Source organism: Armigeres subalbatus, chromosome 3 (assembly GCF_024139115.2).
Source record: "Armigeres subalbatus isolate Guangzhou_Male chromosome 3, GZ_Asu_2, whole genome shotgun sequence".
Taxonomy (NCBI): Eukaryota; Metazoa; Arthropoda; class Insecta; order Diptera; family Culicidae; genus Armigeres; species Armigeres subalbatus.
The window spans coordinates 210,249,051-210,321,139 of NC_085141.1; the positions used below are offsets into that span (position 1 = coordinate 210,249,051).

The following is a 72,089-nucleotide window of genomic DNA, read 5'->3' on the forward strand; positions in this document are numbered from 1 at the left end:
AGAGGCGACTGGAAGTGATTGGCCCAGGATCGAGACCAGTGGAGAAGAATACTCCATTCGACGTGGGTTTATCGAGAAGCTAAGTAATCCTTCGGATACCTCAAATAAGTACAGTAGCCGTTCGATAACTGCAAGATGTTTATTTTTCAGTTAACCATTGCCGTTCGATAACTGCAACGCATTCTAGACGTCAAACGGTTGTCAATCGACGTCAGATGCAATAAAAGTGCATCCAAATGTGCAGCGCAATGCAGCTGTCATTGATTCTGACATCAGTTTGAAGTTTAGCGGTCCGATAACTGCAAAGCTGTTGCAACTATAGAATTTCAGTTAAAAAGCATTGTAGTTAAATGACTTGCAGTTATCGAACGTCTACTGTAATCCTTCGGATCTAACCTCGCTTGTGTAATTCCGTCCAACCCTGGTCATCCGCGCTACATGTCATTGTCATTCCAGTCACCTCAGCCTATTGCCACCTGTTCAAGCCACATGATACGAAATTTCTACCATTCCTGGTAATTAATCCAAGACATCTTTAAGACCACTTACTAATGCAACGACGTCGATATCTGGGTAGGCAATTAGGCATATATAAAGCCACATGGTACGGTTTGTTTTGAACAAGGTCTTTCCACTCTTCCACTCGGTAACCATCAGTTACGGAGGGCCTTGGAAGTTCAACTCCCCTCCCGAAGGATCAGCCAATGCTGCAGGACCGAAGATATCCATCGACGAATATTTCAACATTTCCTCGCCGTCCGATGTCCCTAGCAGTTACGGGTCTATCTAAAGAATCGTTATTATTGAGCACGGACCAAATAATTGGACTTAGGGTCGTTGGCAATCGTTGTTATGTAAAATGCATTTCAAATGCAACCATCAAACATATTGGCAGCAATCATCAGTTGCTAATAAGTTGTGTAGTGAGATCAGTGAGATCACCGGCACCAAAATTCGATTAAAAAACCCAACTTAATTCACCGAGTAGTGATACTGCTTTTCTCCCATTTAGCGAAGAAACCAACCTTATATGGTGCAAATATGGTTCGATGTACCATTTTCTTCATAACTTCTAAACGCAACGTCCAAGCGTTATCAAATTCAATAGTGATCAACTAGGTTTTGCCCCCTGTCGAATGAAACTTGTTGCGAGAAAATCGGTTACTGATTCGTTGGCAATCGTTGTTATGTAAAATGCATTTCAAATGCAACCATCAAACATATTAACAGCAATCATCAGTTGCTAATAAGTTGTGTAGTGAGATCAGTGAGATCACCGGCACCAAAATTCGATTAAAAAACCCAACTTAATTCACCGAGTAGTGATACTGCTTTTCTCCCATTTAGCGAAGAAACCAACCTTATATGGTGCTAATATGGTTCGATGTACCATTTTCTTTATAACTTCTAAACGCAACGTCCAATCGTTATCAAATTCAATAGTGATCAACTAGGTTTTGCCCCCTGTCGAATGAAACTTGTTGCGAGAAAATCGGTTACTGATTACTGTATAAAAAGTTGTCTAATGTTTTTCTTGGCTTTTGGGAAAACACATACGCACGGACAGACAGACATTTGCTCAGCTCGTCAAGCTGAGTCGATTGGTATATAACACTATGGGTCTCCGAGGCTTCTATAAAAAGCTCGTTTTCGTAGTGAAATGATAGCCTTTCGGTACAACTTTGTTGTACGAGAAAGGCAAAAGGGAAAAATAGTAGTGAACGCATAGGAATTTAAAATTTTACACAAGGTTTTCAATCAGATTTGTTCTAGCTTGAATAGGTGATGTGATATGCAGCATGTTTATACAGTTTATTCAAATATCAGTTTGTAAAGATAAAATACTTTATTTTGTTCCAAATACAGATTAACTGTCTATGAAATCTTATTTAACATCAGCTCAAAGCAAATAATATTTGTTGGATTTGTGCTTTAAGACTATAAAGTAGGATAAAATACTTCTTAAGTAAAGATATCAAAGGCACCTTGGCTTAAAGTACTGGAACAGTTCCTTTTCACTTAAATAACTATACATAAATAAATACGCCCGTCACACATTCCGAGAGGCACGAATTAGTTTCGCATTTGCGCTGTCATAATTTGCTTCAATGCTACACAACCGATTGTCTTTTGTGATACTTCGAATAACTTGAAACGTTGCTTAGCGGCTGTGTGGAAATCTACAAATGCCGCTCCAAAACAAACGGCCTAAGCAAACGTGGGATAAAAGTGTGCGGGATAGAAAATGTGGAACATCAGTCCGGCAGCCATGAGCAGGAAGTAGATGGTAACCGCAAACCACCACAGCTTTCGTTCCCATGGCCTAACCCTGAGATTCCGAAGCACTCCAATCCCAACAAGAAAACCTGCCAAAGCTCCACTGGCATGTGCGATGTATCCAACTTTGTCATAGGGATCGTAAATGCTGTTGTAGATGGATACGCTCAGATCGGTCACACAGAACACCAGGAATACGAACAGTTGGACGATGGCGTACTCCATTTGGCTCCAGTTCTGAAACGAAAGCACAATGTTAAAGTGAGAAAGATATTCAAAGATACTAAAGGTAATACAACTAGGCTAGTTTTGTTGATGGCTTCCACTCCCACTTTGGATCGTCGCCATTTTAGTCGTTTCAAATAACGAAACATTAAGCTCTCGTTGAATGCTTACATATTGTATGATAGAGAGTGGCAGAACGCACTTACCATAATGATTGTAGCAATATGGGCTGTGATGAGGGCGTACACGCCACCGGACGCACCAGCCAGGAACACCCGTGGTGAGAAAATGGACGTTCCCATGGATCCGGCCAGGACTCCAGCCAGATATACAAGCGCGACTCGCCACCAGCAGTGAACCAACTCAAGGGCGACCCCGAGGAATATCTGCACCAACAGGTTCATCACGATGTGCATAAAGCTGGAATTAAAGGCGAATATGTAGATTGATTATCCTCAAAGTACTTCATCTTGATTTGATGACGTATATCGTAGGGGTAACGGCTCAAACCTTGGCCCATTATGCTACGGTTGAGCACATTTATCGTTATAAATCTTCATATATTGCATTTCCAACCAGAATTATTCCAATAGCCAGCTTGCTTACATTTGGTTTTGACGCCAAATAGCAAAAAACGACGATGAATGTCCGCAATATCTCATTTAAACCAGCGAAAGTCTCGAGAGAAATGGACAAAATGTCGGCATCCTTGTCCCTATCAGGTGGATAATTTTTGATTGTTGATTTCGGACATACGAGAGATAAAGATGGGTTGCTGTTTATAGTACCAGTCATTTTGCTTGCGTTGAACAAAGGCAGCATGCAAACAAATAGAGAAAATCAAATCATCTTATTGAGCGTAAATTCCTATTGGTTGCATGTAAAATACTATCACACTGACTGTGAGAGTGCGTTTCAGATTCCCCCAATGGACCAATCAATAAGCAAAAACTGCCGCTATGAAATGATCAGATAGCGCTACTGTAGACACGTTCTGTCAAACACACACGAATAGAAATATGCGTATACAGTAGACCTCTTCATGTTTTCAAAAGTATCAAAAATTCAACTGGTCAGCCCAGAATCACTATTCTTATGCTAAAATAAGTCTCCTGTCAAATTTTCAGCTAGTTCGGATAAAATTTCGAGGTGGATCAAGTCGATTTAGTGTTTTCGGGCTATTTTCAATTTTGGAAAAAATCTAACAAGGGATATAAACGTCGAAAACTATCGCAACAACCTCTATGCGGAAGCTTTTGGTGTGCTCTACAAGTCTTGTGAACATTGCGATTCGTTCCGTTCACGTTTTGTCCATGTTAAAGTGATTTTCAAGCTTTTAAGTGCACAAAATACTGTTTCCCCTAACGTCGTTGTTCTACAAAATTCTTGAATTTATGACAAATGATTGCTAATTTATTATATTATTATTCCTCTTTTTCCCTGGAAATTTGAGTCCTATAATTTCCAATATGCGATTTACCGTTAAATTCTTAAAATCAGAAGTTGTAAATTTGTCGTAAATTTGCACGTTCGGTTTTCTTCAAACATAATATATTAAATTATTGGATGCTTGTTTTAACTCTGCCTGCATATAAGTTTTATGACTGGTACGTGCGTTTGATTCCATTCCTCTCTATATCGATCAGCTGTTGTGAATCCTCTCAAAACTCTCACGTGTTTCAACTTCCCGAGTTTCGGTATCATTTTACAGATCAAAATACTTTTTGCAAGCAATAATAAATCTAAATTATCCTGAAGGAATTTATCAACTAATTTGACTCGCAATTATTCACATGAATTGACGTTGAAAGTTTATCTAATGGTACATACGATCCATTGTATCTTTCCATTATTGAATGAGAAAATGTTTGTAGGATTCGTGCGAAGGATGATAAAACTAAATATTCTTACACTAATTGAATCATTTATTTGCGAAATTATGAAGAAAATCGTGTATCGAACCACGAAAGGTTGATGCTTGAATCGTGTTTGGAAGCCGTAAGGTAGGCAATTATTTTTGGTATGTTCTGCGAATGAAAGCGATTATATCGTGATTCGAGAAAAGCATCATGAGGGCCCATTTACAAACTACATGACGTTTCAGGTTGTGGGAGGGTATTTGTCTGAGCGTTAAGGACTTGATAAATTTCAGAATCCTACCATACATGAAGCATTACTAGAGGCTTGGTGTGGGTTGAGTTTAGCGTTATGTAATTTGCGAATGAAACTTAACCGCTGAGTGGATTAACCTGTTTTTACAAAAAATCTTAGCAACCTAATCGCAAGCATCGGATATTCTATCTGCAGCTTTCGGTTATTTTCTCCAGTACGGGTGAGAATGTTTTGATTTTAGAGTGTTCGCATATGCGAGAAGCGACATCTATGCATGAAGTATATCATCGCACATCACTAGCTGTTCCCTCGTTCATCGACTACCGATTCAGCCATGTATGCGACAACTTGCGTTCTTTGACATCCGTCTTCGTCAACCACAGTAAAGTGACAGCTATAAAAGGAACCTCTGCAGCATGGACTTGGCTTCTTTTATCGTCATGGAATCAACCAACAGGTGGAGTTGAAATCACCATCAAAAGGCGTTGCAACAGAAAAATTTGGACAGCAAGTGTAGAATTTGAATTAGCAGTTAAAGTTGAATTTGTAGTTATTAAATATTTGTAGTTATTAAATGAAAAGTGGATTAAAGTTATTGGATTAGTTGTGTAAAAAAGTGTTGAAATACAGTTAGAACAATAGAACCTAACCTACTAGTGTAGTTTTACATAAACTATAATAAATTGGACTATTCAGTGATTTAAGTTGGGAGAAGTGAAGAATTCGGAAATAAATCTAGTTCTTATCCGCTGTGCTAATCGACATTGGTCCTTCGAACCGGATAGCGTGAACTCCGCTAGTCCGCCAGCTAGGAATCTTCGCCAAACCCAGCCACGTGTCCAGGAGAATAGCTGTTGGGAGTTACTTATATAATTCAAGGCACATATATTGCCTTTTCAAGGTAATTATCACTCCAACAACTCTAACCCGTCCCGTTTGAGCTACGCGGTCTTCTGCCTTACAGACTCCTTCGTGAATTCCGCTAGTCTGCCAGCCAGGCATCTTCACCAAACTCAGCCACGTATCCTGGAGGTTAGCCGTTTGGAGCATTATATAATACAAGGCACATATATTGCCTTTTCAAGATTCGATCGATCCTTCATCTCCGTCTAATCCCATCATGTCCACGGAACGACGCATCAAGGGCCTCAAGACGCGCCTGAAGAGCCTTTTGACGTCGTTCAGACTCATCAAAACGTTCGTAGACGAATACCAGGAAGAACGAGATGCTGTCCAAGTCTCGGTACGCTTGGAACATCTTGTGGCACTCTGGAAGGACGTCAACGCAACTCAAATGGAGCTTGAATCGCTGGACGAAGATGGATTGGACCAGAACCTCAAGATCCGAACAGATTTCGAATCTAGTTATTTCCAAGTCAAAGGGTTTCTACTCTCACTCAACACCTCTGCTGTCCCTAGCCCCGCACCTGCTTCTCAGGCAACAACACAACTTCCTCCGTCGTCGTCAGTACGGCTACCCGACGTAAAACTGCCCGTATTCTCTGGTCACATCGATAGCTGGTTAAACTTCCATGACCTCTTCGTCTCTCTCGTTCACTCGTCACATGAACTCTCAAGCATTCAAAATTCTACTACTTGCGGTCTTCCCTATCTGGAGACGCCCTTAAGCTCATCCAGACAATCGTCCTCAGTGCCAATAATTACCAAGTGGCCTGGAATTTGTTGGTTGATCACTATCAGAACCCTGTCCGACTAAAGCAGTCTTACGTAGACTCGCTTTTCGAATTCACGTCACTGAAAAGAGAATCAGCGTGTGAATTACATAGTCTTGTCGAGAAATTCGAAGCGAACGTCCGAGTACTTAAACAGTTGGGAGAGAGAACTGAATGCTGGGACATACTCTTGATCAGAATGCTGAGCAACAGGCTCGACCCGACTACGAGGCGGGATTGGGAGGAATATTTGTCATCGAAGGGAATGTAACTTTCAACGATCTCACGAACTTCATACAAAGAAGAGTCACGGTGTTACAGACAATCCACAAATCGATCGATACTGTATACCAAAGTTCGACGAAAAGACCTGCCTCCCGTCCCATCGCCAGCCACGGGGCCAGTCAACCGAATTACCGGAAATGTCTCGTCTGCTCTGACCATCATCCATTGTACCTGTGTCCCGTTTTCTCAAAAATGACAGTTGAAGATAAGGAGAAGGATGTTCGACGCCACCAATTGTGCCGAAATTGTCTCAGGAAAGGTCACCAAGTACGTGAATGCCCGTCGTCAAGCACATGCCGCAAGTGTAAAGGTCGCCACCATACCCAGCTCTGTCATGGTGGAAAGTCAGTCTCTGTGAACTCCAGGACTGAAGAATCTAGTACACCGAATATTGCTTCTGTCCCTGTCGTAGAAGAAATCCCAAGAAACTCCACCGCTGCCATACCTGAACACGTTAGCTGCACTTCTTCTGGCGCGCAAAGGAAAAGCGTCTTACTGGCTACCGCGGTAGTCATTATCATCGATGACAATGGTGTCGAACATGTCGCTAGGGCGCTACTAGATTCCGGCAGTGAATGCTCGTTCATGACTGAATCGCTCGCTCAACAGCTAAATGCTAAGCGCACTAAAATCAACATTCCAATTGCTGGTATCGGTCAGTCCTCAACCAACGCTCGCTCAAAACTAAAATCAACCGTTCGATCTCGTTTTGGTAATTTTTCGACCGCCGTGTAGTTCTTGGTTCTCCTAAAAGTAATTGTAAACCTTCCGTCGATATCGATTGACGTATCGTTCTGGAATATTCCGCATGGAATCAAGCTAGCAGATCCATCATTCTATAATACAAGACCAGTTCAACTCGTTCTCGGGCGGACATTTTCTTCGACCTCTTCGGGGTGTCCGGTCGGATTCAACTCGGCGAATCTCTTCCGAATCTCGTCAACTCAGTTCTCGGTTGGATCGTATCTGGAGCAACTGCCAACCTTCTACCGACACAATCGATCACAGCTAACGTCGCTACAGTAGCAGATCTTCATCAACTCATGGAAAAGTTTTGGATCATTGAGGAAAACAAGGATGTTTCATTCTTTTCCGTTGAAGAAGCAGCCTGTGAGGCTCATTTCCGCAAAACAGTTTCTCGCTCTCCTGAGGGACGTTATATCGTTCGCCTTCCGCTGAAACAAAACGCTTTACTGCACCTCGGTGATAACCGCCGCTCAGCCATTCGTCGTCTGCATCTCGTCGAAGGTCGTCTCACTAGCAATCCAGAGCTGGGTGGTCACTACCTAAATTTTATGCAAGAATATGAAGAATTAGGCCATATGAAACTAGTTCGCGATTATGAAAACCCACCATCTCCCTGTTATCATCTGCCTCATCACGCCGTTCTTCGAGAAGACAGCACGACAACAAAACTTCGTGTCGTGTTTGACGCATCCTGTAGAACCACGAAGGGATCATCCTTGAATGACGCTCTCATGGTTGGCCCAATCGTCCAAGAAGAGCTCCGCTCAATCATCATGCGCTCCAGAACCCACGCCATTATGCTCATCGCCGACATAAAGCAAATGTTTCGCCAAATACGGATTGATGAAAGAGACACACCACTTCAACGAATCGTTTGGCGATCGTCTCCAGACGCAACTTTAAACACGTATGAGTTGAAGACCGTGACATATGGCACTGCTAGTGCACCCTTTCTGGCCACAAGGGTACTCCGTCAGCTTGCCGATGACGAACAACACCGCTTTTCAGAGGGCGCCGACGTTCTACGCAAGGACTTTTACGTGGTCGATCTGTTCTCCGGAAGTAAGACTGTGGAAGAGGCTATCAGACTTCGTAACCAACTAGACTCTTTACTCTCTGCGGGAGGCTTTGAGCTACGTGAATGGGCTTCAAACGTGGAGGAAGTCCTAGAAGGTGTACCCCCAGAGCACCGAGCGTTAAAGACATCAGTAGATCTCGATCGTGACGAATGCATCAAAAGTCTTGGGCTACATTGGGAACCACCAACCGACCAACTTCGTTACAAGATCGACCTACCTTCGAGTAACGACACTCAGCTCACGAAGAGGATCTCACTGTCCCAAATTGCTCGTATTTTTGATCCACTTGGCCTAGTCGGACCCGTTATAACAACGGCCAAGCTGTTTATGCAGGCTCTATGGACATTGAAGGATAACGATGGAAACATATGGGGATGGGACCAGGAACTTCCGCTTACCTACAAAGAACGATGGTTCAATTATATGTCTCAGTTACCATACCTAAATTATCTCCGCATAGAACGATACATCCTATGTTCGAGTCCTTCATCCATTCAGCTCCATTTTTTTCTGACGCATCTGAGAATGCCTATGGTGCTTGTTGCTATATCCGTTCATCGAATTCAAACGGAGAAACTAAAACCGCATTTTTTACGACAAAATCAAAAGTTGCCGTTGAAGCAACAGAGCATCCCGCGTCTTGAACTTTGTGGCGCGCTCCTTTCCGCGGAACTGTACGAGAAGGTAACCAGCTCACTGCAGATCCCTACAGATACCTACTTCTGGGTGGACTCGACGATCGTTATTTGCTGGCTTAACTCTACTCCGTCAACCTGGACCACTTTCGTTGCGAATCGTGTCTCAAAAATACAACTTGCCACAAAAAATTGTACTTGGAACCATGTTTCGGGACAACAAAATCCTGCTGACCATATATCTCGTGGTTTGTCTGCTGAGAATCTACTCCACGACGAGCTTTGGTGGAGGGGCCCACACTGGTTAGTACTACAAAAGAAATACTGGCCTATTCAGCAAGCAATTAACTCTGCCGATAGCATCCTCGAGGCAAGAAAACCGTCTACCATCGCACTTTCCGCCGTCACAGAACCATCGTTCATTGATGATTTAGCCACCAAGTTTTCAAGCTACCATAAAATGCTACGGGTGGTGGCTTACTGTCGACGTTTCATTAATCATTGTCAGGGAAGATCGAGACCATCCAGAACAGTCATCACTGCAGAAGAACAACAGGCAGCGGAAATGAACCTGATACGATTGGTGCAGCAACAATCATTCACCGCCGAATGGAACCAGTTGGAACGGTCCCAACCAGTTGGCCTGAAATCCCGTATTCGCTGGTTTCACCCATTCATTTCGGTCGACAAGATAATTCGAATCGGTGGTAGACTAAAAACGCGCAACAACCCTATGACAGTAAACACCAAATCTTACTACCATCCGCCCACGCCTTTTCAAATCTTCTCGTACGGCACCTACACGAAACAAATCTTCATGCTGCACCGCAAATGCTACTCAATATCCTTCGTTTGCGTTATTGGATTACTGGGGCCAGAAGTCTGGCTCGAAAGATCGTTCAAAACTGCATTGCATGCGCCAAAATGAGACCAAAACTTGTTCAGCAATTCATGTCTGAGCTTCCAAAGGAAAGAATCACCGCCGCTCGTCCGTTCACCATCACAGGAGTCGACTATTGGGGTCCAATATTGTTAAAACCAATCCATCGTAGAGCAGAACCGGGAAAGGCATACGTGGCAGTCTTCGTCTGCTTCGCAACAAAGGCTGTGCACCTCGAGCTGGTGGGGGATTTAAGCACTAGTAAATTTATTCAGGCACTCCGTCGTTTTGTAGCCCGACGTGGGCTGTGTGCTGAAATTTTCAGCGATAACGGCAAGAACTTTGTTGGTGCAGCAAACGAACTACGTCGAATCGTCCGGAGCGATCAGCACCAACAATCGATTGCGGAAGAATGTGCTGCTAAGGGAATACGATGGCGTTTCAACCCTCCCAAGGCCTCACATTTTGGAGGACTGTGGGAAGCAGCGATACAGTCTGCTCAAAAGCACTTTTTCAGAGTTTTAGGGAATCACACTCTATCGATGGAGGATATGCAAACACTTTTAGCACAGATCGAATGTTGCCTAAACTCGCGACCATTAGTTCCTTTGAGCGACGATCCTCTGGACTTCGAACCTCTCAGCCCTGGACATTTCCTTACTGGAACATCGTTGAAGTCCGTTCCAGATGTCGATGTCACCAACATTCCATTAAATCGCTTGAAGGCTCACCAACAAATACAAAAACTCCTACAGCAAATTTGGCGGCGCTGGCATATTGAATACCTTTGCACCCTTCAAACTCGCACGAAATGGATCAACCCTCCGGTAGCCATTCATCGGAACCAACTTGTGCTGCTTAAGGAGGACAACGCCCCGCCTTATCAATGGCCTACTGCTCGAGTCCTCGAAATACTGCCAGGAGTAGATGGAGTCACAAGAGTCGTTACCGTAAAAACACCTGCCGGAATATATACAAGACCAGTTTCGAAAATCAGCCTTCTTCCTATTAGTCCACCAGTAGATGCAAACGATGAACCGCAACCATAACAAAAACAATTGGAACACTACTCCAGCTGCTTCCTACGTAGTTGATTCCTGTATGCACAATTCCACAATTTCCAGCAAGGCGCTCCTAAAAATAAATAAAATAAAAGGTCCTTTTTATCAAAGGATCAGGTAAGTACCTGTCCTTTGCATTTAACTTCGTTGAAACCCGCTACCGGGTCTTATAAATTGGTTCCAGAACACAAACATCAATTGACAACATGGGTTTCATCGACAATAAACCGAATCGCATCTGTAAATCATCGCCAAAGACGAAGCACCAGTCAGAACTCGATCTTCGAAGGGGCCAGGATGTTCGCATATGCGAGAAGCGACATCTATTCATGAAGTATATCATCGCACATCACTAGCTGTTCCCTCGTTCATCGACTACCGATTCAGCCATGTATGCGACAACTTGCGTTCTTTGACATCCGTCTTCGTCAACCACAGTAAAGTGACAGCTATAAAAGGAACCTCTGCAGCATGGACTTGGCTTCTTTTATCGTCATGGAATCAACCAACAGGTGGAGTTGAAATCACCATCAAAAAGGCGTTGCAACAGAAAAATTTGGACAGCAAGTGTAGAATTTGAATTAGCAGTTAAAGTTGAATTTGTAGTTATTAAATATTTGTAGTTATTAAATGAAAAGTGGATTAAAGTTATTGGATTAGTTGTGTAAAAAAGTGTTGAAATACAGTTAGAACAATAGAACCTAACCTACTAGTGTAGTTTTACATAAACTATAATAAATTGGACTATTCAGTGATTTAAGTTGGGAGAAGTGAAGAATTCGGAAATAAATCTAGTTCTTATCCGCTGTGCTAATCGCCACCAGCAGTGAACCAACTCAAGGGCGACTCCGAGGAATATCTGCACCAACAGGTTCATCACGATGTGCATAAAGCTGGAATTAAAGGCGAATATGTAGATTGATTTCCTCAAAGTACTTCATCATGATTTGATGACTTATATCGTAGGGGTAACGGCTCAAACCTTGGCCCATTATGCTACGGTTGAGCACATTTATCGTTATAAATCTTCATATATTGCATTTCCAACCAGAATTATTCCAATAGCCAGCTTGCTTACATTTGGTTTTGACGCCAAATAGCAAAAAACGACGATGAATGTCCGCAATATCTCATTTAAACCAGCGAAAGTCTCGAGAGAAATGGACAAAATGTCGGCATCCTTGTCCCTATCAGGTGGATAATTTTTCAGCCCACTTGGGACGAGTGATTGCTGATTTCGAACATACGAGAGATAAAGATGGGTTGCTGTTTATAGTACCAGTCATTTCGCTTGCGTTGAATAAAGGCAGCATGCAAACAAATAGAGAAAATCAAATCATCTTATTGAGCGTGAATTCCTATTGGTTGCATGTAAAATATTACCACACTGACTGTGAGAGTGCGTTTCAGATTCCCCCAATGGACCAATCAATAAGCAAAAACTGCCGCTATGAAATGAACAGATCGCGCCACCGTAGACATGTTCTGTCAAACACACATGAATAGAAATATGCGTATACAGTAGACCTCTTCATGTTTTCAAAAAGTATCAAAAATTCAACTGGTCAGCCCAGAATCACAATTCTTATGCTAAAATAAGTCTCCTGTCAAATTTTCAGCTAATTCGAATAAAATTTCGAGGTGGCTCAAGTCGATTTAGTGTTTTCGGGCTATTTTCAATTTTGGAAAAAATCTAACAAGGGATATAAACGTCGAAAACTATCGCAACAACCTCTATGCGGAAGCTTTTGGTGTGCTCTACAAGTCTTGTGAACATTGCGATTCGTTCCGTTCACGTTTTGTCCATGTTAAAGTGATTTTCAAGCTTTTAAGTGCACAAAAATACTGTTTCCCCCTAACGTCGTTGTTCTACAAAATTCTTGAATTTATGACAAATGATTGCTAATTTATTATATTATTATTCCTCTTTTTTCCCTGGAAATTTGAGTCCTATAATTTCCAATATGCGATTTACCGTTAAATTCTTAAAAATCAGAAGTTGTAAATTTGTCGTAAATTTGCACGTTCGGTTTTCTTCAAACATAATATATTAAATTATTGGATGCTTGTTTTTAACTCTGCCTGCATATAAGTTTTATGACTGGTACGTGCGTTTGATTCCATTCCTCTCTATATCGATCAGCTGTTGTGAATCCTCTCAAAACTCTCACGTGTTTCAACTTCCCGAGTTTCGGTATCATTTTACAGATCAAAATACTTTTTGCAAGCAATAATAAATCTAAATTATCCTGAAGGAATTTATCAACTAATTTGACTCGCAATTATTCACATGAATTGACGTTGAAAGTTTATCTAATGGTACATACGATCCATTGTATCTTTCCATTATTGAATGAGAAAATGTTTGTAGGATTCGTGCGAAGGATGATAAAACTAAATATTCTTACACTAATTGAATCATTTATTTGCGAAATTATGAAGAAAATCGTGTATCGAACCACGAAAGGTTGATGCTTGAATCGTGTTTGGAAACCGTAAGGTAGGCAATTATTTTGGTATGTTCTGCGAATGAAAGCGATTATATCGTGATTCGCGAAAAGCATCATGAGGGCCCATTTACAAACTACGTGACGGTTCAGGTTGTGGGAGGGTAGTTGTCTGAGCGTTAAGGACTTGATAAATTTCAGAATCCTACCAAACATGAAGCATTACTAGAGGCTTGGTGTGGGTTGAGTTTAGCGTTATGTAATTTGCGAATGAAACTTAACCGCTGAGTGGATTAACCTGTTTTTACAAAAAATCTTAGCAACCTAATCGCAAGCATCGGATATTCTATCTGCAGCTTTCGGTTATTTTCTCCAGTACGGGTGAGAATGTTTTGATTTTAGAGTTTTACCTATAATAACGTAGTGCTACAAATCGAAAGCGCATGCCACTATTTGGCTACGGGTGCCCCCAGTATTGTCCAAAAAAGTGTTGGTTAATTTTGTCGCTATACTAATGGAAATTGTGAAATAAAAATGATAACTGACATATTGTGGTTGTAAGGGTAGGCGATAACACACTTTTTCCTAACGAAACGAAACGAAACGAAATTTAAAATATCTATGTTGATACGGATCGAAACGAAACGAAATATAGATTTCTTTCGAGACTTCGAAACGATACGAAATCGAGGTCCATTTAATTCGAAATTTTTCGAAACGAAACGAAATTTTGATTTTTTTTCGCGGAATTTTTATTGAATTGGTTTTACATTATGTACGCAATTCTGATTTCACTTTTTCGAAGTCGAATAACTGTGTTGCGACCAAAAGAGTTATAATAACTGAAGAGGCAATCTGTGATAAATCGCCACATTCTCGCCGCATATACCATTGGCCATAAGGCAATACCCTAGCATTTGTGCCGCTTTCATAGGAATTCATCGTGGAGCGTGTGCTCCTGAATCTGATCAATTTTATATCAGTTTTATATAAAGTATATAAAAATAAAGAAATTGTGGGATTTTTCATATACGGATTCAAATTTCGTTTAAAGCCTTAGTTCACTTAAGAATTATGTAATTATGCTGAAGCATACTTCATATTATCTTGTCAGCGTGGTTTTACAGTATTGACTCAGTCAAAATTTGAAAACGAATGCTTAGATTTATTTTTTTTATTTAGTGGGATACTTAACTTATGTATCCACATTTGTCAGGCGTATACGCAGATATAGAATTGATATTACTAGATCAACATTATTATTATTTATTTTTTTTATGTTTATTAAAGAATCTTTAAATATTATTCGAGTCTTGGTTGTTCAATTCACAGAGTTTGAGTAACTTAGGATCTAGATAATGTATATTTCATTCACTGGTCTCATCCGGTCCGCTGGCAGAACATCCATCCTATTATGATAAGATTTGACGCCTTGGGGACTGGTACCTAGTTCTCGATTACGGTGGCCAGCCGATCGTCAATGTGCTTAACGCTGTCTTTCTTTGATTAGAAGTATCCTATTTTCAGTGAGGTGGTTACTGGTAAAACTGATGGAACTTGATGAACTGAATTTTTCAACACTTCTAGTGGTTTGTATTAGCCACCCTATAACCAGAGACCGGCGGAGTGAAAAACTGTCGAAATGGCAACATATGAAAATGCATGAAATCGTGAAAATGATATTGGCATCACTTGGACTTTTTGCTTGCTTCTTATGGGTGCAAAAAGTAAACAAGTCGAATTGGAACCGTTTTTGACGGTTCGATTGGAAACAATATGGCGTCTTCGCCGATCTCTTATTGTAGTATTTCTAGTTTGTATTAAGTTTTCCGTTGGGTAGTTGTGTGTCATATTTCATCTATCAGCGCGATTTCTTTGAGGAACGATAGCACTTTTTTTGCTTCACGCTTAAAGTAAATTACACATCGCATGAATAATTTTCACACATGACGACGATGACACGAGAGAATAGCAATCTGTGTGAAAATTATGTGTAAGACATGCACAGTCGCTGTGTAATGTCTTTTATTATTTTAATATGTGTAAGAAACTTTGCTTCGAACTGTCAAGTCCATTTTGACCGCCATGATGGCGGTTGCGTCCGGCATGCACCGCAACGAAAATGACTTTTTCTGGGGATTTCCGTTGTGTTTCGATACGATACAACTAAAATGTGTGACTATAAACATCGCACTTTAGTTTGGTCATATCGAAACAAATGGGGACTCCTCTGAAATAGTATAAAAATGTTGCGATAATTTTCAATTTACATGAAAAAATATAATTGAGGTTAGGTCCGTTTCCGACGATTTCTGTGTGAAATGAACTCATCGGAAATCGTTCACCGTCGATTACACTAAAATGAGTAACATGGCAGTTACTCATAATATGTGTTGTTCCAGGTTAGGCCCGTTTTGTGTGAACGAAACACAAAATTGTGTGAATGACTTTAAGCGTGTTGGCGGCTGTCGTCGGCCAATGCCTCTCTCATGTTTGGTTGGAGCCCATTTTTTTCCCGAGCATCATCATATCCTGGACAGTTGACTATAATGTGTTTGACAGTAAGAATTTGGTTACATTTTGTGCAATTGGGTGGATCTGGTTTTTCTAGTAGATAGGCATGCGTTAATTGCATATGGCCAATTCGTAGTCTGGTTAGTATAACGTCCTCTCTGCGATTTCCTGTTGCCTCTCTAAATGGTGTAGTGGTATTTTTGCATTCTCTTAATTTGTTATTTCTGGTTGATTCCCATTCCAATTGCCATTTGTTAATCATATTTCTTTTAATGATGGTTTTAATTTCCTTGTGATCAACTATTTTTTGCATAATGGTGTTAAGCTCGAGGGCTCGTTTGGCTTCAGTATCGGCCTTTTCATTCCCAGGAATGCCGATGTGGCTTGGGATCCAACAGAAGGTAATGGATGTTCCCTTATCGGATATGTCATTGTACAGTGTGGTTATTTCATCTTTGAGGGAAGATTTTATCTTTCTCTTTTCGATAGTTGTTATCACACTCAGAAGGCCGGTGCATATGATAAAAGCACCTACTTTATCTTGGTTTGATATCCACTTCAGAGCTTCAATTACCGCCATGGTTTCGACGCTGTAGATGCTAATTAAGTTATGGGTTCTTTTACGTATTACGTTTCCTTCCACAATTACACTAAAGCCGGTTCTGGAGTCTGTTTTTGATCCGTCAGTGTATAAAACTGTATGGAATCTGTATTTAGTACGCATTCGTTGAGCAAATAGTTGTCTTAAATCCAGATGATTGTTTCCGGTCTGGCTCGCGTGTAGAACTGTATTATCGACAAGTATTTGTTTTCTTTTCCATGGTGGAGTAGATGGTATGTAGAAAGGTTTACTTGCTGGGATGTTAGTTGCTAGTTCTTCAATGATTCGGCTACTTCTAGTTTTTATGGTGTTTGGTTCAGTAGTTGGTCCTTGATTCCAAAGTTCCCCTGAACTGTTGCTGCTGAGTTCTTCTGTTTCGCTGTTTGATGGTTGACGAGCATTGTTGGCTACCTTTGCTGCAAATATCGCTAGTTTTTGGTTCATAAGAAATCTGATGTTTGGGATGCCTGCTTCTGCCTGGATGCTTATTATTGGGCTGGTATGGAATGCTCCTATGATAATTCGTAGAGCGCTGTTGTGCAAACTTTCGAACCGTTTGATTACCGTGTCGCTAATTGAAGATATGATCGGGGCTGCATATAGTATTTTTTCAAGTACGGTTGCTTTATAGATTTTTATCAGGGATTGGCGGTCTCCACCCCATGATCTGGATGCGATGGATCTTATAAACTGGACTCTCTGGGAGCATACTGCTCTTGTTTCCTCGATGTGTGTTTTGTAGGTGAGGTGTTGATCTAATGTTACTCCTAGGCATTTGTGGCATGATTTTTCTGGTATAGGGACATTGTTCAATATAAGTCTATGACTTGTTTGAACGCTATAGTTACACATTTTTCGGTAGAGATTTTGAAGCCGGTGCGTTGTTCCCATGATTCAACCGATTTAAGCGCTGATTGTAATTTTTTGTGAGATTTTTCCTGTTACCATCGGAGGCGAAAAGAACTACATCGTCGGCAAAGAGGAGTGCATTAACTTCGGCAGGAAGCTCTGCGCATATGGTGTCGATTGCAATTAGGAATAGCGTAACACTTATCACTGATCCTTGACATAGGCCATTTTCCATTATTGTTTCCTGTGACAGAGTATTGTTGGCTTTAACTTTGAAGGTCCTTCGTTCCAGGATTTTTTGGATGTATTTAACAAGATTGCCTCCTATTTTCCACTCACAGATTTTGTTTAGTACCAGCCTACGTCAAGTGGTGTCGTAAGCCTTTCTAATGTCGGGAAAGATTGCTTGTGTAAAGATCTTTTTGTGCATAGCTTCTCTAACTGCGGTGTCAAAGTTCAAAGCTAGATAGTCCGATGTAGATTTCCCGGAATGCAAATTGGTGGTCGTTAAGTAGCCTACGTTCTTCAATTAGGTGCATTAGACGGTTGTTCACCATTCTCTCGAGGATCTTACCAAGGCAACTATTTAGGTAGATTGGTCTGTAGTTTCCTGGACAACTTCTTTCTCCTTTTCCCTTGTATATAGGAACCACTATGGATTTGGCCCAGCTTTCTGGGTATACGGAGCCTTCCCACAATCGGTTATATGTGTTAAGGAGCAGATGTTTGTATCCGAGAAATCAAATTCAATAATGAAAAAACAACTAACAACAAAGGAATTGCTGATAGTCTTGCTGCACACTTCGGACAAATATCCAGTGATAGGGAATACTCTCCAGCATTTCTGGCATATAAAAATAACATCGAACTATCCCCGATACCAGGAAGAAGAAGCCGGATATAACTCAGTATTTTCCCGAAACGAGCTTGAAGAAGCAATGGAAGGACAAAGGATCTTCTCCAGGCCCAGATGGCATCCACTATACCATGATCACCAAACTGCCAATAGATCAACATTTGAAAAGGGTTTGTCCGCCAAAATGTATTCCTTCTTATCCCTCGTCTACATATATAGCATACATGTGCTCACTAGAAGAATAATGTGCATTTCCCAGACTGATATATACAATAGGGCAGTTCACATTTAAAAAATGTTCGAAAATTCCAACTCCCATATGTCTATTAGCATCATTTTGATAATATAGGAGTCCTGGCAAAATTCTAGGCAATTCGGTGGCTATTTAGGGGTGGCGCGAAGTCAATTTATGTTTATATGGAAATTTGTATGGGAAAAACTTGAAATTTATTCAAGTCTCCCTACAACTGTCAAATCGTGATGAATTCAAATAAACATCCCCAGCCTCCCTTTTTGGAATCTATATAAATGAGGCCTCCGGATAACATATTAGTTATGAGTGGATTGAACGGTTCTATTGACAGTGTGAATATGACATAAATGGCTAAAATGGTGTAATTAGCCTCAACGTAGCAGTGGAAATATAAATCAAAATTAATGAGTTACCCACTGGTTGAGCTCAAATAGATCCCAAAAATGGAGGTTGGGGATGTTTATTTGAATTCATCACGATTTAAGAGTTGTAGGGGGATTTGAATAAATTTTAAGTTTTTCCCATACAAATTTCCATATAAACATAAATTGACTTCGCGCCACCCCTAAATGGCCACCGAATTGCCTGAAATTTTGTCAGGACTCCTATATTATCAAAATGATGCTAATAGACATATGGGAGTTGGAAATTTCGAACATTTTTGAAATGTGAACTGCCCTAATATACAATCTTATATACAATCAAACTCGACAAACTGATCTATTGTGTGTGTGTCCTTGGCAGATGAGAACAGCTGTTATGGTCAGTATGTGCTGAAAGCAATCATAAGTAAAGAATTTTCAGCAACTTAAATGATCTTTCAACACGTTCTGGATTTTTTTTTTGCAAATTTAATGCGTAGATCTAGAAATGCCCACAAATCTGCAATGTTCCTCACATATTGTGCAAATAGTCGAAGAAGAGCTTAATAACGTTTCTTAACTGTACACGTCGTAGTTGCTAATCATGATTGGCCGAGAAACAGCAAATATGCATAGCTCACCAATTAAATAATATTCTTGGGATACAAAAAAGTTATTCTTATTGTATACTTGCTTCGGAGTTTCCAATTCATGAACAATAACGATGCTGGTCAATAACGGTGCTTATGGTCAATTTAGTATTAGGAGAGGAAAATTAGTGTAACACTCATTGTTTTAAGAGACCGAGGTATGCTCTGTATCTCCGTGAGCGCTACGGAAAAGGAATCGTTGGTTAGTTGAGAAAGTATTCATGTGAAACCCCTTGGTAAGCGACAAAATATTTATTGTAAACGAAGTTATTTTGAAAACAAGAAAATGAAAACTGTGTTTCAAATCAATCCAACGCAAGATCAATGTGCTTCGTTTAATAATCTTCTACAACACGATCGATTCCGCACTAAATAATTTTGTGCTCTTTGATGCAGATATTAGTTTTATCCATTGGCGTAACTACAGGGGGCTAGGGGGGGGCTATAGCCCCACCTAGGATCCAAATAGCCCCCCCTAGAATTTTTGCTACTTCGCATAAGTATTGCACATATCTAGCTGTCTGAGCTTAACTACAGATAGTGAATTTTATTCATCTTCTCTCTTTTCAAATCTGTTGAATCTGTTTTTGGTTTCATGTTTTTGAATTTCGAATAATTCAGTTTTTGAAAACCACAGGGTTTGAATCCAAAGGAGAAAGACAGAATCTTTCACTTTTATGTCTGTATACTCTCTAGATAGGTGGCATACCGTGAGAGACGTTTTTCGGAATCTGTTGCGATAATGATCTGATTCGGGGGCTATGCCTCATGATAAAGGTCATATCAAAATTATATCAACATACGTTATTATGTTTTAAATTTCTTCAACAAAATTTGTTACAAATTTGATGCAAAATGTTGTTAAAAGATCTAAATTTATATAAAAAATAACACTACTTTAAACCAAAAGATTTCAAATTATGCTACAGTTTTATCACACAGATAGCATATTCTGTTAGAAATTTATAACATAATCAGCTACATAATATATTGTTTACTGTGTAGTTGAAAATTTTTACAGGACGTTAAAGGTCATCATCAGAATTTTTTGTATTTGTCTGAACATGATTATTTGTCAAGAACATGAAACGAAGCCTTTGCCAATTTGGCAATCTTTTTAAATTAGGTATATCAACGTATGATGATCTATTTGGCTTGAAGACTTTAGCATGCTTAGATGACCGAAGAATTTCAAACAAATCCTGATTTTATCAATCAAATTTCTCAGCAAATGAGCAATATTTAAAAAATTTCAAGTTTTCTTGAAGTTTTGTGGAAAACAATTATGATCTCATGCTTTCTAAAATAGACCTATAAGGCTCGGAGACGAGCCAGCCTCGGGCTGAAAGTCTCCTTAATAAAGACACAAAAAAAAAACCTATAAGGCGCAGAATCAAAAATGTGATACAATATTTCAATACCAAATTTTCAAAATGACTTATCTGCCTTTGCAAACAAATATTCAAACGTCGATTTGGCGATTCTGATAGCACTCCCACGCAAATCAACCCTATCAACACGTAGACGAAGGCTCCTGCTACGCGTTGATGCTGTTAGTTTGCTTGGGAGTGCTATCAGAATCGCCAAATCGTCGTTTGAATCTTTGTTTACAAAAGCAGATAAGTCGTTTTGAAAATTTGGTATTGATTTCATATGCATCTATCCAATTCAGGCATTTCCGATTTGTCTGCTAAAGTATTTTAGGGATTTCGTAATGCTGCTATTTCTTGAAAATTTTAAATTTTCAGTAAACAATTTAGGCTTCTTTATTTTCGACAAAGTTTTGGCAAATCTCTCAGATTTTAAAGAGAGGTAATTTAAATTTTGAAGAGAAAGAACTTGGAATGCTGTTGGATGGATTATAAAAATACACAGATCCAATTTTCAATCCAATCCAATTTTGCTTTGCTAAGGCTCGTATGATTTTTTCACGACATTTCTTTTTTTATAGGCTGAGTGTCGTGGACCATAATTTATAATGTTCAAGTCGTCAATGGATGTGTTGTATGTAAATAGGTCAATGTTTGTTTGGTCGGCCAACTTGAGAACAATATATACTAGTTGTTTTGAGCATTGAGCGAAAACGATAACCTAATTGTTTTGAGTGAAAATGTAGAAATATTTTTTAAAAAAGTTAGACCCCCCTAGATTTTTCCATTAGTTACGCCAATGTTTATCACTTCGTGTTCTCCCACACTAGCTGGCGTGATCAGCATCAACACGATCGATTGCACACTGGTTAAACAAATTTCTGCTACGCGATCATTCCGCATTCATATTGTGCAAATAGTAAAAAAATATCACAAAATTTTAATCATGGAAACACTGAAGACGTTTTATAGAAGAAAACTACTTACGTATTTGTCGACTAAGAATGGGGTGAGTAAGCGTTAATAGAAAAATTTGTATAACCTAAAGTTTTGAAAACAACTTAACGATTTTGTTCAGCGGCGCAGCCAAATTTTTTTATGATATAAAGTATGGATTAGTTTAAATTCGTTTAGAAATTCCGCGGAATTCCGTTAAATTTCGTTAGAAGCTAGTTTTTTCTAGCGAAATTTTTGTAATTTTACGAAACGAAACGAAATCAAGAAATCAGATTTCGCCATGCTCAATTTCCGCGAAATTCCGCGGAATTTCGTTTCGAACCACCTGAAACGAAATTTTTCGAAATACCGCATATGCTTATGTGGTTGTTATCCATTCATCTGATGTGCGAAAGCAGGTATGTTCATTCAGAAAACTCTTTTATTGGGAAAAGAAAAACTCTAGTTAACAGCCAGCCTGCATAAGTCAACGAAACATGGCTGCTAAAAAACCGAGTCAAAGTTATTTTTCACGCAAGATAATTGCTTGTAATAGTTTAAGAAGTGTATAAATCTAGAGTTATGAAGCAGATATATGTTTGATACACTTTTCTATAGAAGCAGTGGTTAGTATCTCCCTACAAATCGACGTATTATCGCTGAAATGTTGATTAATTTGCGTGATGAGCCAATGTTACATCCAGGGCCAACATTACCGCCGGTTACCCTTTATCGACGTATTTCTTTCAATAGCCACCCACCGCGAATTTGCATCGGTGGTGACGAAATCGAGGTGGTAGAAGAATTTGTGTACTTGGGCTCACTGGTGACTGCCGAAAACGATAGCAGAGAAATTCGGAGACGCATAGTGGCTGGAAATCGTACGTATTGGGCATAGTGGAGTCAAGGGCATAGTGGAGAAGATTTGAACTAATGAGAGGAGGCGACACCCGAGGATTCAGCGTTGAAAAATACTGTAGACTCGTTTCCAACGGGTTCGGGTCCAAGCAGTGCAAGAAGATTCTGCAGATCGTCCACAGGGATATAGCGTGTTTGACCGGGGAGCTTAACTGATACTCGGTCATTCTTCACGTACTCGGACGATATCTGGTTCTTCTAGAGAACCTTTTCGTTCTTCGTACTTCTTTCTATTGAATGTCCAACTTTACAATCACTATGATTGCAGGGTTGGGAAAAATCAAAATTTCGATAAATCGAGAATGATCAGACTCACCCGCGATTTTACTTTTAAATTATCAAGTGATTAAAACTCGCCAGCGATTAAGAATCGTTTGAAAATCGTATCTTGATTTGAAGCATTTACCGTTACATTTTGAACTCTTTTTCCTCACTAGCATGAAGCTATAACGCCAAATAAAAGATATAACGGGACTGTTAACAATTAGCTATTATTAGTGAAGATTAATGATTGAATGAAAATTCTGTGTTTATTATCGTTTGAGTACAAAATTTGAGAAGTTGTCGCCGGTGACACCTCGCCTACTGTTTTCACGTGAGAAGTTTTCACATGAAAATTGCAATCATGATCGTCTGATAATGATTAAGCACAACACTGTGATTGATAGTGATATTCCTTTGATTTTGGAGTGATGTTACACATTTCGAAAGTGCCTTAAATATAGACAATTCCAAAGCATCAACACTATTGATCAAAGTGCTTCTCTTTGGGAGTTGAAATGGTTGGCACTTTGATCAGCACCAATAATGTCTTTACTGAATTTGGAAGTGATACGTTGTTGAATTCAGAGATGAAAGGTTATTGACTTGAAAGAAGATCAATATTTATATAGTTCTAAAAATAGATGACAGTTTGTATCAACTGTTCTACTTTCTGCACAAGGATTTTCGGAGTGTGAGATGGAGTCATGGTAAGATGCAGGACTTTCAAGCGATGGCACGTTATTCAAATCTGGGCTGCATAGATTCTTTTTTTATTTTATTAGTTTTACAATCAAAATATTGTCCACGTCAAATGGAAGTGATGGTCTTTGAATTTGGGAAGTTCAGCTATTAATATTGATTGGATTCTAAAGTAGTGCAAATTCAAATGCAAAACAATTCTCATGGACGTGCATATTTTTTACCGGCCATTATGATGAAACCACTACGCCTGACCTTTCCGAAAAATTTTACAGTTCGGTCTGTGTTGTACTTGGTTCCGAAAATAGGTTATGTACAGAGTGTATGTAATTAAGAGTGGCGACATGTGCCGCACATGACAGGTCTTCTGCTCGTTTGGAACACGATTTTGTATGGAAATGACAGATGAATTTTGTTCCAATTCTGACAGCGTCGCCACTCTTAATTACATACACTCTGGTTATGTATAGCGCTGGTGAAAAAACACTATAACTTCGCGGCTGACCGGAATCTTTTCGCGATAACTACGGAAAACAAACGCTGATGGTGTTCCAGACAAGGAAACACGAAAACTGATTGGATCCCGCAGGATTTCCACGGGAAAAATACTAAAATTATCGGAGCGAAAAAACCACTCGACTCGACACGTTCCAGTGTTGCCAAATGCTACTAATGCATTCCACATCCTCTTTGGGGTAGATTGGCGAGTTTTATGGGTGAACGCTCTACCACGGACCAGGTGTTCGCCATTTGCCAAGTACTACAGAAGTGCCGCGAATACAACGTGCCCACACATCATCTATTCATCGACTTCAAAGCCGCATATGATACAATCGATCGGGACCAGCTATGGCAGCTAATGTACGAAAACGGATTTCCGGATAAACTGACACGGTTGATCAAAGCGACGATGGATCGGGTGATGTGTGTATTTCGAGTTTCAGGGGCATTCTCGAGTCTTTTTGAAACCCGCAGAGGGTTACGGCAAGGTGATGGTCTTTCGTGTCTGCTATTCAACATCGCTTTGGAAGGGGTAATACGAAGAACAGGGATTAACACGAGTGGTACAATTTTCAATAAGTCCGTCCAGCTATTTGGCTTCGCCGACGACATAGATATTATGGCACGTAACTTTGAGAAGATGGAGGAAGCCTACATCAGACTGAAGAGGGAAGCCAAGCGGATCGGACTAGTCATCAACACGTCGAAGACGAAGTACATGATAGGAAGAGGTTCAAGAGAAGAAAATGTGAGCCACCCACCGCGAGTTGGCATCGGTGGTGACGAAATCGAGGTGGTAGAAGAATTTGTGTACTTGGGCTCACTGGTGACTGCCGAAAATGATACCAGCAGAGAAATTCGAAGACGTATAGTGGCTGGAAATCGTACATACTTTGGACTCCGCAAGACGCTCCGATCGAATAGAGTTCGCCGCCGTACCAAACTGACAATCTACAAAACGCTTATTAGACCGGTAGTCCTCTACGGACACGAGACCTGGACGATGCTCGTGGAGGACCAACGCGCACTCGGAGTTTTCGAAAGGAAAGTGCTGCGTACCATCAATGGTGGGGTGCAGATGGCGGACGGTACGTGGAGGAGGCGAATGAACCACGAGTTGCATCAGCTGTTGGGAGAACCATCCATCGTTCACACCGCGAAAATCGGACGACTGCGGTGGGCCGGGCACGTAGCCAGAATGTCGGACAATAACCCGCTGAAAATGGTTCTCGACAACGACCCGACGGGCACAAGAAGGCGAGGTGCGCAGCGGGCAAGGTGGATCGATCCGGTGGAAGATGACTTGCGGACCCTCCGTAGACTGCGTGGCTGCATGGGCGTAGCCAGGATTTCGAGAAGGAGGGGGGGGGCAACTGTTTTGGTCTTCTAAATCGTAGTTTTATAGTAGTATGAATATTAACACATGAAACCAAATCCAAACCAAATCGAAACAATAATGATTAAAACAATAATGGATTTAAAAATGCGTGATTTATTGCTCATCAGATATTTTTAAATAAAGTGAGAAAAATATTAACGAACTTAGTATTCAGAAAGAATATTAAATCGGCTATAACAATTATTATAAAAATCCTGATTTCTTCCATAAGTTTAAGAAAACTAGAACCATACATCTGAATTTCTAAACAAATCCTCTCTGAAATAATATTTATTACAAAATAGGCAGAAAAATCAATATACAAGCTATATCCAGGAATTCCTTCGACAATTGCTCCTGGCATTCTATCCGAAATTCTATCAAGGATTCTTAAGGAATGCCTCCAGCAACTTCTTCGGCTGTGTTTTCAGGAATTCCACCATAAATTTTGCCGGGAATTGATCCGAAAATTCCACCATTATTTACTCCAAGAAAATCTTCACGAACTTCTTTATAAGTTCTGCAGAATTCCCTGCAATAATTCAAATAATTTCGTGCTGTTTCCCATAACTTTTAAGAATAAGAATATTCCGTTGAAATTCCGCAGAAAACATTCCTACGAAATTCACGAAAAATCTTTGAATTTCTTGTGTAAATTCCATAAAATTTTCCGTGAATTGTTTCGAATAATTTCTTGTGAAAATTTCAAAGAATTTCTCCAGGAATTCCACCGGAAATTTATACAGAAATTATACCGAAAATGAAATCAACAATGGAATTTTCGGAGGAATTCCTAGATTAATTCGCAATGAAATCCTGAAAGAATTCCGGTGGAAGCTTCAAGATTTCCACTGGGAGATCCTCCAGGAGTTTCTCCGAAAATTCCTCCTGGAATTCTTCCAGGAGTTCCACCGGCATTTCCACCAAGAATTTCTCTAGGATTTCCTTCGAAAATTATTCCGGTTGTTCTATCGGCAGTTCCTCTGAAAATTCTTCCGGGAATTTCAGCAGAATTGGAATTTATTTGGGCTTCTTCAGGAATGTATATAGATTTTCCACCAAAAGCTTCTCAGAGAATTTCTCTGCGAGCTCCTCAGGGAATTCTCCGGGAGGTCCTCTGATGATGATGATGGTCCAGCTACAAACCCCAATAAAGGTTTCACCTAGACGAGATTTGTCTATAAGATGAATTCTCTTGTTTCCGAGAATGCTTCTGGTAGTTTCCCCGGGGTTCCTTTGAAAATTCTCCCGGGAGTTTCTTCAGAAATTCTTCCAGAAAATTCCTTCGAGAGTTCCTCCGGAAATTCCACCAGCAATTCATCCGGGAGTTTCTCCGGAAATTCCTTCGGGAGTTCCACCAGAAGCTATTCTAGGAAATTATTCAGGCTTTTTTCAGGAGGAAATCATTTAGGCTTACTTCAGAAATTAAGCTGGAAATTCCTCCCGAAGTTCTTCCGATAGTTTCTCTGGGAGCTCATCCGGGAGGTCCTCTAGAAATTCTTCTAGGAGTTCCTCCTGAAATTCCTCCGGGAGTTCTTACAGGAGATCTTACGGGAGCTCCTCCGGCAGTTCCTTCGGGAATTCCTCCGGGAGATCCACCAGCAGTTTCTACGAGAATCCCTCCGGGAGTTTCACCTGCAGTTTCTCCGGGTGTTTCTCTGAAAAGGAACTCCCAGAGTAATTTCCGGAGGAACTCCCGGGGGATTTTCTATAGGAATTTCCGGAGAAATTATCAGAGGAATTCTCGGAGGAACTGCCGGTGGAACTTTTGGAGGAATTTATTGAAGAACTACAGGAAGAATTTCCGTAGGAAATCCTGGAGGAACTCTCGTGAGAATTCTAGGATGAACTCCCAAAGGAACTTCCGTAAGAATTCCAGGAGGAACTCCTGGAAGAAATCTTAAAAGAACCTCCCGGAGGAATTCCCGTAAGAACTCCCAGAGAAATTCTCCGAGGAATTTCTAGAGGAATTTGTAGATATTTTTTTTTTGTCTTTATTATCGAGACTTTCAGCCCAAGGCTGGCTCGTCTCGTTATTTATAGATAAATGCCTAAAGAAATGCTAAATGAATTCCTGGAAGAAAGCCTGATTGAATTCCCGAACTACTGGTGGAACTTCAGAGGAACATCCGGTGGAATACCCTAGAGGAAGAGAAAAAATATTTCTGAAGGAACTTACAAAATCCCATTTCCCGTGCAATTCCTGCCAAATATCGTCCAGGAATTCCCTGTAAAGTTCCTGGAGGTATTACCGGAGAATTTCTTGGAAAAACTCCTGGAAGAACTCCCGGAGGAACTCCCATAAGCACTTTCGGAGGAATTCCCACATGGAAGTCCTGAAATAATTCTTAGAGAAGTTCCTAAAGGAATTTCCGAAAAAATATCTGAAGGAATTCCCAGAAAAATACCAAGAGGAATTAATGCAGAAATTCCCAGATTAAATCCTGAAAGTATTCCCAGATTAATTGCTGAAGAAAATCTCTTTGGATTGTTCCGAAGAAATTTCTGGAAGAACTCTTGGCAGATATCCGAGTAAATTCCGAGTGAAGTCCGGAAGGAATTCTAGTACACTTCCGTGGAAAATCTCCCGGAGAAATTCCTGAAGGAATTCCTGGAGAAGTACCTAAAGAAACTCCCGAAAAAATACCTGTAAGAATTTCTGGGGAACTACTTGGACGAATTCTAGGAGAAATTCATGAAGATATTTCTAGAGGATTTCTTGAAGGAGATTCTGAAGTAATTGCCAAAAGAATTCCAGATTGGAATGCTAGATGATTTCGCTATTGAATGTTTGGAGGTATTCCCGGAAAATTTCCTGGAAGTAATCCCGTAGGAATTAAAGGAAAAGTTCCGAGAAGAATGCCCGGAGAAGTTCCTAGAAGAATTTCCGAAGGAATTTCTTATAGATTTACAAGTGAAATTATGGAGCTAAATCGGAGGATTTCCGTCAGAAATTTTTAAAGAAACTTCTGGTAGAATTTTGGGAAGAAATTCCGTATGTATTGTTGCGGGAGCTATTGGCTGGTGGCTGGAAGGAAATGCCGGATTCTTCCTGAAGAGAGAATAGCCGAAGAAATATCTAGAAGTAAATCTTGGAGAGAAGAAAAGATATCTTCAAGGAATTTCCTCGTGAATTTCCTAAAAAAAATAGTGGAATTACAATTACATGAGAAGGATTTTCGAACGATTTTCAGAGGAATTTGTGGATAACTTTCCGGAGGAATTTAGAAGTTCCCAGGGGAGCTTCTAGAAGGATTTCAAGGAGAATTTTTGAGCCCGAAATGTTTCGAGTTGTTTTGAACTTTCATATATTATGGATCCTGGATGCCCTAATAAGTTTTGGGAATTTTTTGAATTTCAACCACCTATTTCTGTATATGATTGGATCGTAAAGTGCACATGTTTGAGGGAATTCATTTCAGTACCCGTTCAATCTTTCCACAATTTAGGGGGGGCGACGGCCCCCACCCTCTGCCCCCCTTGGCTACGCCCATGCGTGGCTGGCAACGTGTAGCCATGGACCGAGCCGAATGGAGAAGACTCTTATATACCGCACAGGCCACTTCGGCCTTAGTCTGAATAAATAATAAATAAATAAGAAGAAGCAAAAATATCATTAAATTTCAATACCGATGCATGGTCAAAATCAATATAATACTGAAGCCAACACTGATTAAAAGGCACGCCTTTGAGAGTCGGTGTACGGCATTTCTCGAAGGGTATAAATAGCGGTACCTTAAGCTAAAGTGGCTTCACATCAAGTTTGAGAAATACTCGAACAAAAATTATTTTAAAATCATTTCTTCTCAATAGCAATGCAGTAGAAAGACATACACTAGACAAAGGACACAGTGATTCATCTCGAGCAAAAAAAAAGCTCAGGGCTTTCACCTTACAACTGGATCTCATACACCGACCTTCATCATCGTTGTCACCAGAGATCGATAGCAATTGAAATAAAAGAACGGAAGTGGGCCTGTTTTGGCCACACCTCTCGTAAGCGTGAGAACGAAAACTGTAAACAAGCAGTAGAATAGAAGCCATCGCAGCAGAACCAGATGCTCATGTTGGCGTACGCATAGTCTTCATAAAGATATACAAATGAAGTCAACCGAAATCTAACTCGGCAACAGTTTAAGACGATAGCTAGACATCATCCAGGGTGGAGATCTTTGAAGCCAACCCTTTGTACCACTCGACCCATAAGTTTCCAAACGATCGTCAATAAATGATTTTCAAAAATTACTTACCCTATGTGAACAAACATATACGTCTGAAATCGCCACGCTTCTTGCCGCAGCTGAGGATTGTAGATGAATAAGGTTGCCATCGGTCCGTTGGTGCTCGTTCCCATCTGACTACAAAGCAAGCGTAAACGATTAACACAAATGATATTTCTCAGCATCGACAGTGTTCACTTACTTATTCGTTTTGATAATATCAACAACGAAGAAGATAATTTCTACTAGCGAAAACACTATCATGGTGAGTGGAGGTGGCCATAGGCTCATGCTTCGCTCGTATTCGCCATCTAAAAAAGATACAAAGTTGGTGAAAGTCACTGAAGTGAAGTGGAGATGTCGTTGCAAAAAAATATGATAAATGAGATGCACTACACCAGATGAATGTTGTGAATGGACTGTTTTTGGCATTTGCCCCGAAAGCTGTTAACAGAATGATTTGTATTATGAATAGAAACAATAAAAAATAGTGGTCACGCAGCTGTTATCAAAGATTTAGTTAAAAATACAGTATACAATTATGATATTTTTGAAATTTTTCCTGCATTTTACGCACTCTGGACCAATCGGAATGGAGTCAACTATTATGAACTACAGAGACTACAGCTTAGTAACCTCGCAGTTATAAACTGTATAAGTGCTCAATAAACAGCTGCGAGACGGCAAGTAATGCCAGCAAAAAAGAGCACAAAGACCACTTTAGACTTTAGACAGAAATTTTTATTTTTTTATATATAATAAATTATGCAAAAACAACGCAAAGTTAGCTATTTAAGTTTGTCGAATAAATACTATTGTTGTTTATCGTGTTCGTTCAATTCATCCGTAATTTCTTCAAACAAAATATTCCTAATATTCCTACAAAAATCCTTTGTAGTTTATTTATGTTTTTTTAGGAATTCACTGCACATGAAAAGTAAAGTACATACAAGCATTTAAAAAAACGCTTGAAGAGCTTTGAACTTTGTCCTATAACCAGAAAGATCGTAGCAAGCCTCGCGCGCTGCTAGTTGCATTTGAATTTGCTGTCACGTTTTTGTTCGATTCCGCAACAGTATAGATTCGGCAGGTATTTGCATTTAGTATTCTCAAGTTTCGTTGTCTACGCGTTAACTAGCTTTTTATAAATTGTCGTATTTAATGGAATGTCTAAATTAGAAAAAAATGGTGTTAAGCCGAGGGAAAAATAATTTACATGGGTACCTATTCATTAACAATTTAACTTATAAGCTGATTTTTCAACCATCGAAAAATAAAATACATTGCCGTTACCACGCGTATCGATAGGGTTATGCGATGGATAGGATTAAAACATCGTTTGCACTATCATGACTGCGTTTATTATTTTTTTTAACATAGGGTAATTGATCCGATAGTCGTGGGTCTGCCTATAGTTGCGGTAGTGTAGTTTTTGTCGAAGATACACAATAAACGCAGCAACTCACTTTGTATATCTATTTGTTGACCTGTCATTACGTGAAAGAGACGAAAGCAATAAATTAGGTTTCTTAAATAATCGGTAAAATATCGCTTTACACCTGTAGTTGCGGTAGTAAGTCCCGTATGAAAACAATGGGATTTGCAACTATAAGAACACGAATTAGAAAATATGGCAACTATTGGAACATTGCACCAATAATTGGAGGATTCATTTTAGGTAATAATGACAGGAGCTGCTGCTATTGGAATATGTTTTAATCAAAATACAAATTTAGTGCTTTCGAATGCACCATTGAGGTAAGCGAAATAATGTATAGTTTTTTTTGCAAGCGAATAGAAAGTGATGGAACGTGCTTAGTTCCTCCACTATTGGGTCTTTTACCATACAGAACCATTTAAAAGCAATCAATTTGTCCTAAGATTTAATTCGATCATTATCGCTATACTCCTTTTTTCGCATATGGCCAGTTAGACGATTACTTGCAGGGTCATTTTATGTACTAACCGTAATCTATTATGTTGGTAAACGACAACAACACACAGTTCAAAACATTCCAACAATGTTGAAAAATCACCCAAGATAAGAAGTTATAGTGCCTTGCCGGTCGTCGTAGGTGCGATAACACGATTCAGGTGCAGCCTGAGGATACTCAAGATTACGGGACGAGTGATGTCACATAGTCTGGTAATGATTCACCTGGCTGGGCTACGACACATGTTGCAATAATCATCATCATCCAAGTATCTGTACGGAAACGCCATCTTCTTCCAAAAAACGTGCTAATAATAGAACTTGCGTTATTTTGGAATATCATCGTCGTCGGACTCGGAATTTGCCTCACAAGGGGCGACCACGCGACTGAGATTCGAGATAAGATTGTCTCCATCACCATTGATTAGAATAATGACGGTTGATTAGCACAATGTGAAATTCTTGATGTAACATGTCTTAGCTTGTTGAAATTAAAAGCGATTTGGCAAATTAAAGCAAGCGTAATGGCATAATGGTCATGTGGGTGTTTAGGATGGACACTTCTGTTTTTTTAGAACTACCAACCTCGTTCGGAGGAAATGACTGTCACAGTGGATATTTGTCGTTGATATGCCAATGCTGGGCCTTAAGTGTGAGCAGATATTAAGGAAACACGACAAAATGTTTAGTCAGGGGCACAACAACTGCACGCGCGGAGAACAATCCGGTTTTGTACTACTTACCGGTTTCGTCCACCGTGGCTGGGTTGCGACTCGGACACACCAGTTTGCAGTACCGAACGCACATATCCCGGAACAGATAGTGGTGCTCCCGCGACAGTTGATAGAACTCATCGAAATCCAGGTGGCCATCATTGTTTTGGTCTGCGTTTTTCATAAGATTTTTTACAAAACCCTTCGGGAGGTCCGGACATCGTCGGCTATTGATCATGCGTTTAAGCTCTTGAATGGAAAGCAAGCCGGTCTTACTTCGGTCATACTGAAAAATAAGTTAATGTGATGATAAAATATCAAAAAAGGAGCGTATGATCCTTAACTCTATACTAGATATCTGGCGCGAAAACGAGAAGTGTGAACCATAAACGAAAATTTTATATTTCGATTTTTTTTAGCTGGAATGCTGCCTTTTTTCACAATTTTCCATGTTGCTTTTTATGAAAATATACAAACAGTTCGTCATTTTGTACCACTAAAAATTGATTTGTCGTCTGACGACAATGAACGCTGGACAACCGTAGGATGTTTCTGGGAAAGTTCAGGGAAAGTTTTGCTCCATTCGATTCTAAAACTAGTGGAGAAATTTAATCGACAATTAAAGGTATGATGTGAGAAAAGAAATAGTACTTGAATCATGTGTTCATGTGTTCATGTGTTCTATTCATTTTATACAATTCCATTGAAACAACAAAAAAAAGAAACTGTTTTTTGAACAAATTGGTAGATTCTTTAGATTTTTTCGATATAGATCAAAAGTTTTAGGCAACTCTCATCGTTAAGAAAATTATTTTGAGCTTTTTAGTGCAATGTCTTCACTTGTCATAAGACAAGCAAGCCGACCTCAATTCGACCTCATTCGACCTCAACAGTAAGGTCGTCTTCAGTGTCTCGTACTTGACTACGAGAGTACGAGACACTGAAGACGACCTTACTGTTGAGGTCGAATTACGTATCTGTCAAGGTACAATCAAGTGGTGGAATTAAATGGGAAGGTACAAACTCGTCTTATGAGAAGTGAACTCTCATCGCCATGGAGCACTTCCAGATCGGAAACTGTAAGCAGTGCTCTTTAACTCTTCAAAGACCATGTACATATGTAGTTAGCACAGTTTCACGAATAAAGAAAACTTTCAGTGCATTTTCGAACAAAAATTCTTCTCATTTTAGCCACAAAAAATGGCACATATGAAGATTCTCAAACAAACGGTTCACATATTGTTTTTACAAACGTCAAAGCATTGTAAAATTACCATTTCTATTCAGAACAATGTCCATACTAAAGTGAAATTGAATCGAGTTGCAATTTTTAATCCATTGATTAGCTGCAATTGGAAAGGATGTCGAACTGAGATGATTTAGACTAATGAAAAATATTTAAATTTGAGCCACTAACATAAAGTTTGCTTTTGAAGTAAAATGATTGCTTTTCGCTACATCTTTGTCGTCTGAGAAAAACAAGGTAATTAAAATAAGGAACTGTTTAAACAACTTGTTCAAAAATAAAATTATAATTTAGAATTTTCAGTATTGATGAAAAAAAAGTCTTTCGGTCTTGAAATCAAGTTCAGATCATTGCTCTGAATAGGCACTGCTTACATTAATAACCGTGAGGTAATATGAAGTGACTAATGCAATTGACAAATGTGTACGTTGATGCGATAGCTTGAAAATTCTTCGAAGAAAATTACTATTGGCATTTGATATGGAAAGGGTCCACATTTATAATCTTCACATTCAAATGTGTAAGCGGTTTAGTAATATGTAGGATAAAATTCATTGGCAAGACAAAAGTGGAGCATCAGTAGACCAATGCAATTGCCTACACTGTTTTTTGGTTCATGCAGCTAGATGGTGGATTCATATGCCAGATATCAAAACTGGATCTTCATTCGGGGTTATCATTACAGGGTTATGAACTTACTTTGTCGAAGATGTCGCGTATTCTTTGCCTCTCCGTGGCTTCCTCACGAGTGGTCATACGCTGTAGTGGAATTATTTCATGAACCGGATCCGTAGGACCTGGCATTTGTTGCTGGTTGTTCAGATACGCGGCCATGTTACAACTCGAAATGAATTTCCTCCCGTTCGATAAGATAAGCTTCCGACTACAGTTTTTGATACGAATGAAATCTTAAACTTGTGCAATGAATGATTTCGCTGTTCGGCAGTACCATTCGCTGGATCACAATGCAGGAAACTTTCACTTTAATTCATCACTGTGAGATGGCACTTCCCAAATACATCACATCTACCACAAAAGAATAATGCCACGGCTTCAAATCAAGCCCAGTTCCAAAGGCTTAAAATCAGCGATTTCGCTCGCGGCGACAAAATTCGACTAACCTTATCCAAGTTCTACTGATTAGTGACTCATTATCACTGACCGACTATCGGTGCTATATTCCGATTCGAATGTTTGGTATATAGGGAGGTAGGTTACCTGGAAGTGCTTCATAAACTGTCACACCGACAGACACACCTCACTCTCGCATTCTCCCTAGGCGTGTGATTGATCTAACAACAATTTGCTCTCGCACCTGAACACCGATGTTTGCGCGGCGCGAATTTTTGTAATAATGTAAATAAAAATTGAACAAGGTTGCTAATGAAAAACACCAAATTCAAAAGAAGGCAAAAGTTAACTGAACAAATCTAACAGTTCATAACAATGAGTAACTTAAAAGCTAAACAATTTTAAATGTTTTGCATTCTTACGATCCGTAACCATTCACGGTTTATCGTGCACTATGATCTCATTCATAACAAACATCATCTCCACACGAGAGAAGCCTTTGTTTGACCGAGAAAACCAGAGAAAGACACCCTTTTCGAGCCTTTTATATTTAATATCCACAACGGTAGTAGTGGAAACGGTACCTTTGCCATATGTAAACAATGAGTATCGGTTGTAACGGTATTTGTTGTTAAAGTTTGATTGAACTGAACTGTCAAACTACCCGCCGCCACGCTGTGAACGTTTCTGTGAAGCAATCGGCCGACACTGAGAACTTTCGTTTCTGTTTCGCGCATGAATGAATGAAATATTTCAAGCGAATGGTTTCCATGGTTACCGTAAAGGAAGCACATTAGGACTAATAGAATAGTATTTTGATATTGTAGAATATGTTTTCTCGTCAAAAGTGTTTCAAAACAGGAATTTACCGCACTAATGGGCTTGTGGACAACTGGAAATTCAGGTGAATTGACAACATTTACTGTGTGTAAATTATTATGATTGACATTTTCAAATAATCTTCAATAAATACTAAAATACAAAACGTACACAAAATGGATATGCAACCCACAATGCATACGGTTCTTGACAATTGAGAAGTTTACATTTTTTTGTCGTTGCTGGGTTCCGAATAAATTATTCCGAAATGAATAAATTAACCCTTAAAAGACTGGGACGACACTTTGACCATACTTTTGGTCATAGCTCATGACGCCGTGGGCCGATTTTCGAAATTTATATAGTTTTACAAAGGGGAATAGCACCGCTTTCAAATGCCGTTAAGAAATTCCAGTTCATAGATTCCCGTCCGGAGGAATAACCGGAAATGTAGGGGACACCTCGCATATTTCCATGTATCGAAGCTCAAATTTTAATTGTAGTCAATAGTATTCTAATAAAAATAGCTCAAATCGACAATTATATTAATATATGATTGCCAGGAATCGATATCTGTGAATCAATAGACTTATATTGACAACTACGTCCACTATTCCGGGACCAAACACCAAATTAAAATTTCAGAGAACCATACCATGCGACACATCAAATTACACTGCCGCAACGAGATATGACCAACGAAAGTGTAATCGGACCGTTTTGGTCACATGTGACCACTCTGGCACAGGTTCCGGTACGCCACTATCCGGTTCCAGAGGACCAAATCAAAATTTTTGAGAACCACACCATGCGACACATCAAATTACACTGCCACGACGAGATATGTCCAACGAAAGTGTAATTGGACCGTTTTGGACACATGTGTCCACTCTGGAACAGGTTCAAGTACGCCACTATCCGGTTCCGGAGGACGAAATCATAATTTCAGAGAACCACACCATGCGACACATCAAATTACACTGCCGCGACGAGATATGGCCAACTAAAGTGTTATCGGACCGATTTGGACACATGTGACCACTCTGGAACAGGTTCCAGTACGCCACTATCCGGTTCCGGAGGACCAAATCAGTATTTCAGAGAACCATACCATGCGACACATCAAATTACACTGCCGCGACGAGATATGGCCAACGAAAGTATAATCGGACCGTTTTGGACACATGTGACCACTCTGGCACAAGTTCCGGTACACCACTATCCGGTTCCGGAGGACCAAATCAATATTTCAGAGAACCACACCATGCGACACATCAAATTACACTGCCGCTACGAGATATGGCAAACTAAAGTGTTATCGGACCGATTTGGACACATGTGACCACTCTGGAACAGGTACCAGTACGCCACTATCCGGTTCCGGAGGACCAAATCAAAATTTCAGAGAACCACACCATGCGACACATCAAATTACACTGCCGCAACGAGATATGACCAACGAAAGTGTAATCGGACCGTTTTGGTCACATGTGACCACTCTGGCACAGGTTCCGGTACGCCACTATCCGGTTCCAGAGGACCAAATCAAAATTTTTGAGAACCACACCATGCGACACATCAAGTTACACTGCCGCGACGAGATACGGCCAACGAAAGTATAATCGGACCGTTTTGGACACATGTGACCACTCTGGAACAGGTTCAAGTACGCCACTATCCGGTTCCGGAGGATGAAATCATAATTTTAGAGAACCACACCATGCGACACATCAAATTACACTGCCGCGACGAAATATGGCCAACTAAAGTGTTATCGGACCGATTTGGACACATGTGACCACTCTGGAACAGGTTCCAGTACGCCACTATCCGGTTCCGGAGGACCAAATCATAATTTCAGAGAACCACACCACGCGACACATCAAATTACACTGCCGCGACGAGATATGGCCAACGAAAGTATAATCGGACCGTTTTGGACACATGTGACCACTCTGGCACAAGTTCCGGTACACCACTATCCGGTTCCGGAGGACCAAATCAAAATTTCAGAGAACCACACCATGCGACACATCAAATTACACTGCCGCGACGAGATATGGCCAACTAAAGTGTTATCGGACCAATTTGGACACATGTGACCACTCTGGAACAGGTTCCAGTACGCCACTATCCGGTTCCGGAGGACCAAATCAAAATTTCAGAGAACCACACCATGCGACACATCAAATTACACTGCCACGACGAGATATGGCCAACGAAAGTGTAATCGGACCGTTTTGGACACATGTGACCACTCTGGCACAGGTTCCGGTACGCCACTATCCGGTTCCGGAGGACCAAATCAAAATTTTTGAGAACCATACCATGCGACACATCAAATTACACTGCCGCGACGAGATATGGCCAACGAAAGTGTAATCGGACCGTTTTGGTCACATGTGACCACTCTGGCACAGGTTCCGGTACGCCACTATCCGGTTCCGGAGGACCAAATCAAAATTTCAGAGAACCACACCATGCGGCACATCAAATTACACACAAATTGTACCGCTGATAATAAAATCTACTCCTCCGCTTATTTTTAGTTGCAACAAAAAATGGGCGCCAGATAGTCACCTAAGATATTTTTAAAAATATGGTTGCCATGTGGTGGATTCTGGTGGTGAGTGCTTTTTATACTGGGAATAAATTTAGCACATCTATAGATATATAAGAGCTTTGGAAAATGATTACGAAAGGCTAGTACGCTGCAGAAAAGTACTGTGCAAATAGATAGGATACGGAATGCTCACGGAATGATTCCGCTCTGGTAACGCTAATTCTACGTTTAGACAAGGCAAGTGAATTGAGCAAGCCGCTTGAATCGAACGCGAACTGAACGTGTAAACACATTAACTCAATTCACTTGAACATGTTCAACTTTTGCCAAGTCAATTGAATTCAACTGAGTTGTTCAATTCACTTGCCCTGTCAAAACGTAGCTTAATAGCGTCTGCTGGGTAAAGTAAATGGAGCTGTCATTTTTCCTTACGGAAAAATATTCCGTACCATTATTCCGTATACGGAAAAGTGACATTCATCCCACACTGAATCAGCTGTCAAATTTACCGTGGTAATTTGATCAAATTTTCCGTAAACCCATTCCGTAAGAGCAGCGTACTAGGCTTTATAACATGATATTATGAACACTTCTCAAGTATTCAGGATATTGTGCTGCCCTAAATGGACGGAACAAAATTATGACAGCGACTCTCCGCGGATGCGTGTGCACGCCGCGAAGGTCTGACTGAAAAAGGAAAAGTCACATTTCCCTTCTTCTCTCATTAAAAACGCAAAAAAAATCTTCTAGCATTGGATGCAATGAGGTTAAAAGACTATTATTCTTCCATTTACTTCCACTATTGCTTGCTTGATGCAATGGATGCAATGCTTGTTTTTCTCCAGGATTATTTAAATGAGACGAAGGTGAACATCGGTTCCAATTGAGCAACCGGTTAACTCCATTGAAAACTACACACCAAAATAAACTTGACTCAACATCATGGTTTGAATACCAGAACAATGATTCAGAGTGTGGGTTCCCAAACCGTGGGTCGCGAAAGATAAAACGTGATCCATACTTTCGTTGGATGATTAGAGAACAACAAATTTACGATGCCAATGGCCTTCTTTTGTTTGTCAAATACAATGACAATTTCTTCCAAAAAAACATTCCAAATTTCACCCAAATGCAATCCCAAGCTAAGCGGTGTTGAACTTCATTACTTATAAGGTTTAAGAACAATCTTATAAAGATGAGAAAATCCATGCTTATCCAAATTCAATCCAAATCAAATCCAATCCAAATCCAATCCAAAATCAATCCAAATCCAATCCAAATCCAATCCAAATCCAATCCAAATCCAATCCAAATCCAATCCAAATCCAATCCAAATCCAATCCAAATCCAATCCAAATCCAATCATAATCCAATCCAAATCCAATCCAAATCCAATCCAAATCCAATCCAAATCCAATCCAAATCCAATCCAAATCCAATCCAAATCCAATCCAAATCCAAATCCAACCCAAATCAAATCCAAATCTAATTCAAAACCAATCCACATCCAATCCAAATCCAATCCAAATCCAATTCAAATCCAATCCAAATCCAATCCAAATCCAATCCAAATCCAATCCAAATCCAATCCAATCCAAATCCAGTACAAATCCAATCCAAATCCAATCCAAATCCAATCAAATCCAAATCCAATCCAAATCCAATTCAATCCAAATACAATTGAAATCCAATCAAAATCAAAATCTAAATCCGATTCAATTCTATTCCAAATCCAATCCAAATCCAATCCAAATCCAATCCAAATCCAATCCAAATTCAATCCAAATCCAATTCAAATCTAATCCAAATCCAATCCAAATCCAATCCAAATCTAATCCAAATCCAATCCAAATCCAATCATAATCCAATCCAAATCCAATCCAAATCCGATCCAAATCCAATCCAAATCCAATCCAATGCATATCCAATCCAAATCCAATCCTAATTCAATCCAAATCCAAAACAAATTCATACCAAATCAAATCCAAATCTAATTCAAAACCAATCCACATCCCATCCAAATCCAATCCAAATCCAATCCAAATCCAATTCAAATCCAATCCAAATCCAATCCAAATCCAATCCAAATCCAATCCAAATCCAATCCAAATCCAATCCAAATCCAATCCAAATCCAATCCAAATCCAATCCAAATCTAATCCAAATCCAATCCAAATCCAATCCAATCCAAATCCAATCTAAATCCAATCCAAATCCAATCTAAATCCAAATCCAATCAAATCCAATCCAATTCAATCCAAATCCAATTGAAATCCAATCAAAATCCAATCCAAATCTAAATCCGATTCAATTCTAATCCAAATCCAATACAAAGCCAATCCAATTCAAATCCAATCCAAATTCCAATCCATTTAATCCAACTTTTAGTTGTATCGCGTATAGTACACCATTTTCACCATGGCATCAACTAGTACTGCAAGCCAATAACTCCAAACTAATCTTTCGCATAAGAAATTCGAACTTCCGACTAGCTTTGTAAAATTCGGCAACCTTATTATTTTTTTTCAAAATATCTGATCCTACAGGTATTCCCACTGTGGCTTATAAGTCAGACCATTTTCCGACGGCCGGACGCGTCTTGTGATTTAGCAAACCACAATCCATTTTCCGACGGTCTTCGAGACGCGTCTTGTGATTTAGCAAACCACAATCCGTTTTCCGACTGTCTTCGAGACGCGTCTTGTGATTTAGCAAACCACAAACCATTTTCTGACGGTCTTCGAGACGCGTCTTGTGATTTAGCAAACCACAATCCATTTTCCGACGGTCTTCGAGACGCGTCTTGTGATTTAGCAAACCACAATCCATTTTCCGACGGTCTTCGAGACGCGTCTTGTGATTTAGCAAACCACAATCCATTTTCCGACGGTCTTCGAGACGCGTCTTGCGATTTAGCAAACCACAATCCATTTTCCGACGGTCTTCGAGACGCGTCTTGTGATTTAGCAAACCACAAACCATTTTCCGGTAGTCTTCGAGACGCGTCTTGTAATTTAGCAAACCACAAACCGCAAACCATTTTCCGGTGGTCTTCGAGACGCGTCTTGTGATTTTGCAAACTTAAATATATCACTCGTCACAATTTAACAACTTGAATTTAACTCACCACATGAAATCAGCGACAGGATACAAAAAATAGACTGGCAGGATCACCAAAATGTGCTGCCCTAAATGGACGGAGGTTCCTCCAGGAATAAATGAATAAATGAACTCCTCCAGAAGTTCATCCTTCGAAGGTTTCTCCAGGAAATCCTCCGTAATTTCCTCCCGTAATTTATTTTACTAATTTCTATGCAAATTCCTTCACGAATTTCTCCGCAAGTTTTTTTCGAGAATTCTTCAGAGGGTTCTTCCAAGATTTCTCCTCCAGGAATTCCTCCGGAATTTTCTCAAGGAATTCTTTTATAAAATCCTACGATAGTGCCTCTGTAAGAACCTCCAGGAGTTCTTCTGGAAGTTTCTCCAGGAATTCCTACGCACGTTCCTTCAGAAATTTCTTCAGACACTTCTTCAAGAATTCCTCCTCGAACCCCCCCCCATGAATCTCTTTGGAAGTTCTCCAGGAATTCCTCTGGATGTTCCTCCTGGAATTCTTTCGGAAGTTCTTGCAGGAATTCTTTCGGAAGTTCTTCCAGGAATTTATTCGGAAGTCCCTACATAAATTCCTCCGGAAGTTCCTCCAGTAATTCCTCCGGAAGTTCCTCCGACAATTCCTCCGGAATTTCCTCCAGGAATTCTTCCAGAAGTTTCTCCAGAAATTCCTCCGCAAGTTTCCCCAGGAATTCCTTCGGAAGTTCCACCAGAAATTCAATAGATTCTTCGAGAGCTCCTCCAGGAATTTCTTCGGAAGTTCCATCAGAGATTTCTTCGAAAACTCTTCTAGGAATTTCTTCAGAAGCTCCTCTAGGAATTCTTTCAGAAGTTCCACCAGGAATTCCTCCGGAAGTTATTCCAGGAGTTGCTCCTTAAGATTCTCCAGGAATATCTTTAAGGGTTCCTTCAGAAATTCCTTCTGGAATGCCTTCGGAGGGTGGAAGGGTCGTTTAGTCGAAACCCATTCGGCCGAATGCCACCAGGTCGAACAAACCATTAAATCGAAACCCATCTGGTCGGAAGCCATTTGGCCGAATGGGTAATCCAGTCGAACAGGTCATTTGGTCGAATAGGTCATATGACCGATAAGGCCATTTGGTCAAAAAGGTCATTCGGCCGAATAGGACATTTAGCCGAATAGATCATTTGGATAAATAGGACATTTAGCCAAATAGGACATTTGGACGAATAGGACATTTGGCCGAACAGGTTATATGGCTGAACAGATCATTTGGCTGAATGACCGAACATGTCATTTAGCCGAGCAGGCCTTTTGGCCGAACAGGTTTTTCGGCCGAACAGGTTTTTTGGCCGAATTGGTCATTTGAGCAGTAAGAAATGAGATGTGAGAAGGGAGACGTCTCACTTCTCACTGCTTATTTGTCACTTCTCACTGTGAACTTTTGAGTGTTATTAGCGCGGTACAGTTGGTCCGTCATACCAGTCGTTTATCGGATCCGGGGTCACCGTGTCCAGTGCAGCGGTTGCGGTGCTTCTTCTTCTTCTTCTTCTTATTGGCATTACATCCCCACACTGGGACAGAGCCGCCTCGCAGCTTAGTGTTCAGTTCATTTACCACTTTCACAGTTATTAACTACGAGGTTTCTAAGCCAAGTTACCATTTTTGCATTCGTATATCATGAGGCTAACACGATGATACTTTTATGTCCAAGGAAGTCGAGACAATTTCCAATCCGAAAATTGCCTAGACCGGCACCGGGAATCGAACCCAGCCACCCTCAGCATGGACTTGGTTTGTAGCCACGCGTCTTACCGCACACCTTAGGAGGGCTGCGATGCTATCAATGGCGGATCGAATATCTCTCCAGCCATCTTCAAGAGAAACTACGCCTAGCTGCTCTTCCGTTGCGAGAACCACTTCCAGCTGTTGCACCGCACAGTGGCGGGCCCCCATCTTCCACCAAAGTGTAATTTTGGGACGCTAAATTCATTTTGAGGTCATAATTGTTATCCAACATATACTATGCTATTCGAGTACTTCTGGAGGCGCAAGCCTTAAGGTCTGAAGCATTAACAGCGTCCTCATTCTACATTGAAGCAGTCAATTTCCAGCTTGGGAGCATCTAGGAGAAAATCACCCCACTAACCACCGGAAAGTAGACCAAAAATAGGTTTCAATACATTGTAATTGCCGGTCTAGCCAACCGGGAGCACTTCCGAGACTCCCCGAATCAACTGCCCAGGGTCGGCACACTCTCGTAAGTTTACCGCGGGACAGGGAATTTTCGCACTTGAATAAAGGAAAACCTACCAGCACTTTTCATCTAATTTCACGCTTTTATTGGCTACACTCCTTCTAACTTTCCTCCCACTTCCTTATCCACTAGCTAACCTTACAATGCGGGGCCCCTTCCTTCACTCCACAACCACTTCCTCTCCTTCTCCGCGTTCCTGCTCTCTCTGTCTCTACGGATGGCTTCGACCACGTCTGGTCACGTTCCGCGTCGTGGGTGGCACCAAGGGTTCGTCGGCGGATAGTTGACGATCCAGCTGCGCGTCCTAGACTACCGATATGTTGACGGATCGGTCTTTGGCGTTTAACGGTGCCGGAATCTACCCGGCGAAGGGGTTCTAGGACGACACAAGGACTCCCCGGGAACTGGGGCCGTATCGTAGATACAGCGGTCGGAATAGCGACACCACGGTGGAACAACGGGGTCCGGGGTTTTCCTCCTTCTGCTCACAATCTGGTAACATAAAGCTGTTTGTATTTAGACTTCTACTTAGCGCTTCGCACATCTAGTCTTGTTCACAACTGCCGGGTAAGTGAACGACTTGTCCCAGACCAATCAGCCCCAAGGTTCATGACCCCATCTCCGGTCATCGACTTTTCACAGTCTCCATCCCTTTTTCGTGCCACCCAATTGTGCAACCCATCATGGCCGCTCCCAACTCCGTATCCTGCGGCTCCTGGTGGTGGGTTGAAGAAGCTTGGTGTGTGGTTGGTAGCAGTTAAGGTGGTTGCTCCTAGTGGCTATCTTCTTGTATGCCAAGTGGGCCTCTGCTGGGGAAAAACCTTCAAACTCACACAAAAAACATCCTGTCATACACATTTACGATTATAGAAATACAAAATCTCTTCGATACACACAATTAACAAAACCAAACACTTACAACATGATACCAGATCGTTCCGAATCGTTCCCGAAAAAAACTTTAGTCAAATTTTCTTTTTCATACAAATTTGTTCGGGAGATGCTTTACAGCATTAACTTCAACAAGCCGCCAAAAATTAAATTTACAAGCTACAATCATCAAATTTTGTTGTGAGATTCACGAAACGGGTTTCTGTTCGGGTTTCCGCCATTGTGCACCGTCACCGTCAAGAATTTTGAGTGCAGGCATACTGGCATACAACAACGGATTCAATATTCACACTGCAGTAGGTGCGGACGTTCGTGATATTGGACAAGAATTTACCATCCATTAAAACGTGATCGATTTGCTTTGGATTTTGACAGATATCGTAAAATTTTTGATCGATGTCTTATTGGACTTGCTAGGTAGCATCAGCTAATCCTACCACGCGCGAGTTTTTTTTTCAATTTTCGAGCTGTCACTTTTAAGTTTAATTCTCCAAATTAGAGTTTTTCAACCTTCCGAACAGATTTTCAAAAGCGCTAAAACGATTTCTATTTCAAACGAACTACGAATTACGTTCGTCGTACCGAAAAACGAGTTTAACATGTCTTGTGTATATTACGTAGATCTCGAAGTAGGTAATCACTTTTTCATTTATATTTATCTACATTGAAAAATACGACTCAACTTGTCCAACAAGCCAACATCCGATGTTGTTTTTTTCTCTACAGGTGTTCCCTCTTGGTAGATTTTTACGTAAATGGCAATTGTTAAAATATGACATCTGTTCATTTGTTCATTCCCTAAAAAAACTTCCTTTAGAAGCTAGACATAATTGTAGATTATAACTGTGATAAACAGAAGACAGGACATTATTTGGTGGAAGCTTTTTTGAAGTAATTTGAATGTACGGTACATTTTGTGAGGATTTTGGAGTGGGAACAATTGCAAGCAGCGCATTGTACAGTTCACTGGCGATGGATTATTGGATGTCATGCAGTATAGTGTTACCACCTGTCGGTTGCGTTACGACCACACTCGTATTTTAAGTCTTCTGAACGGTATAAGTTTTGTAGCATTAGCCATAGTATAAAACTGTACTGTAATTAAACTGTTGTAAAGGAACTGTACTGTGTGGTGTTGTGCAAATAGATCAAAATTTTCAATCCCATCGATTGGAAGAAACCACCAATCGATACTCATCGGTAAACTCGGAAACAAGAAAGGAAATATACAGTCCACCCGAATAGGGAGAACCACTCCGAGGTTCATTTTGGTCCTTCGAACCAGATGACTAAATGCCAGAAGTCATCTAAACCGCCAAATCCGGATCCACTTCATCCAAGCAAGCGCAATTAGAAATACAGTCGACTCTCTACATCTCGATGTTCTATATCTCGATATCACTCCCTATATCGATGGTTTCCACGTTCCCTTCAATCTACATATGTATATACATTTGGGCTTGCTACATCTCGATAACCTCCCTATCAAACAATTTAAGCCTTATTCGGCTAGTTTTTCAGTTGAAGAAGCATATTTTCAATGGAATAAGTCTTCAAATTGTTTGTTGGGTATCTCTATCTCGATGTGTTCTGGACATATTTTGTTCAAGATTTTTTTCTCCCTATGTCGATATATTCAAATTTGTTTCAGACCATAAAAAACACATATAAAACAAGAGGTGACATCTGTTTTACTGTCGTTTTTCATAGCCACGGGCTTTTTTCGATCTAGTACCCATTTCAATTTTCCTCCCATTCCCCAATCTCTCATTATCTCGTAGTAGCGGAAAATAAAATTGCGCCATCAAGTAGCACAAGTTTGGTTGCAGCAACTTTAATGCGACCGAATTCAGTCACATATAAGTTGCTGCCACTTGTGTACTACTCGAGATATGTCCAGCCTTTGCTAGGTTTTGCAGAAAATCTTCACATCCACTATTTTTGTTTCTATATCGCTGCACGTGTGACGTTCAGTAATTCAGTTTGACGTTCGTCCGTTTCGATCATCTGTGTGATGTGTGTGACCACGACAAACCCTACGATAGGTGTAGACGCGACTCAACTCGTACACATGTGCATGTTTGTGGAGATTCGCAACTTTTCCCAGTCCATGCATGATCAAACCACAGCAATTTTTATGTCAATTAGGGTTGATAAGTTAGAGGAGTGGGAAACGTTTAGTGAGTCACAATGAAGAGGAAGAGGAATGTAGTGAAATCAGGGCAAAGTGTGTGCAGCGGTATTTTTCGTCAAGACCTCATTGATGGGGAAGGCGCCACATTATGACTACGTTGGAACATGTTCGCCTTGCACAAGTCCAGTATCAAACCTTCATTGCCAATATCGACGAGTGATTGAGATTCCAGTATTTGTACTTCTCGTTGATCCCCTATCTCCCGGACGTCAAGACATTCCTTCATCAGTCCATCAGCTGTCCATTACTAAGGCAAACTACCAGGTGGCGTGGGACACTTTGTGCAAACGATACAATGACAGCAAGCTGCTTAGGCGTCGGCAAGCCCAAACTTTGTCCAAACTACCGGCGTTAACTAAGGAATCAACCTACGAGCTTCAGTCTTTGTTGGAAAGCTTTAGGTGGATCAATTTATGGATAGATCCACCTAGACCAGATCACACGTCGAGGATAGGAAGAGTTTTAAGCTTCTAAGGAACAGGATTTCATCTAGGATCTAACGGAGTTCCTTCAAAAACTAGTGCAAGTGTTAGGTTTGCTACTTTAAAAAGCTCCTGATCACAAAGGAGAGTCGGCAGGCATGTCGTGTAAGAAGTTTGTAGACCCACAAATGAGCCGGTCAACGAACAGTTCAAGCATCTGGTAGTCGATGCGTGGCTTATTTAGAATCCCATCCATTGTATCAATGTACAGTAATATCCCGATTTGATCACCCCCTTGGTGAATTTTGGGGTGATAAAATGGGGAATGTGACAAAATCGGAACTCCTTTAGCTCGCAAGGCTATCTCGAAACCCCTGGCTATTGCATATGCCCCATTATTCGATTTATATATTTTACTATACCCGTCTTAATTCCTACACCTTCTTTTTTTTCTAGAATCTCATTGAAGAAAATCTATTCGTTGATTGAAATTCCTCAGTTCGATCAATCCTGTGAGGCCAACCTTTTCGAAGAGCCGTCCAACAATGCAGAGGAAGAGATGCAAATCGGATGGCAAGAGAAGGTATTCAGTCAAAATGAAGTCGAATACTATAGCGTCCGAGAAAACTGCAGCAATGATCTTCAGAAGAGCTATCACAATACGATTAAGTCGACCGGTTTAGCAGACCGAGAAAATCGAGGGAAAATCTTCACCTACACCACAACCGACAACTACGCTCCCGATGAGGAACTTTGCATGGCAGCGCGAGGAATACGTCCAGGTGCTGATCAGGAGGATGAATACGAAACCATGTTCATCATGGCTGACCTCGACAGCGAGGTTGTTCTGTTCACCATTAAATGGAACTCCAAGGAAAACATGCTGCTCGTGTATCCTGACTTCAACTGCATGGCCATCAATCCGTATTACAAAGAAATTCAAGGTGACAGTCGACAGATGTATCATTTCGGGATTCAAAATCTCTGCAACAAGTTGAAACGTTCAGCATCCAGGGAAACTGTTCAAATTCAAGACGCTCTATTGGTTAAGGTGAGTTGTGGCTTTAATAAACACAAATGAATTACTACTCGTATTACTGACAGCAAAGCATTCCCTTTCTTCCAGTTAACAAGATTAACCCTGCGTGAGGAATTGTCGAAAGCTAACTTCTCCTTTCCTGAAAACCATCAGCTGCATTTTCTATTGCTGCTCGAAATTGTATCTGGTGAGGACTTCGCATACGATAATACGCACGTACGGTTCACATTTGAATTGCCCATTGAAGTAAAAATCATCGAAGGATTCATCGACGGGTGTACCCACAGCAGTAAGAGAACCGATGGAAAGTGGCAATATTCCCACTGCCACCAATTACTGTTAAAAGTTCCGGAATATTTTGATATTGGAGGTAATTGGAGAGCAGTGCATTGCTTTGCATGAACTAAACAAAGATTGGATTTACAGATAGTGTCAAAATATACTTCGAAGTTATTTCCATAGACACGTGGAAACGGGAACGTTTGTTGGGGTAAGTTTTTCTGTAATATCCAAGCTGGCTTACCAAATACATTTTCTTTCAGAAATGCATATCTCTCTATACAACTTCAACCCCAAATATTAGAATCATCCTTGAAGTGCATTAAAATAGAGAACAATAAAAGTTTTTACGATAAGCTGGAAGCATTCTTGGTTGGAGGACGAAGAAAGCTAAATCTGAAGGAATTCTTCGGGCAGGTATAAATGTTTTCGTTGTTCTAAATTTGTTATGAACTTCATCTATCATATCCCTTATTCAGAACGATTCAGCTCTACTCAATCGCTACGGAAGCCGTACCGAAGTCGCTGGAGAACTAAATATCAAATGTCAAATAATTCAACAACGTAGACCACACATAATTCAACTGACTGGAACTGGGACAAAAAGGCATGGAAAGTTTAGATCCAATGTAGTGACTATCGAAGAATTGCTATCGTCGTACCAAAGGGCTCGAGAGCGATTAGAAGAAATCGTTAATCTCAAATACTGATGAAATAAATCAAACTTGAAGCAATGTTGCAGAATGCCTAATAATTTTCCCAAAAACCATTACAGCAAAAAGTAATTGGCTTCAAATTTCGACTACTTAATTAACGAACATCTAACTAGCCAGTACCCACAATAAAACCATGATTAGGAAACTTTCAATTCAAATCCAATCCAAATCCAATTCAAATTAAATTCAAATCCAATCCAAATACAATCCAAATCCAATCCAAATTCAATCCAAATCCAATCAAAATCCAATCCAAATCCAATCCAAACCAATCCAAACCAAACCAATCCAAATCCAATGCAAACCAATCCAAACCAAACCAAATCCAATCCAAACCAAACCAATCCAAACCAATCCAGATCCAATCCAAACCAATCCAAACCAACCAAACCAATCCAAACCAACGCAAACCAATCCAAACCAATCCAAACCAACCAAACCAATCCAAACCAACCAAACCAATCCAAACCAATCCAAACCAACCAAACCAACCAAACCAATCCAAACCAATCCAAACCAATCCAACCAATCCAAACCAATCCAAACCAATCCAAACCAATCCAAACCAATCCAAACCAATCCAAACCAATCCAAACCAATCCAAACCAATCCAAACCAATCCAAACCAATCCAAACCAATCCAAACCAAACCAATCCAAACCAATCCAAACCAACGCAAACCAATTCAAATCAAACACAAACCAATCCAACCAATCCAAACCAATCCAAACCAATCCAGATCTAATCCAAACCAACCAAACCAACCAAACCAATCCTAATCCAACGCAAACCAATCCAAACCAATCCAAACCAACCAAACCAATCCAAACCAACCAAACCAACCAAACCAATCCAAACCAATCCAAACCAATCCAAACCAACAAACCAATCCAAACCAATCCAAACCAATCCAAACCAATCCAAACCCAATCCAAACCAAACCAAACCAATCCAAACCAACGCAAACCAATCCAAACCAATCCAAACCAACCCAAACCAATCCAAACCAATCCAGATCCAATCCAAATGCAATCCAAACGCAATCCAAACCAATCCAAACCAATCCAAACCAATCCAAACCAATCCGAATCCAATCCAAACCAAACCGAACCAATCCAAATCAAACCAAGTCACATCCCAATCCAAACCAACCAAACCAATCCAAACCAATCCAAACCAATCCAAACCAACCAAACCAATCCAAACCAATCCAAACCAAACCAATCCAAACCAATCAAAACCAATCCAAACCAATCCAAACCAATCCAAACCAATCCAAACCAATCCAAACCAATCCAAACCAATCCAAACCAATCCAAATCCAATCCAAACCAATCCAAACCAATCCAAACCAACCAAACCAATCCAAACCAATCCAAACCAACCAAATCTAATCCAAACCAATCCAAACCAATCCAAACCAATCCAAACCAATCCAACCCAATCCAAACCAAACCAACCAAACCAATCCAAACCAATCCAAACCAAACCAAACCAATCCAAACCAACCAAACCAATCCAAACCAATCCAAACCAATCCAAACCAAACCAAACCAAACCATTCCAAACCAATCCAACCAACCCAATTCCATCCAAACCAATCCAAACCAATCCAAACCAACCGAACCAATCCAAACCAATCCAAACCAATCCAGGTCCCATCCAAACCAATCCAATCCAAACCAATCCAAATCTAATCCAAACCAATCCAAACCAATCCAAACCAATCCAAACCAATCCAAACCAATCCAAACCAATCCAAACCAATCCAAACCAACACAAACCAATCCAAACCAATCCAAACCAACCAAACCAATCCAAACCAATCCAAATCTAATCCAAACCAATCCAATCCAATCCAAACCAATCCAAACCAATCCAAACCAATCCAAACCAATCCAAACCAATCCAATCCAAACCAATCCAAATCCAATCCAAACCAATCCAAACCAATCCAAACCAACACAAACCAATCCAAACCAATCCAAATCTAATCCAAACCAATGCAGGTCCAATCCAAACCAATCCAAACCAATCCAAACCAATCCAAACCAATCCAAACCAATCCAAATCAAACCAACCCAATCCAACCCAATCCAAATCTAATCCAAACCATTCCAACTCCAATCCAAACCAAACCAATCCAAACCAATCCAAATCAAAATCAAACCAAACCAATCCAAACCAATCCAAATCTAATCCAAACCAATCCAAACCAATCCAAACCAACCAAACCAATCCAACCCAATCCAAACCAAACCAATCCAAACCAATCCAAACCAATCCAAACCAAACCAAACCAATCCAAACCAATCCAAACCAATCCAAACCAATCCAAACCAAACCAAACCAAACCATCCAAACCAATCCAATCCAACCCAACCCCATCCAAACCAATCCAAACCAATCCAAACCAATCCGAATCCAACCAAACCAATCCAAACCAATCCAGGTCCCATCCAAACCAATCCAATCCAAACCAATCCAAACTAATCCAAACCAATCCAAACCAATCCAAACCAATCCAAACCAACCAAACCAATCCAAACCAACCAAACCAATCCAAACCAACACAAACCAATCCAAACCAATCCAAACCAACCAAACCAATCCAAACCAATCCAAATCTAATCCAAACCAACCAATCCAATCCAAACCAACCAAACCAACCAAACCAACCAAACCAACCAAACCAACCAATCCAAACCAATCCAAACCAATCCAAACCAACCAAACCAATCCAAACCAATACAAACCAATCCAAACCAATCCAAATCTAATCCAAACCAACGCAGGTCCAATCCAAATCCAATCCAAATCAATCCAAAACCAATCCAAACCAACCAAACCAATCCAAACCAAACCAACCCAATCCAACCCAATCCAAATCTAATCCAAATCCATTCCAATTCCAATCCAAACCAAACCAATCCAAACCAATCCAAATCAAAATCAAACCAAACCAATACAAACCAAATCCAAACCAATCCAAACCAATCCAAACCAATCCAAACCAAACCAATCCAAATCCAATCCAAACCAATCCAAACCAATCCAAACCAATCCAAACCAAACCAAACCAATCCAAACCAAACCAATCCAAATCAAATCCAAACCAATTCCAATCCAAACCAATCCAAATCCAATCCAAACACAATCCAAACCAATCCAAATCCAAACCAATCCAAATCAAACACAACCAATCCAAACCAATTCAATCCAAACCGATCCAAACCAACCAATCCAAACCAATCCAAACCAACCAAACCAATCCAAACCAATCCAAACCAATCCAAACCAACCAAACCAATCCAATCCAAATCCAAACCAAACCAACCAATCCAAATCTAATCCAATCCAAACCGATCAAAACCAATCCAACCAATCCAAACCAATCCAAACCAATCCAAACCAATCAAACCAATCCAAACCAATCCAAACCAAACCAAACCAATCCAAACCAACTAAACCAAACCAACCCAATCCAACCCAATCCAAACCAATCCAATCCAAACCAATCCAAACCAATCCAAACCAACCCAAAACCAATCCAAATCTAATCCAAATCTAATCCAAACCAATCCAAACCAACACAACCAAACCAATCCAAACCAATCCAAACCAATCCAAACCAATCCAAACCAATCCAAACCAATCCAAACCAACCAAACCAATCCAAACCAATCCAAACCAATCCAAACCAATCCAAACCAATCCAAACCAACCAAACCAATCCAAATCCAAACCAAACCAATCCAGGTCCAATCCAAACCAATCCCAACCAATCCAAACCAACCAACCAATTCCAACTAAATCAAACCAACCCAATCCAAATCTAATCCAAACCAATCAAACTCAACCAAACCAAACCAACCAAATTAAACCAAACCAACCAATCCAACCAATCCAAACCAATACAACCAAACCAACCAAACCAATCCAAACCAATCCAAACCAATCCAAACCAACCAAACCAACCAAACCAATCCAAACCAACCAAACCAATCCAAACCAATCCAAACCAATCCAAACCAATCCAAACTAATCCAAACCAACCAGGTCCAATCCAAACCAATCCCAATCCAACCAAACCAATCCAAACCAATCCAATTCCAATCCAAATCAAACCAACCCAATCCAAATCTAATCCAAACCAATCAAATTTCAACCAAACCAAACCAATCCAAATTAAATCCAAACCAACCAATCCAAACCAATCCAAACCAACACAACCAAACCAATCCAAACCCAATCCAAACCAATCCAAACCAATCCAGGTCCAATCCAAACCAATCCCAACCAATCCAAACCAGTCCAAACCAATCCAAACCAATCCAAACCAATTAAATCCAAACCGATCCAAACCAACCAATCCAACCAATCCAAACCAATCCAAACCAAACCAAACCAATCCAAACCAATCCAAACACAATCCAAACCAATCCAAACCAATCCAGGTCCCATCCAAATCAAACCAAACCAATCCAACCAATCCAAACCAAACCAAACCAATCCAAACCAATCCAAATCCAACCCAAACCAATCCAAACCTATCCAAATCCAAACCAAATCAACCAAACCAATCCAACCAATCCACATCCAATCCAAACCAATCCAAACACAATCCAAACCAATCCAAACCAATCCAAACCAATCTAAACCAATCCAAAATCAAACCAAACCAAACGCAACCAATCCAACCAATCCAAATCTAATCCAAATCTAATCCTAATCTAATCCGAACCAATCCAAACCAACCAAACCAACCCAAACCAACCCAAATCGAAACCAATCCAAACCAATCCAAACCAATCCAAACCAATCCAAACCGATCCAAACCAACCAAACCAACCAAATTTAATCCAAACCAATCCAAACCAATCCAAATCCAATCCAACACAAACCAAACCCAATCCAAACCAATCCAAACCAACACAAACCAATCCAAACCAATCCAAACCAATCCAAACCAATCCAAACCAATCCAAACCAATCCAAACCAATCCAAACCAATCCAAACCAATCCAAACCAATCCAAACCAATCCAAACCAATCCAAACCAATCCAAACCAACCAAACCAATCCAAACCAATCCAAACCAATCCAAACCAATCCAAACCCATCCAAACCAATCCAAACCAATCCCAATCCAATCCAAACCAATCCAAATCTAATCCAAACCAATCCAGGTCCAATCCAAACCAACCAAACCAATCCAAACCAATTCAATCCAAACCGATCCAAACCGATCCAAACCAACCAATCCAAACCAATCCAAACCAATCCAAACCAAACCAAACCAATCCAAACCAATCCAAACCAATCCAAACCAATCCAAACCAATCCAAACCAATCCAAACCAATCCAAACACAATCCCAAACCAATCCAAACCAACCAAACCAATCCAAACCAAACCAAACCAATCCAAACCAATCCAAACCAATCCAAACCAATCCAAAACCAATCCCAACCAATCCAAACCAATCCAAACCAATCCAAACCAATCCAGGTCCAATCCAAACCAATCCAAACCAATCCAAACCAATCCAAACCAATCCAAACCCATCCAAACCAATCCAAAACCAATCCCAATCCAATCCAAACCAATCCAAATCTAATCCAAACCAATCCAGGTCCAATCCAAACCAACCAAACCAATCCAAACCAATTCAATCCAAACCGATCCAAACCGATCCAAACCAACCAATCCAAACCAATCCAACCAATCCAAACCAAACCAAACCAATCCAACCAATCCAAACCAATCCAAACCAATCCAAACCAATCCAAACCAACCAACCAAACCAAACCAAACCAATCCAAATCTAACCCAAATCCAATCCAAATCCAATCCAAATCCAATCCAAATCCAATCCAAATCCAATCCATAGCCAATCCAAATCCAATCCAAATACAATCCAAATCCAATCCAAATTCAATCCAAATCCAATCTAAATGCAATCCAAAATCAAATTCAAATTCAAATGCAAATTCAATCCAAATTCAATCCAAATCTAATCCAAATCTAATCCTAATCTAATCCAAATCCAATCCAAATCCAATCCAAATCCAACTCAAATCCAACCCAAATCCAAATCCAATCCAAATCCAATCCAAATCCAATCCAAATCCAATCCAGGTCCCATCCAAACCAATCCAACCAATCCAAACCAAACCAAATCCAATCCAAACCAATCCAAATCCAACCCAAACCAATCCAAACCAATCCAAACCAAACCAAACCAATCCACAGCCAATCCAAACCAATCCAAACACAATCCAAACCAATCCAACCAATCCAAACCAATCTAAATGCAATCCAAAATCAAACCAAACCAAACGCAACCAATCCAACCAATCCAAATCTAATCCAAATCTAATCCAAATCTAATCCTAACTAATCCAAACCAATCCAAATCAAACCCAAACCCAACCCAAATCCAACCCAAACCAAACCAATCCAAACCAATCCAAACCAATCCAAACCAATCCGAACCAATCCAAACCAACCAAACCAATCCAAACCAATCCAGGTCCCATCCAAACCAATCCAATCCAAACCAATCCAAATCTAATCCAAACCAATCCAAACCAATCCAAACCAACCAAACCAACCAAACCAATCCAAACCAATCCAAACCAATTAAAACCAATCCAAACCAACCAAACCAATCAAACCAACCAAACCAATCCAAACCAATCCAAACCAATCCAAACCAATCCAAACCCAATCCAAACCAATCCAAACCAATCCAAACCAATCCAAACTAATCTAAACCAATCCAATCCAAACCAATCCAAACCAACCAAACCAACCAAACCAATCCAAACCAATCCAAACCAATCCAATCCAAACCAACCAAACCAACCAAACCAATCCAAATCCAATTCAAACCAACACAAACCAATCCAAATCTAATCCAAATCCAACGCAGGTCCAATCCAAACCAATCCAAATCAATCCAAAACCAATCCAAACCAACCAAACCAATCTAAATCAAACCAACCCAATCCAACCCAATCCAAATCTAATCCAAACCATTCCCAATTCCAATCCAAACCAAATCCAATCCAACCAATCCAAATCAAAATCAAACCAAACCAATACAAACCAAACCAAACCAATCCAAACCAATCCAAACCAATCCAAACCAAACCAATCCAAACCAATCCAAACCAATCCAAACCAATCCAAATCAAACACAAACCAATCCAAACCAATCCAATCCAAACCAATCCAAATCAAACCAAACCAATTCCAACCAACCAATCCAAACCAATCCAAACACAATCCAAACCAATCCAAATCTAAACCAATCCAAATCAAACACAAACCAATCCAAACCAATTCAATCCAAACCGATCCAAACCAACCAATCCAAACCAATCCAAACCAATCCAAACCAATCCAAACCAATCCAAACCAATCCAAACCAACCAAACCAATCCAATCCAAATCAAACCAAACCAACTAATCCAAATCTAATTCAATCCAAACCGATCAAATCCAATCCAAACCAATCCAAACCAATCCAAACCAATCCAAATCCAACCAAACCAATCAAACCAATCCAAACCAAATCCAAACCAAACCAACCAATCCAAATCCAATCCAAATCCAATCCAAATCCAATCCAAATCTAACCCAAAACCAATCCAAATCTAATCCAAATCTAATCCAAATCCAATTCAAAACCAATACAAATCCAAATCCAATCCAAATCCAATCCAAATCAAATCCAACTCCAATCCAACTCCAATCCAAATCCAATCCAAATCTAATCCAATTCCAATCCAAGTCCAATCCAAATTTAATCCAAATCCAATTCAATCCAAATCTAATTCAATCCAAATCCAATCCAAATCCAATCCAAATCCAATCCAAATCCAATCCAAATCCAATCCAAATCCAATCCAAATCCAATCCAAATCCAATCCAAATCCAATCCAAATCAACCAAACCAATCCAAACCAACCAACCAAACCAACCAAACCAATCCAACCAAACCAATCCAAACCAATCCAAACCAAACCAACCAACCAACCAACCAAACCAATCCAAACCAATCCAAACCAATCCAAACCAACCAAACCAACCAAACCAATCCAAACCAACCAAACCAACCAAACCAACCAAACCAACCAAACCAACCAAACCAACCAACCAACCAAACCAACCAAACCAATCCAAACCAACCAAACCAATCCAAACCAACCAAACCAATCCAAACCAATCCAAACCAACCAAACCAATCCAAACCAATCCAAACCAACCAACCAAACCAATCCAAACCAATCCAAACCAACCAAACCAATCCAAACCAATCCAAACCAATCCAAACCAATCCAAACCAACCAAACCAATCCAAACCAACCAAACCAATCCAAACCAATCCAAACCAATCCAAACCAATCCAAACCAATCCAAACCAACCAATCCAAACCGATCCAAACCAACTAACCAATCCAAACCAAACCAAACCAATCCAAACCAATCCAACCAATCCAAACCAATCCAAACCAATCCAAACCAATCCAACCAATCCAAACCAATCTAAACCAATCCAAACCAATCGAAATCAAACCAAATCCAAACCAAACCAATCCAACCAATCCAACCAACCAATCCAACCAAACCAAACCAATCCAAATCTAATCCCAACCAACCAAACCAATCCAAACCAATCCAAACCAACCAAACCAATCCAAACCAATCCAAACCAACCAAACCAATCCAAACCAATCCAAACCAATCCAAACCAATCCAAACCAATCCAACCAAACCAACCAAACCAATCCAAACCAATCCAAACCAACCAAACCAACCAAACCAATCCAAACCAATCCAAACCAACCAAACCAATCCAAACCAACCAAACCAACCAAACCAATCCAAACCAACCAAACCAATCCAAACCAACCAAACCAACCAAACCAACCAACCAAACCAATCCAAACCAACCAAACCAATCCAAACCAACCAAACCAATCCAAACCAATCCAAACCAATCCAAACCAACCAAACCAATCCAAACCAACCAAACCAATCCAAACCAACCAAACCAACCAAACCAATCCAAACCAATCCAAACCAATCCAAACCAATCCAAACCAACCAAACCAATCCAAACCAACCAAACCAATCCAAACCAATCCAAACCAATCCAAACCAATCCAAACCAACCAAACCAACCAAACCAACCAAACCAATCCAAACCAATCCAAACCAATCCAAACCAACCAAACTCAATCCAAACCAATCCAGATTTTATCCAACCAATCCAAACCAATCCAAATCAAACCAAATCCAACCCAAACCAATCCAAATCGAATCCAAACCAATCCAAACCAACACAAACCAAACCGAATCCAAACCAATCCAAACTAATCCAAACCAATCCAGGTCCAATCCAAACCAATCCAAACCAATCCAAACCAATCCAAACCAACCAAACCAATCCAAATCAAACCAACCCAATCCAACCCAATCCAAACCAATCCAAATCTAATCCAATTCCAATCCAAACCAAGTCCAATCCAACCAAGTCCAATCCAACCAACCAAATCCAAACCAACCAATCCAAATCGAATCCAATCCAAACCAATCCAAACCAATCCAAACCAAACCAATCCAAACCAATCCAAACCAATCCAAACCAATCCAAACCAATCCAAACCAATCCAAACCAAACCGAAACCAACCAACCCAACCAAACCCAATCCAAACCAATCCAAACCAATCCAAACCAATCCAAACCAATCCAAACCAATCCAAACCAATCCAAACCAATCCAAACCAATCCAAACCAACCAAACCAATCCAAACCAATCCAAACCAATCCAAACCAATCCAAACCAACCAAACCAACCAAACCAATCCAAATCGAACCAAACCAACCAAACCAATCCAAACCAATCCAAACCAATCCAAACCAACCAAACCAATCCAAACCAACCAATCCAAACCGATCCAAACCAACCAATCCAAACCAACCAAACCAAACCAATCCAAACCAACCAAACCAATCCAAACCAATCCAAACCAATCCAAACCAATCCAAACCAATCCAAACCAACCAAACCAATCCAAACCAATCCAAACCAATCCAAACCAACCAAACCAACCAAACCAACCAAACCAATCCAAACCAATCCAAACCAACCAAACCAATCCAAACCAACCAAACCAATCCAAACCAACCAAACCAATCCAAACCAACTGAAATCAAACCAAACCAAACCAAACCAATCCAAACCAATCCAAACCAATCCAAACCAACCAAACCAATCCAAACCAATCCAAACCAATCCAAACCAATCCAAACCAATCCAAACCAATCCAAACCAATCCAAACCAACCAAACCAATCCAAACCAATCTAAACCAACCAAACCAATCTAAATCCAATCCAAATCCAATCCAAATCCAATCCAAATCCAATCCAAATCCAATCCAAATCCGATCCAATTCCATTCCAAATCCAATCCAATCCAAATCCAATCTAAATCCAATCCAATTCCAATTCTATCCAAATCCAATCCAAATCCAATTCAGATCCAATTCAGATCCAATCCAAATCCGATCCAAATTCAATCCAAATTCATTTCAAATCCAATCCAAATCGAATCCAAATCCAATTCAAATCCAATACAAATCCAAATCTAATCCAAATCCAATCCAAATCTAATCCAAATCCAATCCAGGTCCAATCCAAATCCAATCCAGGTCCAATCCAAATCCAATCCAAATCCAATCCAAATCCAATTCAAAACCAATCCAAATCAAATCCAACCCAATCCAACCCAATCCAAACCAATCCAAATCTAATCCAATTCCAATCCAAACCAAGTCCAATCCAAATTTAATCCAAACCAACCAATCCAAATCTAATTCAATCCAAACCAATCCAAACCAATCCAAACCAATCCAAACCAATCCAAACCAATCCAAACCAATCCAAACCAATCCAAACCAATCCAAACCAATCCAAACCAACCAAACCAATCCAAACCAATCCAAACCAATCCAAACCAACCAAACCAATCCAACCAATCTAAACCAATCCAAACCAATCCAAATCAAATCGAAACCAACCAATTCCAACCGAATTCAATCCAACCAATCCAAACCAATCCAAACCAACCAAACCAATCCAAACCAATCCAAACCAATCCAAACCAACCAAACCAATCCAAACCAATCCAAACCAACCAAACCAACCAAACCAATCCAAACCAATCCAAACCAACCAAACCAATCCAAACCAATCCAAACCAATCCAAACCAACCAAACCAACCAAACCAACCAAACCAATCCAAACCAATCCAAACCAATCCAAACCAACCAAACCAATCCAAACCAACCAAACCAATCCAAACCAATCCAAACCAATCCAAACCAATCCAAACCAAACCGAAACCAATCCAACCCAACCGAATCAATCCAAACCAATCCAAACCAACCAAACCAATCCAAACCAACCAAACCAATCCAAACCAACCCAAACCAATCCAAACCAACCAAACCAATCCAAACCAACCAAACCAATCCAAACCAATCCAAACCAACCAAACCAACCAAACCAATCCAAACCAATCCAAACCAACCAAACCAATCCAAACCAACCAAACCAATCCAAACCAACCAAACCAATCCAAACCAATCCAAACCAATCCAAACCAATCCAAACCAATCCAAACCAACCAAACCAATCCAAACCAATCCAAACCAATCCAAACCAATCCAAACCAACCAAACCAATCCAAACCAATCCAAACCAACCAAACCAATCCAAACCAACCAAACCAATCCAAACCAATCCAAACCAACCAAACCAACCAATCCAAACCGATCCAAACCAATCCAATCCAAACCAACCAAACCAAACCAATCCAAACCAACCAAACCAATCCAAACCAATCCAAACCAATCCAAACCAATCCAAATCTAATCCAAACCAATCTAAACCAATCCAAACCAATCGAAATCAAACCAAATCAAACCAAACCAATCCAACCCAATCCAAACCAATCCAATTCCAATCCAAACCCAAACCAATCCAAATCTAATCCCAATCCAACACAAACCAATCCAAACCAATCCAAACCAATCCAAACCAATCCAAACCAATCCAAACCAATCCAAACCAATCCAAACCAATCCAAACCAATCCAAACCAATCCAAACCAATCCAAACCAATCCAAACCAATCCAAACCAACCAAACCAATCCAAACCAATCCAAACCAATCCAAACCAATCCAAACCAATCCAAACCAATCCAAACCAATCCAAACCAATCCAAACCAACCAAACCAATCCAAATCCAATCCAAATCCAATCCAAATCCAATCTAAATCCAATCTAAATCCAATCCAAATCCAATCCAAATCCAATCCAAATCCAATCCAAATCCAATCCAAATCCGATCCAAATCCAATCCAATTCCATTCCAAATCCAATCCAAATCCAATCTAAATCCAATCCAAATCCAATCTAAATCCAATCCAATTCCAATTCTATCCAAATCCAATCCAAATCCAATTCAGATCCAATTCAGATCCAATCCAAATCCGATCCAAATTCAATCCAAATTCATTTCAAATCCAATCCAAATCTAATCCCAATCCAATCTAAATCCAATCCATTAACAATCCAAATTCAATCCAAATCCAATCCGAATCCAATCCGAATCCAATCCAAATTCATTCCAAATCTAAATCCAAATCCAATATAAATTCATTTCATATCCAAATTCAATATAAATCCAATCCAAATTCTGGCGGTTGATTGGCAGAGCCGTGGAAGCCGTGTAAACTATGTAGGATGTTAACTTACCATTTCGTAGCTTTAAACTCTAAGGGCTGATGCCCACGAAGCGTTTTTTTTTCTCAAGCTGCGTGCACGCCGCGTACACACAAGATACCCAGCAACAAATGGAAACGTGCACACTCCATTTGATGCTGGGTACCTAAAAATTGCTACGTAAACATCGTCCCTAACCCAAGTAGCACAATTCAGACCGATTTAGTTGTAGCAACTCATATATGAATATATTCGATCTTATATAGGTTTCAGTAACTCTTTTATAACAAGTTTGCTGCTTGGGAAGTAGTCCCGGACTATGCTCGTGCATTTGGAGAATCCTTGAAAAAAGCACAGAAATCGAATGACTGTGGTAGGAGCTAGACAAAAACCCGATGAAAATGATTCCCCATAGTCAGAAATTAGATGGGTACGATAAAGGTGTGCAACGTATAAGTTGAATCCATCAGGAAGATAATTTGCGGACTTTTAGAAGAGCGCGTGTTAAGGGAAATGTAGCTATGGATCAAGCAGAATGGAGACATCTCATGTGTTACACAGCCCACTCCGTCCTTAATGTAATAACGAATTAATAAATGTATTAATAAATAATTTAACAATCTTTGCAAAGCAAAATCTCTTCTAATGGTCATACCACAGACAAATAGACATAACTCTTTCCAGTTATCAAAAAAAATATTACAATAATTAATGATTATACAATATATTACCATTTTGGAAACCCAACTGACACACTGTCCAAATGGTTCAATGTTGGAACCACCCCACCGCAATGTTTGTACGTACATAAAACACCGTTGCCACTTTTCAGTAGACTTGCGTTATATATCTCCTCAAATCCATCTCGGCCAACGTTGAGTGCTGGTGTGTGGTGTGGCGAGGCGGTGTGATGCTAATATGACGGTTGTTCAACAAAAAAAAGCAAAAGAAGATGAGAAAGTACTTTGTATAGATTCATCAATTTTTTTCTGTATGAATGATATTAACAGATCGGGGCAGATGAATAATTTGATTGTATTTCTTTGTAGAAGCGGCTCTCTCTCCCGTTTCACCGCCATTCCGCCGTTGCGTCAGCACTCGTTTCTGGTTTTCGCTTGCTTTTATGTATTTTAGGAACTTGTAGCGCTGCTGGTTACCGTTTTGATAAATAAAAAAATAAGAAAGTTGTCGCTATAATTGGATGACAAAACACGCATGGCTGATGTGTAATTAAGCGTTCTGAGGCATTTTTACGATGCTTTTGGCTTTAACTCAAGGTCAGCTGAGTTAGATTCTGTTACATGAACAGCAGCACACTGATTAGAGGTTCTCACTCACGTCATGTTCTTCCATAAAGTGGCGGCGTGGATCGACGTATTGGAATAAGTTGTCTGACTTTCTGGAAAAGAATGAAAGCTACTTGATATTGTAATCAATCTAAATTCGTTAGATTGAGAAGCGGAATCTACGATTTATGAGTCAATTCTATATTTGGGTCAATTTTGGTGTCCTCTGCTGGCGCTGCTCAGTGAAAAGATGCGTGGCTAAAACGCAGACTATGTTGAAGGCGGTTGGGTTCAAATCCAATGAGAATAGATCTATGCTCATTGGCTTGAATCCCTTCATAAATATTAAGAAAACAGTTGAGTTTCTTGACTTACCGAAACGAATGAAATAATATATAACTTGGAATCTCGCAGTTAGTAGCTGAAATGTTTGACAAACGCAATATTTTTTTCTGAAATCCATTACTTTTTGCTGAATTTCGATGAACTGTAAAATTCATTAAAAATTATAGTTAGGTATCTACTGAAATCCAGGAAACACAAAAGAACAACAGTTACTAGTAGGTAGTTGGATGGAATTTTCCGTTTCGCCAATATTGACGCACAGTGTTTTTGCAAAAAATAAATATTGCACCTTTCAACAAAATGGCAAGTTTCGTGATCATTTTCCATGGCTGATTGATGTGAAAAACGTATTCGCAGTACAAATAGAATGTGCTATCAAAGCATTCATTGCCACAATCCACCACGTGGCGATCGAAATTACAAAAATATCAAAGTAGCTTTTTTCTGGAAGTATGTTTTTCTTAGGCGACTATCTGGCGCTCATTTCTTGTTGCGATTGAAAATAAGCGGAGAAGTAGATTTTTTATGATCTGTGCAATACTATGTATGTTTAGCGTACTGTGTAAATTATCTTAAGGGCAGCCCAACACTTCGAAGATCTTATCTCATATGTTTTCAAAGAGGGGGAATTGAGAAGATTTCGACACGACCAATATTATTCCTTTGATAAATTCGGGCTATACATATTCGGCTCGGCAATAACAATCTCGCCTTAACGCTATAGGTTGAAGATGTGCAGCTTCAAATCAGATCATACTGAAGCTAGACCTGTGCGCCGGTCATATCATCGGCGGCGGCTACGTGGTGGTCACTTTTGCCCCGGCGGCGGCGGCGTCACGGCGGCGCGCCGTTGACTTTTATCGGCGGCGGCGGCGGCGGCGTGAATCGGCGTGGATGAAAACATATATGGTTGAAAAAATCATTTTTACCGCGGATTTTTGGATTAATGCGGTTTGATTCACACGGTAGGAATCGCCCGTATAAAAACCGACTTCAGTGGATTAAAATTGCAATATTCTGTGTATGCACACTCGAAATAGTCAATTGCCGGCGATACTAATCAATACCTGATTTCAAAATGTTATTTGAATTACCACTATTTTGTTACTCTTTGATTTTGATTAATCAAATTTTAACAATAAATCCTGCTTCACTTTTTCGTGACCCCTAAGTGTTAAGAATTAGATTTCGGTGTCATAGAACAAATTGGTAATAACTTTTTTCAAAAGTTATTTCCAATTTAGGATTTAGATACACTTCAGTCGTTTTGATCTCAAAATAACTAAGTTTCAGAAAAAATCTAATATTTTCCTGAAATTTGCCTAAATGTGCCAAAAAAGCTCTTGGTGGAGTTTCAGAAAGAATTTCTGGAGGAAACTATGTTTTTTTTTAATTCCTACAGGCATTTCTCAGTAAATTTCATTAGGAATTCCTTCGTAAAATCCTATGACAATGTCTGCAGAATTTGTCTATTTTAGAAAGAATAATCCATTCAGGCTCTCGTTACTGCTGAAAGAGTTTTGAATGTTCGATATAGCTATCCAGTAGATTGTTTCGCGGTTAAACTGAAACTTTTGATATCGACGGAGCGGTATCACAAGTGTTGGTGCCTGTATTGTCGAGAATCATGAATACTATAGATACATATAAGTTGTTGAACGAAAATTGACTTGATACGCGATTCCTGGTGAAACTTTTGAAATCTGTGCGAGAGGTATCACAAGTTTTGCATTTTCATAGAGCTGTATGTATCACTACTGATGTTTTAGCAAGATTGCGGTTTTGGAAAGATCAGTTTTTTAAATTTATATTTTTTGCTGTACACCCAATATTTTTTTTACACGGTTGGTATTCTTTAATTTCCCGGTTAACCTGATTTTTTACATCTTTTTAAATACCACCTGAATTTTCTTTGATTTTTTGTGAATTTTTTCATGGGGTTAAATCATAGTTTCATCAGCGTTAAAGGTCGTAATCAACAAAAACTCACCCGTGTAAAAAAGAATCGGGTGTATAGTGATGTAAAATATTCAAATTTATATCTGTCATAAGAAATCGGATCGTTTTTCTTGTTGGAAATCCGATTAAATGCATATCAATTAATTATCTTAAAGATAACTCGTCTAGCTCAAACCCTTGTAGGGGTATGTGGCGGGACCATCATCATCATCATCATCTTTGGGAAATGCCTTTAGTAAAACATAAAATATTCATGCAGGAATTCATTCGGAAATTTATCAAAGAATAAACTATTTTCTGATGGAGTTCCTAAGAGAATTTTCTAAAGGACTTTCCGAGAAAATTTCTGAAGTAGTGTTGGAAAGTGTAGTAGGAATCTTTTAAGAAAATTTTGAGCAAATCCCCACAGACATTTCGAAGGAATTCCTAACAGTATTTCCAAAATGCATCAGCGGCTGCTTCCGCATCTTCCTCGATTGCACACCCCAGAGTCAACGTCCTGTTCCAGGTTCTCTGCAAGTTCTTTTGCTGGTCTCTCTTCCTGCATACGCACTACATGTCCAACCCACTGTAATCTGCCTTATTTTATCAACCTGCCTATGTCTGCATTTTTGTATACTTGGTTAAACTCGTGGTTCATTCATTCATCTGCCCCATTTACCATTTTCCCAAGGTTTTCTTAAACAAATTTATGAAGGAACTTTCTTCGAACTAATTCCTGAGAGAAATTCCCGAATATAACTGAGAGAATTTTCGAAAGACTTTCTGGAATTCGTTTCCGGAGGAATTTTTGTAGAACTTCTTGAGGTAATTTCCGAGGGAATTCCTGGACGAATATCCAGAGGATTTTTTGGAGAATTACAAAAAAAATCCTGGAGAAATCTGGGAATAACTTCAGAAATACCAGTAGGCATTTCCTCTGAAATTCTATTGTCCATAAACCACGTAGACTCTTGAGGGGGAGGGGGTTCGAAAAAGTCTACGTCAGTCTACGAAGGGGGCGGGGGTATACGAAAAGTCTACGAGACTTTTTTTTCGGAATACATTTAATACAGCGGCTTTGTGCGAAGTTCACTTGTTTGATTTTTTTTTCGATTTTTCTGTATTTTTTTTGCAAGAATTTACCAAAATAATCTCTCGAATCTCTTATGGATTTCACTGAAGTAATCGTCTGAACTACGGCTTAAAAATATTATGATTTTAACAGCAAATTCTTCTGTGCTGAGCACGAAAATTCTCCAAGGTATTCCATAAAAAATTTCGAAAGAATTTCAAAATTTCCACTTGGATTACATTGATTACGTTGTAGATTCTACTAAAATATCTTTTGATTTTCGGCAGGAAACTACAAGTGATTCTTTAGAATTTCCACGGGGAATATATCGCACTTCGACGAAAAATTATTTAGAATTTACAAAGGAAGCATTTTGGAATATCCAAGAAGAAGTCTTTGGAATTTCCAGAAGACATTCTTTGGAACTTGTAAGGGGAATTCTCCGAAATTTCCGTGAGAAATTCTTCAAAATTTCCACTGAAGATTTTCTGGGAAGTCCCCGGGAAAGTTTTCTTAATTTCAGAAATTCTTAGAATTTTCACGAGGAATTCTTTGGACATACATATAAGCGAAATTCTTCGAAATTTAACGGCAATTTCTTCGGCAGTTCTAATGAAAATTCTTTGGAATTATCGATGGAAAAATAAATTTTTGAAAACTTTCTCGAGAAATTATTTGAATTTACCACCAAAAACTCTTTAAATTTTCACAAAAAAAATATTGCAATTCTTGTAAGAAAGCATTAGTAATTTTCATGAAAATTTATTCAATTTTTTTTACGATAAATTCACCTCAAATTCTGAACTGAAATCCTCCATAATTTTCCACCGAAAATTATCTGAAAAACTCTTTGAAATGTCCATAGGATTTTTTTTAAATTTCTTCAGGAAATCGTTCCTATTTTGCAAGAGAAATGTCAAAATATCGTAGGAAACCTTTAGCATGGTTTCAACGGGAAATAATTTAAAATTTTCACGGAAAATTACTCGACATTTTAACGGAACAACTTTTGGAATTAAAAAAAAATTCTAGAGATTTCAACGGAATGGAATTTTCAAGAAAAATATCGGAATTATCACGGAGAGTTCTTTGGAGTATTACCTGGAAACTTTGAAGGTTATCAATCGGGATATTCTACGGAATTTCTACGACAAACTTTTTGGAATGTAGACTTGACGTTCTCGGAATTTCAATTCAGATGCGTGACAGATTTTAAGCAGTGGCGCGCCTATGCAAGTGCCGGTGGCGGTAGCGCACACCTCTAGGAGGAATCAAATCCAACAGAAATTAAATTAATTGGCTTCGAGATTTGGCTTCAGGAGCTATGGACAGAGGATTGAATTTGATTTCGTTGATATTGAGTTGGATTTTATTCAGTTCAGGATTACTGTAGTGTTCACAATGGATTTGAAAATGGATTTGTATATCTGAATTACTGAAAATGCGGTTGATTTCCAATTTTTTTCCAATCACTTATGACATTAATGTTAAATTATGTTAAATTTGAAAAAGTCTACGTAGACTTCAAGGGGATGGGGGAGGGGTTTTGAAAAAGTCTTCTAGGGGGGGAAGGGGGTTTGTGGGAAGTTGTTTAGAAATACTTTCGAAATCTCTTAAAGTAGTTCAAACGGGAATTATTTTCGAAAATCCATTCAGGCTCTCTTTTAAAAATGCCTTTGGAAATATATTTAGAAATTCCTGCACAAAACCCTCCAGGAATATCTTCAAAAACTTCTCCAAAAATTTATTTAAGAGCTCTTCCAAAAAATTTCTTTGAATAATCTAAAAAAAACTCCACCAAGAACTCCTTTGGATATTTCACCAGGGATTTCTCTAAAAGTTTCTTCGAAAAGCCTCCCGGATTCCTTCTTAGATTTCTTCCAGGAAATTCATTGAAAATTAGTTAGATAATGAAATAGTTTTCGGTGGAGTTGCTAATTGAATTTTTGAAAAAATAAAACAAATAAATTAAACAACTAACACTGAAAAAAATCCGTAGGTATTACTGAAAGAATTTCGTAAAGAACCCATGAAGGCATTTTTGATGGAGTTCCTGCAGGAAGTTCTAAAAGAATTCTCGAAGATTGTTTTAAAGGAGTTGCTGGAAGAAGCTCTGAAGAAATTTCTTAGGAAAATTTGGAAGAAATCCCTTATGCAATCTCTGGAAGAATTTATTTGAAGAATTCATAGAATAATTGCCGAAGAAATTCGTGAGGAGGTATTCCTTCAAAAAATTGAAGAGTTGCTAAATAGTTTTTGAAGAAACTCCAAATGGAATTTCTTGAGAAATTTATTAAGAAATATCCGGAGGAATCGCTAAAGAAACTTCCGAAGGAATTCCTTAACGATTCTTAACAACATTTCGTAGAAATTACTGAAACAATTTTTTTGTATGCATTCCATAAGGAATTTTCGGAGAAATTTTGTAAGACATTTCCGGAAGAATACATAAAGTAATTTTCCAAGGTTTTTTATTGAAACTTTTCGGAGGAATATCTGGAGGAAATATACCAAGTAGTTTTGGCGCTTTGGGGATGTATTCAAGCCTTACACTGTCGCTAACCGCAAGTCGAGCACATCTGTATATGGGCTTCCATATACAGATGTGCTCGACTTGCGTTTAGCGGCAGTACAGGCAGTGTTCTCTTACACTCTGTGCAAGAAATTCTGCTCTTTGATTTTACTCCATCTAAACGATGGACATTTAGAAAATTCAAATAGCCTTCACTTACTTAGTTAAGATTGTAAAATCGTTTGGATGGAGTAAAATAAAAAAACAGATCTTTTTGCACAGAGTGTAGGACAACACTGCCTACAGATTTAGGTGCCCGACTGAATGAGGCTTTGGCTTAGACGAATTCCAAAGATCATTTCAACACTTTTTGTATTATTCTACTTTAATTCTATTAAATCTACTAGATGCAGCCTAATTCAAATTCACAACTAATCAACCAACCAATTCATTATCCAATGTTTGTCACCACACTGTCTTAGAGGCACCATCACTTGAGGTAGATTTGAAATTGAATTCTGACGAGTTCCACCTCAACAAAATTCTAATAACTAACTAACAACAAGAATCATAACACGAGTTTAGTAGTAGGGGCCCTCCTTCGCCGTGCGGTAAAACGCGCGACTACAAAGCAAGACCATGCTGAGGGTGGCTGGGTTCGATTCCCGGTGCCGGGAATCGTTTCGACTTCCCTGGGCATAAAAGTATCATCGTGTTAGCCTCATGATATACGAATGCAAAAATGCAATCGCAGTTAATAACTGTGGAAGTGCTTAATGAACACTAAGCTGCGAGGCGGCTCTGTCCCAGTGTGGGGATGTAATGCCAATAAGAAGAGGAAGAACGAGTTTAGTACTATTCCAATCAATTCCACCACGTTGTATTGTCTTACAAATACGTATTTCGTCTCTGTAAGGCCATCTTCAGTGTCTATTATTTATTCGACTCTTTTTTTTTATTGCGATTAGTCATCGGCGTGGCAAAATTATGATCGGCGGCGCGCCGACCCAAAATTGCCGGCGGCGGCGGCGTGAGTAAAACCACCGGCGGCGGCGGCGCGGCGCGGCGGCGCACAGGTCTAACTGCAGCTAGCTGAGTTCAACCGTCTCTACCTTAGGACATTTTCGGATGCGAATTTTTGTCGACTCGTCATATTAGAGCAGAGGTTCCCAAACTTTTGGATATGCGACCCACCTAGCAGAATCCTATATTGCTTGCGACCCACCAGGACCAAATGCATTGATTTTATGAAATTAGATAAAAATGAGTCGCGTTAGATTGGACAAATTATAATAAATTGCTTTATACCCCATCATTGTATTTGTCAAAAATTCGTCAATTTTTTGGATTGGATGTGGATTGGATTTGGATGGAATTTGAATTGAATTTGGGTTGGATTTGGATTGGATTTGAAATTTATTCAGATTGATTTTGAATTGGATTTCGATTTGATTAGGATTGGATTTGAATTAGATTTGGATTGGATTTAAAATAGATTTGGATTTGATTTAGATCGGATTCGAATTGGCTTAGGATTGGTTTTGGATTGGGTTCGGGGCTTACATTTGGATTGAATAGGACTTATTTCTACTTGCCCAAATATCGTATAACAAAAAAAAAGGCGGTTAACCTCACCAGATTTGTTACTCTTTAATCATCCAATCATTAGTTAGATCCTAAATCAAAATATGGAATAGATTTGTGGGGCAAAATAGTAACAAAATTATGAATTAAGATTTGTCTTTCGCGACCCACCACTGAACAGCCCACGACCCCCCTGGGGGTCGCGACCCACAGTTTGGGAACCTCTGTATTAGAGTATTCGAGCAACCCACATGATTTAAGAGTCAAAGCAGGAAGGGCATTTTTTTAGAAAACATGTAGAATACTTACTAAGCCAATGTCTCACTTGTGAGATACGATACCAGTAAAGAAGAAAACCCTTTTAAAACACATAGGAATCAAAATTCGGAGAAAATTTCCAAGCGGTGTTAGGCCACTTTAAGGACAAGCCTTTTGGAATCCAAATTTAAATCAACTCGCGTTTTTAAGGGCACATCAATTAATACGGAAGCAAAGTGATGGGAAATGTCAGAAAAATGTCATGGGATTGCTATTACAAAGTGGCTAATAACTAATAACTTTTCTCAAACGTTTATTACAATTCCGATTTATTTTATCAACATGTAATGTTTCATGGGTCCTAGAACTTTGTCAAACAGATCATTGTTCTAAATACAAAGTGTGAGACATGAGAACGAAACTTATATCCCGGAATGTCATGACATTAATGTCATTTGACACTAAAACGGCTCTCACGACGCCAATTTCAGATTAAGTGCAATGACCTATTGGAAAAAGTTTAAGGGTCACATGTTTATATACAAACACAATTGTTAATAACTTCTGAAAAAAAAGTTAATAACAAATTAATTAATGCCATATTAACATTTTAGAAAACGCGAGTAGTTTTAAATTTGGAGATTTGTCCTTAAAGGTATATACATAAAAAATGCAGATACGTTAGAATCTAATTTCAATATTACACCAGATCAAAAGCATAAATCTCAACCAAGAAGAACCGGACTACAGCTCAATCCACCACCGTATTGGAATATGCGTAAAAACGATTTTCATTTGCGCTGATCAACTATTGTGCCACTTCTAATAAGACGAGTTAGTACTATCTTATTAAATTCTACCTGTGTCTAGTAAGTTAAAGTTATTAAATGACATTTTTTTACCAGTACGAGCATAACTTGTGGAAAAAAAACCATGCAAATTACAAATTAGTTAAAGTATAATTTTAGTGCGGCGATATAGAACTCGTTGTGGCAACCCGACAAGCTATTTTATATGAGAGTCCGTTATCCAAAGAGGATTTAACAGACTAGTCGTAATTCAAAACTAATTTATTGCAGGTAGTTTCAACCTACAGGCCAATTCGAAACTCAGCTAATATAGTCTGAATTGTGATTCCTTAATGGCCTGAAGCTACCATTCGAAATGGCCAACTTCTTAATTTATACACAGCAATTTATAACGGCCCCTATTAGAAATATGTTCCCATTTTAGTAAAACTGTACATATTAAAGATATTCCAGTGCAGTTAAGAAATGT

The 72,089-nt window shown here is 39.7% G+C and overlaps 2 protein-coding genes across 3 annotated transcripts; one reads left to right on the forward strand and one right to left on the reverse strand.

Annotated features, from left to right (window-relative positions):
• Positions 1–1,823: 1,823 nt before the first annotated feature.
• On the reverse strand, positions 1,824–34,916 carry LOC134228042 (rhomboid-related protein 2). Of its 2 annotated transcripts, XM_062709804.1 has the most exons (7): positions 34,384–34,916; positions 32,469–32,724; positions 32,311–32,370; positions 29,995–30,103; positions 29,823–29,930; positions 2,709–2,922; positions 1,824–2,514 (listed from the first exon to the last, which is right to left on the reverse strand). In XM_062709804.1, exons 1-7 carry the CDS (start codon positions 34,516–34,518, stop codon positions 2,209–2,211), a joined length of 1,188 nt encoding a protein of 395 aa, XP_062565788.1. In that variant the 5' UTR covers positions 34,519–34,916; the 3' UTR covers positions 1,824–2,208. The 2 variants fall into 2 exon arrangements, with proteins under 2 accessions (XP_062565788.1, XP_062565789.1); XM_062709805.1 differs by lacking the exon at positions 32,311–32,370 and having other exon boundaries at positions 34,384–34,896.
• Positions 34,917–35,406: 490 nt separating this feature from the next.
• On the forward strand, positions 35,407–49,106 carry LOC134228041 (tectonic-like complex member Mks1). The gene is made up of 6 exons (XM_062709802.1): positions 35,407–35,659; positions 47,431–48,025; positions 48,101–48,383; positions 48,440–48,503; positions 48,556–48,709; positions 48,772–49,106. Exons 1-6 carry the CDS (start codon positions 35,586–35,588, stop codon positions 49,000–49,002), a joined length of 1,401 nt encoding a protein of 466 aa, XP_062565786.1. The 5' UTR covers positions 35,407–35,585; the 3' UTR covers positions 49,003–49,106.
• The last annotated feature ends 22,983 nt before the right edge of the window (positions 49,107–72,089 follow it).

Excerpts from the sequence above, each read along its gene's own strand:
- LOC134228041 (XM_062709802.1), top strand. The coding sequence starts at position 35,586 with ATGTTTTCTCGTCAAAAGTGTTTCAAAACAGGAATTTACCGCACTAAT. Across the intron at positions 48,384-48,439 it reads GGAATATTTTGATATTGGAG|ATAGTGTCAAAATATACTTC; the intron begins GTAATTGGAGAG and ends TTGGATTTACAG. Across the intron at positions 48,710-48,771 it reads TGAAGGAATTCTTCGGGCAG|AACGATTCAGCTCTACTCAA; the intron begins GTATAAATGTTT and ends TCCCTTATTCAG.
- LOC134228042 (XM_062709804.1), bottom strand. The coding sequence starts at position 34,518 with ATGGCCGCGTATCTGAACAACCAGCAACAAATGCCAGGTCCTACGGAT. Across the intron at positions 32,371-32,468 it reads AGCCACGGTGGACGAAACCG|GCCCAGCATTGGCATATCAA; the intron begins GTAAGTAGTACA and ends CTCACACTTAAG. Across the intron at positions 29,931-29,994 it reads GATATTATCAAAACGAATAA|TCAGATGGGAACGAGCACCA; the intron begins GTAAGTGAACAC and ends CTTGCTTTGTAG.